The sequence below is a fragment of the Tursiops truncatus genome, unplaced genomic scaffold (genome assembly GCF_011762595.2).
Source record: "Tursiops truncatus isolate mTurTru1 unplaced genomic scaffold, mTurTru1.mat.Y mat_scaffold_440_arrow_ctg1, whole genome shotgun sequence".
NCBI lineage: Eukaryota > Metazoa > Chordata > Mammalia > Artiodactyla > Delphinidae > Tursiops > Tursiops truncatus.
In genome coordinates this window covers 1-57,116 of record NW_022983303.1, presented here as the reverse complement: position 1 = coordinate 57,116, position 57,116 = coordinate 1, and the positions used below count along the sequence as shown (strand labels likewise).

At 53.2% G+C, this 57,116-nt stretch overlaps 9 long non-coding RNA genes across 13 annotated transcripts; 2 read left to right on the top strand and 7 right to left on the bottom strand.

The window, feature by feature from the left end:
* Nucleotides 1-802: 802 nt before the first annotated feature.
* LOC141277758 (uncharacterized) lies at nt 803-9,358 on the bottom strand. Its single transcript, XR_012329567.1, has 6 exons — nt 9,209-9,358; nt 7,525-7,718; nt 5,841-6,034; nt 4,160-4,353; nt 2,480-2,673; nt 803-991 (listed from the first exon to the last, which is right to left on the bottom strand). It is a non-coding gene; the product is annotated as an uncharacterized lncRNA (long non-coding RNA).
* A 9-nt stretch (nt 9,359-9,367) lies between these two features.
* LOC141277757 (uncharacterized) lies at nt 9,368-14,446 on the bottom strand. The gene is made up of 4 exons (XR_012329566.1): nt 14,258-14,446; nt 12,574-12,767; nt 10,891-11,084; nt 9,368-9,401 (listed from the first exon to the last, which is right to left on the bottom strand). It is a non-coding gene; the product is annotated as an uncharacterized lncRNA (long non-coding RNA).
* Nucleotides 14,447-27,292: 12,846 nt separating this feature from the next.
* LOC141277762 (uncharacterized) lies at nt 27,293-29,869 on the top strand. 2 transcript variants are annotated; one of them, XR_012329573.1, is made up of 3 exons: nt 27,293-27,725; nt 28,841-28,918; nt 29,287-29,869. It is a non-coding gene; the product is annotated as an uncharacterized lncRNA (long non-coding RNA). The 2 variants fall into 2 exon arrangements; XR_012329572.1 differs by having other exon boundaries at nt 28,838-28,918.
* A 49-nt stretch (nt 29,870-29,918) lies between these two features.
* LOC141277759 (uncharacterized) lies at nt 29,919-32,652 on the top strand. Its single transcript, XR_012329568.1, has 3 exons — nt 29,919-30,575; nt 30,944-31,038; nt 32,606-32,652. It is a non-coding gene; the product is annotated as an uncharacterized lncRNA (long non-coding RNA).
* A 967-nt stretch (nt 32,653-33,619) lies between these two features.
* LOC141277760 (uncharacterized) lies at nt 33,620-36,692 on the bottom strand. The gene is made up of 3 exons (XR_012329569.1): nt 35,717-36,692; nt 35,255-35,349; nt 33,620-33,693 (listed from the first exon to the last, which is right to left on the bottom strand). It is a non-coding gene; the product is annotated as an uncharacterized lncRNA (long non-coding RNA).
* Nucleotides 36,693-36,844: 152 nt separating this feature from the next.
* LOC141277755 (uncharacterized) lies at nt 36,845-40,150 on the bottom strand. 2 transcript variants are annotated; one of them, XR_012329563.1, is made up of 4 exons: nt 39,027-40,150; nt 38,564-38,658; nt 37,371-37,451; nt 36,845-37,003 (listed from the first exon to the last, which is right to left on the bottom strand). It is a non-coding gene; the product is annotated as an uncharacterized lncRNA (long non-coding RNA). The 2 variants fall into 2 exon arrangements; XR_012329562.1 differs by having other exon boundaries at nt 37,371-37,448; nt 39,027-40,144.
* A 3,899-nt stretch (nt 40,151-44,049) lies between these two features.
* On the bottom strand, nt 44,050-48,324 carry LOC141277756 (uncharacterized). Of its 2 annotated transcripts, none has more exons than XR_012329565.1 (5): nt 47,311-48,324; nt 46,848-46,942; nt 45,656-45,736; nt 45,194-45,288; nt 44,050-44,079 (listed from the first exon to the last, which is right to left on the bottom strand). It is a non-coding gene; the product is annotated as an uncharacterized lncRNA (long non-coding RNA). The 2 variants fall into 2 exon arrangements; XR_012329564.1 differs by having other exon boundaries at nt 45,656-45,733; nt 47,311-48,312.
* A 115-nt stretch (nt 48,325-48,439) lies between these two features.
* Nucleotides 48,440-50,901, bottom strand: LOC141277761 (uncharacterized). Of its 2 annotated transcripts, none has more exons than XR_012329571.1 (4): nt 50,620-50,901; nt 50,157-50,251; nt 48,966-49,046; nt 48,440-48,598 (listed from the first exon to the last, which is right to left on the bottom strand). It is a non-coding gene; the product is annotated as an uncharacterized lncRNA (long non-coding RNA). The 2 variants fall into 2 exon arrangements; XR_012329570.1 differs by having other exon boundaries at nt 48,966-49,043; nt 50,620-50,900.
* A 3,079-nt stretch (nt 50,902-53,980) lies between these two features.
* Nucleotides 53,981-55,698, bottom strand: LOC141277763 (uncharacterized). Its single transcript, XR_012329574.1, has 3 exons — nt 55,585-55,698; nt 55,123-55,217; nt 53,981-54,011 (listed from the first exon to the last, which is right to left on the bottom strand). It is a non-coding gene; the product is annotated as an uncharacterized lncRNA (long non-coding RNA).
* Nucleotides 55,699-57,116: the final 1,418 nt, after the last annotated feature.

Genomic DNA, 57,116 nt, shown 5'->3' with positions numbered 1-57,116 from the left:
GAATCTCGGGGTCCCTCCGGTGTTTAGTTTGGTAAGGAACTTGCCTACTGACCTGCGTGTATCGGCTGTTACAATTTACGGTCACGGCAAACAGCAATGGTAGGCTTCCCTTTTGGCATGCCCTCTTGAGCACTTAACGCTTTTAGCGTTTGTGAGGACTGCAGCCAGGAAAAACCTCGTTGAACTACCTTTGCACTCTCTAATCAAGACAGATCCTGAGCATCTTTTTCATTTGAATGTGCTGTTTTCTAAAACGCGGGTGAGTACCACTGAGGTCTCGAAAGGTTTCTGTCTGAGAGTCGGGCCTGATTAGAGTTCACTTCAGAGTAGTACCTAGCCCAGGATATTTCTTGAGGGCAGGGCTGTGTTTGCGAAGCCGCAGGCCGCAGGCCTTGTGAATGATAGGTGCCTTCGGCAGGGTTTCTAAGGTTGTTACGGCAGTGTGCCACAAGGCGGCAGCACTGCTCCGTGTCCTCTCGGGTAACTTGGGGAAAGAAAGCCTTAGCGGGGGTCCCGGTGTTGCACGGGACATGGGGAGTCGAACGTGGCTAAACACACACCCCAGGGCTTGTGTATCCTCGCCTCCTGCCGCTTAACCTGCACTGCCCCACCCCAGGCCTATCGCAAGACTTGCAAGTGGGCTACTCGGAGGGTGCCGTGCTTCGCAGCTGGGGCGACTCTAATGAAGTGGGCTGGAGGCGGGAACCTGCCTAGCAGGAGCCCTGGAGAGCCGGTTTCCTCACAGCTCTCCCTCTCAGCTGCTCCACCGTCACTTGGGTACACCAGGCTTTGCTTACCCGTAGGAGGGCCACGTTGGACCGGGAGACTGTGGTACCACGCAGGGGAGAATGGGCACTAGAGGTCCGAGGGCCCGCTGGTCAGGTGGCACGCCCTCCTCCCTTGCTCCCTCAGCAGCAGCATACTCCAGCCGTGGGACCCAGGCCCGCCTAGGCTCCAGGGGTGTGTCTCCAGCCGACGACGTCAAAGAGGCCTGAGGTAACAGAGGAAAGGCATTTCTTACCCCCTTCCTTGCCTTGTCATTGAATAGTCCTTATCCCTTTCAGCATAGTTTATATACGACGTTGCGTCTGTTTGAGCTCTACAATCCCTTGATGCGATTATAAACGTAGCTGCACCCGTAGCCTTTCGGGTTCTTTGCCCTGTCAGTTTATTGAGGAATGTTTTGTAGCACTCCCTGTGCTTTCGGTTGGGTCGCCCTTGATGAGAACTTTTTGATACGTTGACTGTCTGTCTGGGAATCCCAGCCTCCTACTTCCCCCTTCCCCGGTCTCCAATTTCCCCCTACGGGAACTCCACGCTTGTCTCTTCCCTTTGTGAACCTGTGTTTCCTTTGTATGCTGCTTCCTTTGTATCCCTATTTAGACTGCACATATAAGAGATAGCCTGCGATATGTGTCTTGCTGCCTCTAATTTACCAGAATTAGTGAGATCATCTACTGCTCCACCCACGCTGCTGCAAATAGTGTGAGTTCAGTTTGTTCTGTGGATGAGTGGTAGTCGAGGGAGTGTAGGTAGCAGAACTCCTTTCTCCATTCACCCCGCGCTCGACATTTCGTTCCTTTGTATGTCTTGGCTGTGGTAAAGGGTAACACAACGACCACTGGGGTGCAAGTGCTTCCTTCCAATGATGCTAGTCGCTGGTTATACGACCTGCAGCGGGTTTGCCGAATCTCGGGGTCCCTCCGGTGTTTAGTTTGGTAAGGAACTTGCCTACTGACCTTCGTATCGGCTGTTACCAATTTACGGTCCCGGCAACAGCAATGGTAGGCTTCCCTTTTGGGCATGCCCTCTTGAGCACTTAACGCTTTTAGCGTTTGTGAGGACTGCAGCCAGGGAAACCCTCGTTGAACTTCCTTTGCACTCTCTAATCAAGACAGATCCTGAGCATCTTTTCATTTGAATGTGCTGTTTTCTAAAACGCGGGTGAGTACCACTGAGGTCTCGAAAGGTTTCTGTCTGAGAGTCGGGCCTGATTAGAGTTCACTTCAGAGTACCTAGCCCAGGATATTTCTTGAGGGCAGGGCTGTGTTTGCGAAGCCGCAGGCCGCAGGCCTTGTGAATGATAGGTGCCCTTCGGCAGGGTTTGTAAGGTTGTTACGGCAGTGTGCCACAAGGCGGCAGCACTGCTCCGTGTCCTCTCGGGTAACTTGGGGAAAGAAAGCCTTAGCGGGGGTCCCGGTGTTGCACGGGACATGGGGAGTCGAACGTGGCTAAACACACACCCCAGGGCTTGTGTATCCTCGCCTCCTGCCGCTTAACCTGCACTGCCCCACCCCAGGCCGATCGCAAGACTTGCAAGTGGGCTACTCGGAGGGTGCCGTGCTTCGCAGCTGGGGCGACTCTAATGAAGTGGGCTGGAGGCGGGAACCTGCCTAGCAGGAGCCCTGGAGAGCCGGTTTCCTCACAGCTTCCCTCTCAGCTGCTCCACCGTCACTTGGGTACACCAGGCTTTGCTTACCCGTAGGAGGGCCACGTTGGACCGGGAGACTGTGGTACCACGCAGGGGAGAATGGGCACTAGAGGTCCGAGGGCCCGCTGGTCAGGTGGCACGCCCTCCTCCCTTGCTCCCTCAGCAGCAGCATACTCCAGCCGTGGGACCCAGGCCCGCCTAGGCTCCAGGGGTGTGTCTCCAGCCGACGACGTCAAAGAGGCCTGAGGTAACAGAGGAAAGGCATTTCTTACCCCCTTCCTTGCCTTGTCATTGAATAGTCCTTATCCCTTTCAGCATAGTTTATATACGACGTTGCGTCTGTTTGAGCTCTACAATCCCTTGATGCGATTATAAACGTAGCTGCCCCGTAGCCTTTCGGGTTCTTTGCCCTGTCAGTTTATTGAGGAATGTTTTGTAGCACTCCCTGTGCTTTCGGTTGGGTCGCCCTTGATGAGAACTTTTTGATACGTTGACTGTCTGTCTGGGATCCCAGCCTCCTACTTCCCCCTTCCCCGGTCTCCAATTTCCCCCTACGGGACCCCACGCTTGTCTCTTCCCTTTGTGAACCTGTGTTTCCTTTGTATGCTGCTTCCTTTGTATCCCTATTTAGACTGCACATATAAGAGATAGCCTGCGATATGTGTCTTGCTGCCTCTAATTTACCAGAATTAGTGAGATCATCTACTGCTCCACCCACGCTGCTGCAAATAGTGTGAGTTCAGTTTGTTCTGTGGATGAGTGGTAGTCGAGGGAGTGTAGGTAGCAGAACTCCTTTCTCCATTCACCCGCGCTCGACATTTCGTTCCTTTGTATGTCTTGGCTGTGGTAAAGGGTAACACAACGACCACTGGGGTGCAAGTGCTTCCTTCCAATGATGCTAGTCGCTGGTTATACGACCTGCAGCGGGTTTGCCGAATCTCGGGGTCCCTCCGGTGTTTAGTTTGGTAAGGAACTTGCCTACTGACCTTCGTATCGGCTGTTACCAATTTACGGTCCCGGCAACAGCAATGGTAGGCTTCCCTTTTGGGCATGCCCTCTTGAGCACTTAACGCTTTTAGCGTTTGTGAGGACTGCAGCCAGGGAAACCCTCGTTGAACTTCCTTTGCACTCTCTAATCAAGACAGATCCTGAGCATCTTTTCATTTGAATGTGCTGTTTTCTAAAACGCGGGTGAGTACCACTGAGGTCTCGAAAGGTTTCTGTCTGAGAGTCGGGCCTGATTAGAGTTCACTTCAGAGTACCTAGCCCAGGATATTTCTTGAGGGCAGGGCTGTGTTTGCGAAGCCGCAGGCCGCAGGCCTTGTGAATGATAGGTGCCCTTCGGCAGGGTTTCTAAGGTTGTTACGGCAGTGTGCCACAAGGCGGCAGCACTGCTCCGTGTCCTCTCGGGTAACTTGGGGAAAGAAAGCCTTAGCGGGGGTCCCGGTGTTGCACGGGACATGGGGAGTCGAACGTGGCTAAACACACACCCCAGGGCTTGTGTATCCTCGCCTCCTGCCGCTTAACCTGCACTGCCCCACCCCAGGCCTATCGCAAGACTTGCAAGTGGGCTACTCGGAGGGTGCCGTGCTTCGCAGCTGGGGCGACTCTAATGAAGTGGGCTGGAGGCGGGAACCTGCCTAGCAGGAGCCCTGGAGAGCCGGTTTCCTCACAGCTCTTCCCTCTCAGCTGCTCCACCGTCACTTGGGTACACCAGGCTTTGCTTACCCGTAGGAGGGCCACGTTGGACCGGGAGACTGTGGTACCACGCAGGGGAGAATGGGCACTAGAGGTCCGAGGGCCCGCTGGTCAGGTGGCACGCCCTCCTCCCTTGCTCCCTCAGCAGCAGCATACTCCAGCCGTGGGACCCAGGCCCGCCTAGGCTCCAGGGGTGTGTCTCCAGCCGACGACGTCAAAGAGGCCTGAGGTAACAGAGGAAAGGCATTTCTTACCCCCTTCCTTGCCTTGTCATTGAATAGTCCTTATCCCTTTCAGCATAGTTTATATACGACGTTGCGTCTGTTTGAGCTCTACAATCCCTTGATGCGATTATAAACGTAGCTGCCCCCGTAGCCTTTCGGGTTCTTTGCCCTGTCAGTTTATTGAGGAATGTTTTGTAGCACTCCCTGTGCTTTCGGTTGGGTCGCCCTTGATGAGAACTGTTTGATACGTTGACTGTCTGTCTGGGAATCCCGCCTCCTACTTCCCCCTTCCCCGGTCTCCAATTTCCCCCTACGGGAACTCCACGCTTGTCTCTTCCCTTTGTGAACCTGTGTTTCCTTTGTATGCTGCTTCCTTTGTATCCCTATTTAGACTGCACATATAAGAGATAGCCTGCGATATGTGTCTTGCTGCCTCTAATTTACCAGAATTAGTGAGATCATCTACTGCTCCACCCGCTGCTGCAAATAGTGTGAGTTCAGTTTGTTCTGTGGATGAGTGGTAGTCGAGGGAGTGTAGGTAGCAGAACTCCTTTCTCCATTCACCCCGCGCTCGACATTTCGTTCCTTTGTATGTCTTGGCTGTGGTAAAGGGTAACACAACGACCACTGGGGTGCAAGTGCTTCCTTCCAATGATGCTAGTCGCTGGTTATACGACCTGCAGCGGGTTTGCCGAATCTCGGGGTCCCTCCGGTGTTTAGTTTGGTAAGGAACTTGCCTACTGACCTTCGTATCGGCTGTTACCAATTTACGGTCCCGGCAACAGCAATGGTAGGCTTCCCTTTTGGGCATGCCCTCTTGAGCACTTAACGCTTTTAGCGTTTGTGAGGACTGCAGCCAGGGAAACCCTCGTTGAACTTCCTTTGCACTCTCTAATCAAGACAGATCCTGAGCATCTTTTCATTTGAATGTGCTGTTTTCTAAAACGCGGGTGAGTACCACTGAGGTCTCGAAAGGTTTCTGTCTGAGAGTCGGGCCTGATTAGAGTTCACTTCAGAGTACCTAGCCCAGGATATTTCTTGAGGGCAGGGCTGTGTTTGCGAAGCCGCAGGCCGCAGGCCTTGTGAATGATAGGTGCCCTTCGGCAGGGTTTCTAAGGTTGTTACGGCAGTGTGCCACAAGGCGGCAGCACTGCTCCGTGTCCTCTCGGGTAACTTGGGGAAAGAAAGCCTTAGCGGGGGTCCCGGTGTTGCACGGGACATGGGGAGTCGAACGTGGCTAAACACACACCCCAGGGCTTGTGTATCCTCGCCTCCTGCCGCTTAACCTGCACTGCCCCACCCCAGGCCGATCGCAAGACTTGCAAGTGGGCTACTCGGAGGGTGCCGTGCTTCGCAGCTGGGGCGACTCTAATGAAGTGGGCTGGAGGCGGGAACCTGCCTAGCAGGAGCCCTGGAGAGCCGGTTTCCTCACAGCTCTTCCCTCTCAGCTGCTCCACCGTCACTTGGGTACACCAGGCTTTGCTTACCCGTAGGAGGGCCACGTTGGACCGGGAGACTGTGGTACCACGCAGGGGAGAATGGGCACTAGAGGTCCGAGGGCCCGCTGGTCAGGTGGCACGCCCTCCTCCCTTGCTCCCTCAGCAGCAGCATACTCCAGCCGTGGGACCCAGGCCCGCCTAGGCTCCAGGGGTGTGTCTCCAGCCGACGACGTCAAAGAGGCCTGAGGTAACAGAGGAAAGGCATTTCTTACCCCCTTCCTTGCCTTGTCATTGAATAGTCCTTATCCCTTTCAGCATAGTTTATATACGACGTTGCGTCTGTTTGAGCTCTACAATCCCTTGATGCGATTATAAACGTAGCTGCCCCCGTAGCCTTTCGGGTTCTTTGCCCTGTCAGTTTATTGAGGAATGTTTTGTAGCACTCCCTGTGCTTTCGGTTGGGTCGCCCTTGATGAGAACTTTTTGATACGTTGACTGTCTGTCTGGGAATCCCAGCCTCCTACTTCCCCCTTCCCCGGTCTCCAATTTCCCCCTACGGGAACTCCACGCTTGTCTCTTCCCTTTGTGAACCTGTGTTTCCTTTGTATGCTGCTTCCTTTGTATCCCTATTTAGACTGCACATATAAGAGATAGCCTGCGATATGTGTCTTGCTGCCTCTAATTTACCAGAATTAGTGAGATCATCTACTGCTCCACCCACGCTGCTGCAAATAGTGTGAGTTCAGTTTGTTCTGTGGATGAGTGGTAGTCGAGGGAGTGTAGGTAGCAGAACTCCTTTCTCCATTCACCCCGCGCTCGACATTTCGTTCCTTTGTATGTCTTGGCTGTGGTAAAGGGTAACACAACGACCACTGGGGTGCAAGTGCTTCCTTCCAATGATGCTAGTCGCTGGTTATACGACCTGCAGCGGGTTTGCCGAATCTCGGGGTCCCTCCGGTGTTTAGTTTGGTAAGGAACTTGCCTACTGACCTTCGTATCGGCTGTTACCAATTTACGGTCCCGGCAACAGCAATGGTAGGCTTCCCTTTTGGGCATGCCCTCTTGAGCACTTAACGCTTTTAGCGTTTGTGAGGACTGCAGCCAGGGAAACCCTCGTTGAACTTCCTTTGCACTCTCTAATCAAGACAGATCCTGAGCATCTTTTCATTTGAATGTGCTGTTTTCTAAAACGCGGGTGAGTACCACTGAGGTCTCGAAAGGTTTCTGTCTGAGAGTCGGGCCTGATTAGAGTTCACTTCAGAGTACCTAGCCCAGGATATTTCTTGAGGGCAGGGCTGTGTTTGCGAAGCCGCAGGCCGCAGGCCTTGTGAATGATAGGTGCCCTTCGGCAGGGTTTCTAAGGTTGTTACGGCAGTGTGCCACAAGGCGGCAGCACTGCTCCGTGTCCTCTCGGGTAACTTGGGGAAAGAAAGCCTTAGCGGGGGTCCCGGTGTTGCACGGGACATGGGGAGTCGAACGTGGCTAAACACACACCCCAGGGCTTGTGTATCCTCGCCTCCTGCCGCTTAACCTGCACTGCCCCACCCCAGGCCGATCGCAAGACTTGCAAGTGGGCTACTCGGAGGGTGCCGTGCTTCGCAGCTGGGGCGACTCTAATGAAGTGGGCTGGAGGCGGGAACCTGCCTAGCAGGAGCCCTGGAGAGCCGGTTTCCTCACAGCTCTTCCCTCTCAGCTGCTCCACCGTCACTTGGGTACACCAGGCTTTGCTTACCCGTAGGAGGGCCACGTTGGACCGGGAGACTGTGGTACCACGCAGGGGAGAATGGGCACTAGAGGTCCGAGGGCCCGCTGGTCAGGTGGCACGCCCTCCTCCCTTGCTCCCTCAGCAGCAGCATACTCCAGCCGTGGGACCCAGGCCCGCCTAGGCTCCAGGGGTGTGTCTCCAGCCGACGACGTCAAAGAGGCCTGAGGTAACAGAGGAAAGGCATTTCTTACCCCCTTCCTTGCCTTGTCATTGAATAGTCCTTATCCCTTTCAGCATAGTTTATATACGACGTTGCGTCTGTTTGAGCTCTACAATCCCTTGATGCGATTATAAACGTAGCTGCCCCCGTAGCCTTTCGGGTTCTTTGCCCTGTCAGTTTATTGAGGAATGTTTTGTAGCACTCCCTGTGCTTTCGGTTGGGTCGCCCTTGATGAGAACTTTTTGATACGTTGACTGTCTGTCTGGGAATCCCAGCCTCCTACTTCCCCCTTCCCCGGTCTCCAATTTCCCCCTACGGGAACTCCACGCTTGTCTCTTCCCTTTGTGAACCTGTGTTTCCTTTGTATGCTGCTTCCTTTGTATCCCTATTTAGACTGCACATATAAGAGATAGCCTGCGATATGTGTCTTGCTGCCTCTAATTTACCAGAATTAGTGAGATCATCTACTGCTCCACCCACGCTGCTGCAAATAGTGTGAGTTCAGTTTGTTCTGTGGATGAGTGGTAGTCGAGGGAGTGTAGGTAGCAGAACTCCTTTCTCCATTCACCCCGCGCTCGACATTTCGTTCCTTTGTATGTCTTGGCTGTGGTAAAGGGTAACACAACGACCACTGGGGTGCAAGTGCTTCCTTCCAATGATGCTAGTCGCTGGTTATACGACCTGCAGCGGGTTTGCCGAATCTCGGGGTCCCTCCGGTGTTTAGTTTGGTAAGGAACTTGCCTACTGACCTTCGTATCGGCTGTTACCAATTTACGGTCCCGGCAACAGCAATGGTAGGCTTCCCTTTTGGGCATGCCCTCTTGAGCACTTAACGCTTTTAGCGTTTGTGAGGACTGCAGCCAGGGAAACCCTCGTTGAACTTCCTTTGCACTCTCTAATCAAGACAGATCCTGAGCATCTTTTCATTTGAATGTGCTGTTTTCTAAAACGCGGGTGAGTACCACTGAGGTCTCGAAAGGTTTCTGTCTGAGAGTCGGGCCTGATTAGAGTTCACTTCAGAGTACCTAGCCCAGGATATTTCTTGAGGGCAGGGCTGTGTTTGCGAAGCCGCAGGCCGCAGGCCTTGTGAATGATAGGTGCCCTTCGGCAGGGTTTCTAAGGTTGTTACGGCAGTGTGCCACAAGGCGGCAGCACTGCTCCGTGTCCTCTCGGGTAACTTGGGGAAAGAAAGCCTTAGCGGGGGTCCCGGTGTTGCACGGGACATGGGGAGTCGAACGTGGCTAAACACACACCCCAGGGCTTGTGTATCCTCGCCTCCTGCCGCTTAACCTGCACTGCCCCACCCCAGGCCGATCGCAAGACTTGCAAGTGGGCTACTCGGAGGGTGCCGTGCTTCGCAGCTGGGGCGACTCTAATGAAGTGGGCTGGAGGCGGGAACCTGCCTAGCAGGAGCCCTGGAGAGCCGGTTTCCTCACAGCTCTTCCCTCTCAGCTGCTCCACCGTCACTTGGGTACACCAGGCTTTGCTTACCCGTAGGAGGGCCACGTTGGACCGGGAGACTGTGGTACCACGCAGGGGAGAATGGGCACTAGAGGTCCGAGGGCCCGCTGGTCAGGTGGCACGCCCTCCTCCCTTGCTCCCTCAGCAGCAGCATACTCCAGCCGTGGGACCCAGGCCCGCCTAGGCTCCGGGGTGTGTCTCCAGCCGACGACGTCAAAGAGGCCTGAGGTAACAGAGGAAAGGCATTTCTTACCCCCTTCCTTGCCTTGTCATTGAATAGTCCTTATCCCTTTCAGCATAGTTTATATACGACGTTGCGTCTGTTTGAGCTCTACAATCCCTTGATGCGATTATAAACGTAGCTGCCCCGTAGCCTTTCGGGTTCTTTGCCCTGTCAGTTTATTGAGGAATGTTTTGTAGCACTCCCTGTGCTTTCGGTTGGGTCGCCCTTGATGAGAACTTTTTGATACGTTGACTGTCTGTCTGGGAATCCCAGCCTCCTACTTCCCCCTTCCCCGGTCTCCAATTTCCCCCTACGGGAACTCCACGCTTGTCTCTTCCCTTTGTGAACCTGTGTTTCCTTTGTATGCTGCTTCCTTTGTATCCCTATTTAGACTGCACATATAAGAGATAGCCTGCGATATGTGTCTTGCTGCCTCTAATTTACCAGAATTAGTGAGATCATCTACTGCTCCACCCACGCTGCTGCAAATAGTGTGAGTTCAGTTTGTTCTGTGGATGAGTGGTAGTCGAGGGAGTGTAGGTAGCAGAACTCCTTTCTCCATTCACCCCGCGCTCGACATTTCGTTCCTTTGTATGTCTTGGCTGTGGTAAAGGGTAACACAACGACCACTGGGGTGCAAGTGCTTCCTTCCAATGATGCTAGTCGCTGGTTATACGACCTGCAGCGGGTTTGCCGAATCTCGGGGTCCCTCCGGTGTTTAGTTTGGTAAGGAACTTGCCTACTGACCTTCGTATCGGCTGTTACCAATTTACGGTCCCGGCAACAGCAATGGTAGGCTTCCCTTTTGGGCATGCCCTCTTGAGCACTTAACGCTTTTAGCGTTTGTGAGGACTGCAGCCAGGGAAACCCTCGTTGAACTTCCTTTGCACTCTCTAATCAAGACAGATCCTGAGCATCTTTTCATTTGAATGTGCTGTTTTCTAAAACGCGGGTGAGTACCACTGAGGTCTCGAAAGGTTTCTGTCTGAGAGTCGGGCCTGATTAGAGTTCACTTCAGAGTACCTAGCCCAGGATATTTCTTGAGGGCAGGGCTGTGTTTGCGAAGCCGCAGGCCGCAGGCCTTGTGAATGATAGGTGCCCTTCGGCAGGGTTTCTAAGGTTGTTACGGCAGTGTGCCACAAGGCGGCAGCACTGCTCCGTGTCCTCTCGGGTAACTTGGGGAAAGAAAGCCTTAGCGGGGGTCCCGGTGTTGCACGGGACATGGGGAGTCGAACGTGGCTAAACACACACCCCAGGGCTTGTGTATCCTCGCCTCCTGCCGCTTAACCTGCACTGCCCCACCCCAGGCCGATCGCAAGACTTGCAAGTGGGCTACTCGGAGGGTGCCGTGCTTCGCAGCTGGGGCGACTCTAATGAAGTGGGCTGGAGGCGGGAACCTGCCTAGCAGGAGCCCTGGAGAGCCGGTTTCCTCACAGCTCTTCCCTCTCAGCTGCTCCACCGTCACTTGGGTACACCAGGCTTTGCTTACCCGTAGGAGGGCCACGTTGGACCGGGAGACTGTGGTACCACGCAGGGGAGAATGGGCACTAGAGGTCCGAGGGCCCGCTGGTCAGGTGGCACGCCCTCCTCCCTTGCTCCCTCAGCAGCAGCATACTCCAGCCGTGGGACCCAGGCCCGCCTAGGCTCCAGGGGTGTGTCTCCAGCCGACGACGTCAAAGAGGCCTGAGGTAACAGAGGAAAGGCATTTCTTACCCCCTTCCTTGCCTTGTCATTGAATAGTCCTTATCCCTTTCAGCATAGTTTATATACGACGTTGCGTCTGTTTGAGCTCTACAATCCCTTGATGCGATTATAAACGTAGCTGCCCCCGTAGCCTTTCGGGTTCTTTGCCCTGTCAGTTTATTGAGGAATGTTTTGTAGCACTCCCTGTGCTTTCGGTTGGGTCGCCCTTGATGAGAACTTTTTGATACGTTGACTGTCTGTCTGGGAATCCCAGCCTCCTACTTCCCCCTTCCCCGGTCTCCAATTTCCCCCTACGGGAACTCCACGCTTGTCTCTTCCCTTTGTGAACCTGTGTTTCCTTTGTATGCTGCTTCCTTTGTATCCCTATTTAGACTGCACATATAAGAGATAGCCTGCGATATGTGTCTTGCTGCCTCTAATTTACCAGAATTAGTGAGATCATCTACTGCTCCACCCACGCTGCTGCAAATAGTGTGAGTTCAGTTTGTTCTGTGGATGAGTGGTAGTCGAGGGAGTGTAGGTAGCAGAACACCTTTCTCCATTCACCCCTCGTTCGATATTTCGTGCGTTTGCGTGTCTTGCTGTGGTAAAGGGTACCACAACGACCGCAGGGGTGCAGTGCTTCCTTCCAATGATGCTAGTCTCTGTGTATCCGACCTGCCAGCGGGGTTGCCCAATCTCGTGGTCCCTCCAGTGTTTAGTCTGGAAGGAACTTGCCTACTGATTCTTCCTACCGGCTGTTACCAATTTACGGTCCCGGCAACAGCAATGGTAGGCTTCCCTTTTGGGCATGCCCTCTTGAGCACTTAACGCTTTTAGCGTTTGTGAGGACTGCAGCCAGGGAAACCCTCGTTGAACTTCCTTTGCACTCTCTAATCAAGACAGATCCTGAGCATCTTTTCATTTGAATGTGCTGTTTTCTAAAACGCGGGTGAGTACCACTGAGGTCTCGAAAGGTTTCTGTCTGAGAGTCGGGCCTGATTAGAGTTCACTTCAGAGTACCTAGCCCAGGATATTTCTTGAGGGCAGGGCTGTGTTTGCGAAGCCGCAGGCCGCAGGCCTTGTGAATGATAGGTGCCCTTCGGCAGGGTTTCTAAGGTTGTTACGGCAGTGTGCCACAAGGCGGCAGCACTGCTCCGTGTCCTCTCGGGTAACTTGGGGAAAGAAAGCCTTAGCGGGGGTCCCGGTGTTGCACGGGACATGGGGAGTCGAACGTGGCTAAACACACACCCCAGGGCTTGTGTATCCTCGCCTCCTGCCGCTTAACCTGCACTGCCCCACCCCAGGCCGATCGCAAGACTTGCAAGTGGGCTACTCGGAGGGTGCCGTGCTTCGCAGCTGGGGCGACTCTAATGAAGTGGGCTGGAGGCGGGAACCTGCCTAGCAGGAGCCCTGGAGAGCCGGTTTCCTCACAGCTCTTCCCTCTCAGCTGCTCCACCGTCACTTGGGTACACCAGGCTTTGCTTACCCGTAGGAGGGCCACGTTGGACCGGGAGACTGTGGTACCACGCAGGGGAGAATGGGCACTAGAGGTCCGAGGGCCCGCTGGTCAGGTGGCACGCCCTCCTCCCTTGCTCCCTCAGCAGCAGCATACTCCAGCCGTGGGACCCAGGCCCGCCTAGGCTCCAGGGGTGTGTCTCCAGCCGACGACGTCAAAGAGGCCTGAGGTAACAGAGGAAAGGCATTTCTTACCCCCTTCCTTGCCTTGTCATTGAATAGTCCTTATCCCTTTCAGCATAGTTTATATACGACGTTGCGTCTGTTTGAGCTCTACAATCCCTTGATGCGATTATAAACGTAGCTGCCCCCGTAGCCTTTCGGGTTCTTTGCCCTGTCAGTTTATTGAGGAATGTTTTGTAGCACTCCCTGTGCTTTCGGTTGGGTCGCCCTTGATGAGAACTTTTTGATACGTTGACTGTCTGTCTGGGAATCCCAGCCTCCTACTTCCCCCTTCCCCGGTCTCCAATTTCCCCCTACGGGAACTCCACGCTTGTCTCTTCCCTTTGTGAACCTGTGTTTCCTTTGTATGCTGCTTCCTTTGTATCCCTATTTAGACTGCACATATAAGAGATAGCCTGCGATATGTGTCTTGCTGCCTCTAATTTACCAGAATTAGTGAGATCATCTACTGCTCCACCCACGCTGCTGCAAATAGTGTGAGTTCAGTTTGTTCTGTGGATGAGTGGTAGTCGAGGGAGTGTAGGTAGCAGAACTCCTTTCTCCATTCACCCCGCGCTCGACATTTCGTTCCTTTGTATGTCTTGGCTGTGGTAAAGGGTAACACAACGACCACTGGGGTGCAAGTGCTTCCTTCCAATGATGCTAGTCGCTGGTTATACGACCTGCAGCGGGTTTGCCGAATCTCGGGGTCCCTCCGGTGTTTAGTTTGGTAAGGAACTTGCCTACTGACCTTCGTATCGGCTGTTACCAATTTACGGTCCCGGCAACAGCAATGGTAGGCTTCCCTTTTGGGCATGCCCTCTTGAGCACTTAACGCTTTTAGCGTTTGTGAGGACTGCAGCCAGGGAAACCCTCGTTGAACTTCCTTTGCACTCTCTAATCAAGACAGATCCTGAGCATCTTTTCATTTGAATGTGCTGTTTTCTAAAACGCGGGTGAGTACCACTGAGGTCTCGAAAGGTTTCTGTCTGAGAGTCGGGCCTGATTAGAGTTCACTTCAGAGTACCTAGCCCAGGATATTTCTTGAGGGCAGGGCTGTGTTTGCGAAGCCGCAGGCCGCAGGCCTTGTGAATGATAGGTGCCCTTCGGCAGGGTTTCTAAGGTTGTTACGGCAGTGTGCCACAAGGCGGCAGCACTGCTCCGTGTCCTCTCGGGTAACTTGGGGAAAGAAAGCCTTAGCGGGGGTCCCGGTGTTGCACGGGACATGGGGAGTCGAACGTGGCTAAACACACACCCCAGGGCTTGTGTATCCTCGCCTCCTGCCGCTTAACCTGCACTGCCCCACCCCAGGCCGATCGCAAGACTTGCAAGTGGGCTACTCGGAGGGTGCCGTGCTTCGCAGCTGGGGCGACTCTAATGAAGTGGGCTGGAGGCGGGAACCTGCCTAGCAGGAGCCCTGGAGAGCCGGTTTCCTCACAGCTCTTCCCTCTCAGCTGCTCCACCGTCACTTGGGTACACCAGGCTTTGCTTACCCGTAGGAGGGCCACGTTGGACCGGGAGACTGTGGTACCACGCAGGGGAGAATGGGCACTAGAGGTCCGAGGGCCCGCTGGTCAGGTGGCACGCCCTCCTCCCTTGCTCCCTCAGCAGCAGCATACTCCAGCCGTGGGACCCAGGCCCGCCTAGGCTCCAGGGGTGTGTCTCCAGCCGACGACGTCAAAGAGGCCTGAGGTAACAGAGGAAAGGCATTTCTTACCCCCTTCCTTGCCTTGGTCCGTTGAACAGTCCTTTTCCCTCTCAGCATAGTTTACATACAGTGTTGCGTCTGCTGAGTTCTACAGCCGCTTGTTGCCATTATAACGTAGCTGTACCCGTAGGGTTTCAGAATTCTTTGCCCTGTTAGTTGATTGAGGAATGTTTTGTAGCGTTCCCTGTGCTTACGGAGGGTCGCCCTTGAATGAGCACTTTTTGATACGTTAAGTGTGTGTCTGTGAATCCCAACCTTCCCACTTCACCCTTCCCCGGTCTCCAATTTCCCCTCTGAGAACTCCACGCTTCTTCTTCCCTCTGTGAACCCTGTGTTTCCTTTGTATCCCCTATTTAGACTGCACATATAAGAGATATCCTGCGATATGTGTCTTGCTGTCTCTACCAGAATTAGTGAGATCATCTACTGCTGCACCCCGCTGCTGCAAATGGTATGAGTTCATTTGGTTCTGTGGACGAGTGGTAGTCGAGGGAGTGTAGGTAGCAGAACACCTTTCTCCATTCACCCCTCGTTCGATATTTCGTGCGTTTGCGTGTCTTGGCTTGTGGTAAAGGGTACCACAACGACCGCAGGGGTGCAAGTGCTTCCTTCCAATGATGCTAGTCTCTGGTTATCCGACCTGCAGCGGGGTTGCCCAATCTCGTGGTCCCTCCAGTGTTTAGTCTGGTAAGGAACTTGCCTACTGATCTTCCTACCGGCTGTTACCAATTTACAATGCCAGCCACAGCATAGTAGGCTTCTCTGTTGGCATGCCCTCTTGAGCACTTACGCTTTAGGGTTTGTGAGGACTGCAGCCAGGGAAACCCTCGTCTAGCTTCCCTTGCACTCTCTAATCAAGACAGATGCTGAGCATCTTTTCATTTGAATGTGCTGTTTTCTAAAACGCGCGTGAGTACCACTGAGGTCTTGTAAGGTTTCTGCCTGAGAGTCGGGCCTGATTTGAATTCGTTTCAGATTACCTAGCCCAGGATATTTCTTGAGGGGCAGGGTTGTGTTTGCAAAGCCGCCGGCCGCATGCCTTGTGAATGATAGGAGCCCTTCCGGCACCAGTTTGTAAGGTTGTTACGGCAGTGTGCCACAAGGCGTGCAGCACTGCTCCGTTTTCTCTCCGGTAACTTGGGAAACAAAGCCTTAGCGGGGGTCCCGGTGTTGGTTTGGAAATGGGGAGTCGAACGTGGCTAAGCACACACCCCAGGGCTTGCGTATGCTCGCCTCCTGCCCCTTAACCTGCACTGGCCCCACCCCAGGCATATCGCAAGACTTGCAAGTGGGGCTACTCGGAGGGTGCCGTTGGTTCGCAGGTGGGTCGACTCTAAGGAAGTGGGCTAGAGGTGGAACCTGCCTAGCAGGAGCTGTGGAGATCCCGTTCCTTCACAAGCTCTTCCCTCTCAGCTGCTCCACCATCATCTGGGTGCACCAGGCTTTACTTACCTGTAGGAGGGCCCACGTTGGAATCGGGACTATTGTGGTACCACGCAGGGGAGAATGGGCGGTAGAGGTCCGAGGGGCCGCTGGTCAGGTGGCACGTCCTGCTACCTTGTTCCCTCTAGCAGCAGCATACTCCAGCCGTGGACTCAGTCCTGCTGAGGCTCCAGGGGTGTGTCCTCCAGCACGACGACGTCAAAGAGGCCTGAGGTAACAGAGGAAAGGCATTTCTTACCCCCTTCCTTGCCTTGTCATTGAATAGTCCTTATCCCTTTCAGCATAGTTTATATACGACGTTGCGTCTGTTTGAGCTCTACATCCCTTGATGCGATTATAAACGTAGCTGCACCCGTAGCCTTTCGGGTTCTTTGCCCTGTCAGTTTATTGAGGAATGTGTTTGTATCACTCCCTGTGCTTTCGGTTGGGTCGCCCTTGATGAGAACTTTTTGATACGTTGACTGTCTGTCTGGGATCCCAGCCTCCCTACTTCCCCCTTCCCCCGGTCTCCAATTTCCCCCTACGGGAACTCCACGCTTGTCTCTTCCCTTTGTGAACCTGTGTTTCCTTTGTATGCTGCTTCCTTTGTATCCTATTTAGACTGCACATGTAAGAGATAGCCTGCGATATGTGTCTTGCTGCCTCTATTTACCAGAATTAGTGAGATCAGCTACTGCTGCCACCCACGCTGCTGCAAATAGGTATGAGTTCATTTGGTTCTGTGGACGGAGTGGTAGTCGAGGGAGTGTAGGTAGCAGAACACCTTTCTCCATTCACCCCCTCGTCGATATTTCGTGCGTTTGCGTTGTCCTTGGCTGTGGTAAAGGTAACACAACGACCCTGGGGTGCAAGTGCTTCCTTCCAATGATGCTAGTCGCTGGTTATACGACCTGCAGCGGGGTTGTGCCGAATCTCGGGGTCCCTACCGGTGTTTAGTTGGTAAGGAACTTGCCTACTGACCTTCCTATCGGCTGTTACCAATTTACAATGCCAGCACAGTAAGTAGTAAGGCTTCCCTGTTGGGCATGCCCCTCTTGAGCACTTAACGCTTTTAGCGGTTTGTGAGGACTGCAGCCAGGGAAACCCTCGTTGAGCTTCCTTGCACTCTCTAATCAGAGACAGATGCCTGAGCATCTTTCATTTGAATGTGCTGTTTCTAAAACGCGCGTGAGTACCACTGAGGTCTTGTAAGGTTTCCTGCCTGAGAGTCGGGCCCTATTTGAATTCGTTTCAGATTACCTAGCCCAGGATATTTCTTGAGGGCAGGGTTTGTTTGCAAAAGCCGCCAGGCCCGCAGGCCTTGTGAATGATAGGAGCCCTTCCGCACAGTTTTGTAGGTTGTTACGGCAGTGTGCCACAAGGCGCAGCACTGCTCCGTTTTCTCTCCGTAACTTGGGGAAACAAAGCCTTAGCGGGGTCCCGGTGTTGGTTTGGACATGGGGAGTCGAACGTGGCTAAACACACACCCCAGGGCTTGTGTATCCTCGCCTCCTGCCGTCTGCTCGAGTTCTACAGCCGCTTGTTGCCATTATAAACGTAGCTGTACCCGTAGGGTTTCAGATTCTTTGCCCTGTTAGTTGATTGAGGAATGTTTTGTAAGCGTTCCCTGTGCTTCCGGAGGGTCGCCCTTGATGAGCACTTTTTGATACGTTAAGTGTGTGTCTGTGAATCCCAACCTCCACTTCACCCTTCCCCGGTCTCCACTTTCCCCCTCTGAAGCTCCACGCTTCTTTCTTCCCTCTGTGAACCCTGTGTTTCCTTGTATCCCTATTTAGACTGCACATATAAGAGATATCCTGCGATATGTGTCTTGCTGTCTCTACCAGAATTAGTGAGATCATCTACTGCTGCACCCACGCTGCTGCAAATGGTATGAGTTCATTTGGTTCTGTGGACGAGTGGTAGTCGAGGGAGTGTAGGTAGCAGAACACTTTCTCCATTCACCCCTCGTTCGATATTTCGTGCGTTTGCGTGTCTTGGCTGTGGTAAAGGGTACCACAACGACCCCTGGGGTGCAAGTGCTTCCTTCCAATGATGCTAGTCTCTGGTTATCCGACCTGCAGCGGGGTTGCCCAATCTCGTGGTCCCTCCAGTGTTTAGTCTGGTAAGGAACTTGCCTACTGATCTTCCTACCGGCTGTTTTACCAATTTACAATGCCAGCCACAGCAGTAGTAGGCTTCTCTGTTGGGCATGCCCTCTTGAGCACTTACGCTTTAGGGTTTGTGAGGACTGCAGCCAGGGAAACCCTCGTCTAGCTTCCCTTGCACTCTCTAATCAAGACAGATGCTGAGCATCTTTTCATTTGAATGTGCTGTTTTCTAAAACGCGCAGTGAGTACCACTGAGGTCTTGTAAGGTTTCTGCCTGAGGAGTCGGGCCTGATTTGAATTCGTTTCAGATTACCTAGCCCAGGATATTTCTTGAGGGCAGGGTTGTGTTTGCAAAGCCGCCGCCGCAGGCCTTGTGAATGATAGGAGCCCTTCGGCACAGTTTGTAAGGTTGTTACGGCAGTGTGCCACAAGGCGGCAGCACTGCCTCCGTTTTCTCTCCGGTAACTTGGGAAACAAAGCCTTAGCGGGGTCCCGGTGTTGGTTTGGAAATGGGGAGTCGAACGTGGCTAAGCACACACCCCAGGGCTTGCGTATGCTCGCCTCCTGCCCCTTAACCTGCACTGCCCCACCCCAGGCATATCGCAAGACTTGCAAGTGGCTACTCGGAGGGTGCCGTGGTTCGCAGGTGGGTCGACTCTAAGGAAGTGGGCTAGAGGTGGCAACCTGCCTAGCAGGAAGCTATGGAGATCCCGTTCCTCACAGCTCTTCCCTCTCAGCTGCTCCACCATCATCTGGGTGCACCAGGCTTTGCTTACCTGTAGGAGGGCCACGTTGGATCGGGATATTGTGGTACCACGCAGGGAGAATGGGCGGTAGAGGTCCGAGGGGCCGCTGGTCAGGTGGCACGTCCTGCTACCTTGTTCCCTCTGCAGCAGCATATTCCAGCCGTGGGACTCAGTCCTGCTGAGGCTCCAGGGGTGTGACACCAGCCGATGTCACAGAGGCCTGAGGTAACAGACTAGGCGTTTCTTAACCCCCTTCTTTGCCTTGTCGTTGAACAGTCCTTTTCCCTCTCAGCATAGTTTACATACAGTGTTGCGTCTGCTGAGTTCTACAGCCGCTTGTTGCCATTATAAACGTAGCTGTACCCGTAGGGTTTTCAGATTCTTTGCCCTGTTAGTTGATTGAGGAATGTTTTGTAGCGTTCCCTGTGCTTCCGGAGGGTCGCCTTGATGAGCACTTTTTGATACGTTAAGTGTGTGTCTGTGAATCCCAACCTCCCACTTCACCCTTCCCCGGTCTCCAATTTCCCCCTCTGAGAACTCCACGCTTCTTTCTTCCCTCTGTGAACCCTGTGTTTCCTTTGTATCCCTATTTAGGACTGCACATATAAGAGATATCCTGCGATATGTGTCTTGCTGTCTCTACCAGAATTAGTGAGATCATCTACTGCTGCACCCACGCTGCTGTAAATGGTATGAGTTCATTTGGTTCTGTGGACGAGTGGTAGTCGAGGGAGTGTAGGTAGCAGAACACCTTTCTCCATTCACCCCTCGTTCGATATTTCGTGCGTTTGCGTGTCTTGGCTGTGGTAAAGGGTAACACAACGACCGCAGGGGTGCAAGTGCTTCCTTCCAATGATGCTAGTCTCTGGTTATCCGACCTGCAGCGGGGTTGCCCAATCTCGTGGTCCCTCCAGTGTTTAGTCTGGTAAGGACCTTGCTACTGATCTTCCTACCGGCTGTAACAATTTACAATGCCAGCCACAGCAATAGTAGGCTTCTCTGTTGGGCATGCCCTCTTGAGCACTTACGCTTTTAGGGTTTGTGAGGACTGCAGCCAGGGAAACCCTCGTCTAGCTTCCCTTGCACTCTCTAATCAAGACAGATGCTGAGCATCTTTTCATTTGAATGTGCTGTTTTCTAAAACGCGCGTGAGTACCACTGAGGTCTTGTAAGGTTTCTGCCTGAGAGTCGTGCCCGATTTGAATTCGTTTCAGATTACCTAGGCCCAGGATATTTCTTGAGGGCAGGGTTGTGTTTGCAAAGCGCCGGCCGCAGGCCTTGTGAATGATAGGAGCCTTCGGCACAGTTTGTAGGTTGTTACGGCAGTGTGCCACAAGGCGGCAGCACTGCTCCGTTTCTCTCCGGTAACTTGGGGAAACAAGCCTTAGCGGGGGTCCCGGTGTTGGTTTGGAAATGGGGAGTCGAACGTGGCTAAGCACACACCCCAGGGCTTGCGTATGCTCGCCTCCTGCCCCTTAACCTGCACTGCCCCACCCCAGGCATATCGGAAGACTTGCAAGTGGGGTACTCGGAGGGTGCTGTGGTTTGCAGGTGGGTCGACTCTAAGGAAGTGGGCTGGAGGTGGGAACCTGCCTAGCAGGAGCTGTGGAGATCCCGTTCTTCACAGCTCTTCCCTCTCAGCTGCTCCACCATTATCTAGGGTGCACCAGGCTTTACTTACCTGTAGGAGGGCCACGTTGGATCGGGACATTGTGGTACCACGCAGGGGAGAATGGGCGGTAGAGGTCCGAGGGGCCGCTGGTCAGGTGGCACGTCCTGCTACCTTGTTCCCTCAGCAGCAGCATACTCCAGCCGTGGGACCCAGGCCTGCTGAGGCTCCAGGGGTGCGACACCCGGCGGATGTCACAGAGGCCTCAGGTAACAGACTAGGCGTTTCTTAACCCCTTCTTGCCTTGTCGTTGAACAGTCCTTTTCCCTCTCAGCATAGTTTACATGACGGTGTTGCGTCTGCTGAGTTCTACAGCCGCTTGTTGCCATTATAAACGTAGCTGTACCCGTAGGTTTCAGATTCTTTGCCCTGTTAGTTGATTGAGGAATGTTTTGTAGCGTTCCCTGTGCTTCCGGAGGTCGCCCTTGATGAGACACTTTTTGATACGTTAAGTGTGTGTCTGTGAATCCCAACCTCCCACTTCACCCTTGCCCCCGGTCTCCAATTTCCCCCTCTGAACTCCACGCTTCTTTCTTCCCTCTGTGAACCCTGTGTTTCCTTTGTATCCCTATTTAGACTGCACATATAAGAGATATCCTGCGATATGTGTCTGCTGTCTCTACCAGAATTAGTGAGATCATCTACTGCTGCACCCACGGCTGCTGCAGATGGTATGAGTTCATTTGGTTCTGTGGACGAGTGGTAGTCGAGGAGTGTAGGTAGCAGAACACCTTTCTCCATTCACCCCTCGTCTCGATATTTCGTGCGTTTGCGTGTCTTGGCTGTGGTAAAGGGTAACCACAACGACCGCATGGGGTGCAAGTGCTTCCTTCCAATGATGCTAGTCTCTGGTTATCCGACCTGCAGCGGGGTTGCCCAATCTCGTGGTCCCTCCAGTGTTTAGTCTGGTAAGGAACTTGCCTACTGATCTTCCTACCGGCTGTTACCAATTTACATGCCAGCCACAGCAGTAGTAGGCTTCTCTGTTGGGCATGCCCTCTTGAGCACTTACGCTTTTAGGGTTTGTGAGGACTGCAGCCAGGGAAAACCCTCGTCTAGCTTCCCTTGCACTCTCTAATCAAGACAGATGCTGAGGCATCTTTTCATTTGAATGTGCTGTTTTCTAAAACGCGCGTGAGTACCACTGAGGTCTTGTAAGGTTTCTGCCTGAGAGTCGGGCCTGATTTGAATTCGTTTCAGATTACCTAGCCCAGGATATTTCTTGAGGGCAGGGTTGTGGTTTGCAAAGCCGCCGGCCGCAGGCCTTGTGAATGATAGGGAGCCCTTCGGCACAGTTTGTAAGGTTGTTACGGCAGTGTGCCACAAGGCGGCAGCACTGCTCCGTTTTCTCTCCGGTAACTTGGGGAAACAAAGCCTTAGCGGGGGTCCCGGTGTGGTTTGGAAATGGGGAGTCGAACGTGGCTAAGCACACACCCCAGGGCTTGCGTATGCTCGCCTCCTGCCCCTTAACCTGCACTGCCCCACCCCAGGCATATCGCAAGACTTGCAAGTGGGCTACTCGGAGGGTGCCGTGGTTCGCAGGTGGGTCGACTCTAAGGAAGTGGGCTAGAGGTGGCAACCTGCCTAGCAGGAGCTATGGAGATCCCGTTTCCTCACAGCTCTTCCCTCTCAGCTGCTCCACCATCATCTGGGTGCACCAGGCTTTGCTTACCTGTAGGAGGGGCCACGTTGGATCGGGATATTGTGGTACCACGCAGGGGAGAATGGGCGGTAGAGGTCCGAGGGGCCGCTGGTCAGGTGGCACGTCCTGCTACCTGTTTCCCTCTGCAGCAGCATACTCCAGCCGTGGGACCCAGTCCTGCTGAGGCTCCAGGGGTGTGACATCCACCGGTGTCACAGAGGCCTCAGGTAACAGACTAGGCGTTTCTTAACCCCTTCTTTGCCTTGTCGTTGAACAGTCCTTTTCCCTCTCAGCATAGTTTACATACGGTGTTGCGTCTGCTGAGTTCTACAGCCGCTTGTTGCCATTATAAACGTAGCTGTACCCGTAGGGTTTCAGATTCTTTGCCCTGTTAGTTGATTGAGGAATGTTTTGTAGCGTTCCCTGTGCTTCCGGAGGGTCGCCCTTGATGAGCACTTTTTGATACGTTAAGTGTGTGTCTGTGAATCCCAACCTCCCACTTCACCCTTCCCCGGTCTCCAATTTCCCCCTCTGAGAAACTCCACGCTTCTTTCTTCCCTCTGTGAACCCTGTGTTTCCTTTGTATCCCTATTTAGACTGCACATATAAGAGATATCCTGCGATATGTGTCTTGCTGTCTCTACCAGAATTAGTGAGATCATCTACTGCTGCACCCACGCTGCTGCAAATGGTATGAGTTCATTTGGTTCTGTGGACGAGTGGTAGTCGAGGGAGTGTAGGTAGCAGAACACCTTTCTCCATTCACCCCTCGTTCGATATTTCGTGCGTTTGCGTGTCTTGGCTGTGGTAAAGGGTACCACAACGACCGCAGGGGTGCAAGTGCTTCCTTCCAATGATGCTAGTCTCTGGTTATCCGACCTGCAGCGGGGTTGCCCAATCTCGTGGTCCCTCCAGTGTTTAGTCTGGTAAGGAACTTGCCTACTGATCTTCCTACCGGCTGTTACCAATTTACAATGCCAGCCACAGCAGTAGTAGGCTTCTCTGTTGGGCATGCCCTCTTGAGCACTTACGCTTTTAGGGTTTGTGAGGACTGCAGCCAGGGAAACCCTCGTCTAGCTTCCCTTGCACTCTCTAATCAAGACAGATGCTGAGCATCTTTTCATTTGAATGTGCTGTTTTCTAAAACGCGCGTGAGTACCACTGAGGTCTTGTAAGGTTTCTGCCTGAGAGTCGGGCCTGATTTGAATTCGTTTCAGATTACCTAGCCCAGGATATTTCTTGAGGGCAGGGTTGTGTTTGCAAAGCCGCCGGCCGCAGGCCTTTTGAATGATAGGAGCCCTTCGGCACAGTTTGTAAGGTTGTTACGGCAGTGTGCCACAAGGCGGCAGCACTGCTCCGTTTTCTCTCCGGTAACTTGGGGAAACAAAGCCTTAGCGGGGGTCCCGGTGTTGGTTTGGAAATGGGGAGTCGAACGTGGCTAAGCACACACCCCAGGGCTTGCGTATGCTCGCCTCCTGCCCCTTAACCTGCACTGCCCCACCCCAGGCATATCGCAAGACTTGCAAGTGGGCTACTCGGAGGGTGCCGTGGTTCGCAGGTGGGTCGACTCTAAGGAAGTGGGCTAGAGGTGGCAACCTGCCTAGCAGGAGCTATGGAGATCCCGTTTCCTCACAGCTCTTCCCTCTCAGCTGCTCCACCATCATCTGGGTGCACCAGGCTTTGCTTACCTGTAGGAGGGCCACGTTGGATCGGGATATTGTGGTACCACGCAGGGGAGAATGGGCGGTAGAGGTCCGAGGGGCCGCTGGTCAGGTGGCACGTCCTGCTACCTTGTTCCCTCTGCAGCAGCATACTCCAGCCGTGGGACTCAGTCCTGCTGAGGCTCCAGGGGTGTGACACCAGCGATGTCACAGAGGCCTGAGGTAACAGACTAGGCGTTTCTTAACCCCTTCTTTGCCTTGTCGTTGAACAGTCCTTTTCCCTCTCAGCATAGTTTACATACAGTGTTGCGTCTGCTGAGTTCTACAGCCGCTTGTTGCCATTATAAACGTAGCTGTACCCGTAGGGTTTCAGATTCTTTGCCCTGTTAGTTGATTGAGGAATGTTTTGTAGCGTTCCCTGTGCTTCCGGAGGGTCGCCCTTGATGAGCACTTTTTGATACGTTAAGTGTGTGTCTGTGAATCCCAACCTCCCACTTCACCCTTCCCCGGTCTCCAATTTCCCCCTCTGAGAACTCCACGCTTCTTTCTTCCCTCTGTGAACCCTGTGTTTCCTTTGTATCCCTATTTAGACTGCACATATAAGAGATATCCTGCGATATGTGTCTTGCTGTCTCTACCAGAATTAGTGAGATCATCTACTGCTGCACCCACGCTGCTGCAAATGGTATGAGTTCATTTGGTTCTGTGGACGAGTGGTAGTCGAGGGAGTGTAGGTAGCAGAACACCTTTCTCCATTCACCCCTCGTTCGATATTTCGTGCGTTTGCGTGTCTTGGCTGTGGTAAAGGGTACCACAACGACCGCATGGGGTGCAAGTGCTTCCTTCCAATGATGCTAGTCTCTGGTTATCCGACCTGCAGCGGGGTTGCCCAATCTCGTGGTCCCTCCAGTGTTTAGTCTGGTAAGGAACTTGCCTACTGATCTTCCTACCGGCTGTACCAATTTACAATGCCAGCCACAGCAGTAGTAGGCTTCTCTGTTGGGCATGCCCTCTTGAGCACTTACGCTTTTAGGGTTTGTGAGGACTGCAGCCAGGGAAACCCTCGTCTAGCTTCCCTTGCACTCTCTAATCAAGACAGATGCTGAGCATCTTTTCATTTGAATGTGCTGTTTTCTAAAACGCGCGTGAGTACCACTGAGGTCTTGTAAGGTTTCTGCCTGAGAGTCGGGCCTGATTTGAATTCGTTTCAGATTACCTAGCCCAGGATATTTCTTGAGGGCAGGGTTGTGTTTGCAAAGCCGCCGGCCGCAGGCCTTGTGAATGATAGGAGCCCTTCGGCACAGTTTGTAAGGTTGTTACGGCAGTGTGCCACAAGGCGGCAGCACTGCTCCGTTTTCTCTCCGGTAACTTGGGGAAACAAAGCCTTAGCGGGGGTCCCGGTGTTGGTTTGGAAATGGGAGTCGAACGTGGCTAAGCACACACCCCAGGGCTTGCGTATGCTCGCCTCCTGCCCCTTAACCTGCACTGCCCCACCCCAGGCATATCGCAAGACTTGCAAGTGGGCTACTCGGAGGGTGCCGTGGTTCGCAGGTGGGTCGACTCTAAGGAAGTGGGCTGGAGGTGGGAACCTGCCTAGCAGGAGCTGTGGAGATCCCGTTCTTCACAGCTCTTCCCTCTCAGCTGCTCCACCATCATCTGGGTGCACCAGGCTTTGACTTACCTGTAGGAGGGCCACGTTGGATCGGGATATTGTGGTACCACGCAGGGGAGAATGGGCGGTAGAGGTCCGAGGGGCCGCTGGTCAGGTGGCACGTCCTGCTACCTTGTTCCCTCTGCAGCAGCATACTCCAGCCGTGGGACTCAGTCCTGCTGAGGCTCCAGGGGTGTGACACCAGCCGATGTCACAGAGGCCTGAGGTAACAGACTAGGCGTTTCTTAACCCCTTCTTTGCCTTGTCGTTGAACAGTCCTTTTCCCTCTCAGCATAGTTTACATACAGTGTTGCGTCTGCTGAGTTCTACAGCCGCTTGTTGCCATTATAAACGTAGCTGTACCCGTAGGGTTTCAGATTCTTTGCCCTGTTAGTTGATTGAGGAATGTTTTGTAGCGTTCCCTGTGCTTTCGGGGGGGTCGCCCTTGATGAGCACTTTTTGATACGTGAAGTGTGTGTCTGTGAATCCCAACCTCCCACTTCACCCTTCCCCGGTCTCCAATTTCCCCCTCTGAAACTCCACGCTTCTTTCTTCCCTCTGTGAACCCTGTGTTTCCTTTGTATCCCTATTTAGACTGCACATATAAGAGATATCCTGCGATATGTGTCTTGCTGTCTCTACCAGAATTAGTGAGATCATCTACTGCTGCACCCACGCTGCTGCAAATGGTATGAGTTCATTTGGTTCTGTGGACGAGTGGTAGTCGAGGGAGTGTAGGTAGCAGAACACCTTTCTCCATTCACCCCTCGTTCGATATTTCGTGCGTTTGCGTGTCTTGGCTGTGGTAAAGGGTACCACAACGACCCCTGGGTGCAAGTGCTTCCTTCCAATGATGCTAGTCTCTGGTTATCCGACCTGCAGCGGGGTTGCCCAATCTCGTGGTCCCTCCAGTGTTTAGTCTGGTAAGGAACTTGCCTACTGATCTTCCTACCGGCTGTTACCAATTTACAATGCCAGCCACAGCAGTAGTAGGCTTCTCTGTTGGGCATGCCCTCTTGAGCACTTACGCTTTTAGGGTTTGTGAGGACTGCAGCCAGGGAAACCCTCGTCTAGCTTCCCTTGCACTCTCTAATCAAGACAGATGCTGAGCATCTTTTCATTTGAATGTGCTGTTTTCTAAAACGCGCGTGAGTACCACTGAGGTCTTGTAAGGTTTCTGCCTGAGAGTCGGGCCTGATTTGAATTCGTTTCAGATTACCTAGCCCAGGATATTTCTTGAGGGCAGGGTTGTGTTTGCAAAGCCGCCGGCCGCAGGCCTTGTGAATGATAGGAGCCCTTCGGCACAGTTTGTAAGGTTGTTACGGCAGTGTGCCACAAGGCGGCAGCACTGCTCCGTTTTCTCTCCGGTAACTTGGGGAAACAAAGCCTTAGCGGGGGTCCCGGTGTTGGTTTGGAAATGGGGAGTCGAACGTGGCTAAGCACACACCCCAGGGCTTGCGTATGCTCGCCTCCTGCCCCTTAACCTGCACTGCCCCACCCCAGGCATATCGCAAGACTTGCAAGTGGGGCTACTCGGAGGGTGCCGTGGTTTCGCAGGTGGGTCGACTCTAAGGAAGTGGGCTAGAGGTGGGCAACCTGCCTAGCAGGAGCTGTGGAGATCCCGTTTCCTTCACAGCTCTTCCCTCTCAGCTGCTCCACCATCATCTGGGTGCACCAGGCTTTAGCTTACCTGTAGGAGGGCCACGTTGGATCGGGACATTGTGGTACCACGCAGGGGAGAATGGGCGGTAGAGGTCCGAGGGGCCGCTGGTCAGGTGGCACGTCCTGCTACCTTGTTCCCTCAGCAGCAGCATACTCCAGCCGTGGGACCCAGGCCTGCTGAGGCTCCAGGGGTGTGACACCAGGCCGGATTTCACAGAGGCCTCAGGTAACAGACTAGGCGTTTCTTAACCCCTTCTTTGCCTTGTCGTTGAACAGTCCTTTTCCCTCTCAGCATAGTTTACATACAGTGTTGCGTCTGCTGAGTTCTACAGCCGCTTGTTGCCATTATAAACGTAGCTGTACCCGTAGGGTTTCAGATTCTTTGCCCTGTTAGTTGATTGAGGAATGTTTTGTAGCGTTCCCTGTGCTTCCGGAGGGTCGCCCTTGATGAGCACTTTTTGATACGTTAAGTGTGTGTCTGTGAATCCCAACCTCCCACTTCACCCTTCCCCGGTCTCCAATTTCCCCCTCTGAGAACTCCACGCTTCTTTCTTCCCTCTGTGAACCCTGTGTTTCCTTTGTATCCCTATTTAGACTGCACATATAAGAGATATCCTGCGATATGTGTCTTGCTGTCTCTACCAGAATTAGTGAGATCATCTACTGCTGCACCCACGCTGCTGCAAATGGTATGAGTTCATTTGGTTCTGTGGACGAGTGGTAGTCGAGGGAGTGTAGGTAGCAGAACACCTTTCTCCATTCACCCCTCGTTCGATATTTCGTGCGTTTGCGTGTCTTGGCTGTGGTAAAGGGTACCACAACGACCGCATGGGGTGCAAGTGCTTCCTTCCAATGATGCTAGTCTCTGGTTATCCGACCTGCAGCGGGTTGCCCAATCTCGTGGTCCCTCCAGTGTTTAGTCTGGTAAGGAACTTGCCTACTGATCTTCCTACCGGCTGTTACCAATTTACAATGCCAGCCACAGCAGTAGTAGGCTTCTCTGTTGGGCATGCCCTCTTGAGCACTTACGCTTTTAGGGTTTGTGAGGACTGCAGCCAGGGAAACCCTCGTCTAGCTTCCCTTGCACTCTCTAATCAAGACAGATGCTGAGCATCTTTTCATTTGAATGTGCTGTTTTCTAAAACGCGCGTGAGTACCACTGAGGTCTTGTAAGGTTTCTGCCTGAGAGTCGGGCCTGATTTGAATTCGTTTCAGATTACCTAGCCCAGGATATTTCTTGAGGGCAGGGTTGTGTTTGCAAAGCCGCCGGCCGCAGGCCTTGTGAATGATAGGAGCCCTTCGCACAGTTTGTAAGGTTGTTACGGCAGTGTGCCACAAGGCGGCAGCACTGCTCCGTTTTCTCTCCGGTAACTTGGGGAAACAAAGCCTTAGCGGGGGTCCCGGTGTTGGTTTGGAAATGGGGAGTCGAACGTGGCTAAGCACACACCCCAGGGCTTGCGTATGCTCGCCTCCTGCCCCTTAACCTGCACTGCCCCACCCCAGGCATATCGGAAGACTTGCAAGTGGGGTACTCGGAGGGTGCCTGTGGTTTCGCAGGTGGGTCGACTCTAAGGAAGTGGGCTGGAGGTGGGAACCTGCCTAGCAGGAGCTGTGGAGATCCCGTTCTTCACAGCTCTTCCCTCTCAGCTGCTCCACCATCATCTGGGTGCACCAGGCTTTACTTACCTGTAGGAGGGCCACGTTGGATCGGGACATTGTGGTACCACGCAGGGGAGAATGGGCGGTAGAGGTCCGAGGGGCCGCTGGTCAGGTGGCACGTCCTGCTACCTTGTTCCCTCAGCAGCAGCATACTCCAGCCGTGGGACCCAGGCCTGCTGAGGCTCCAGGGGTGCGACACCGGCGGATTTCACAGAGGCCTCAGGTAACAGACTAGGCGTTTCTTAACCCCTTCTTTGCCTTGTCGTTGAACAGTCCTTTTCCCTCTCAGCATAGTTTACATACAGTGTTGCGTCTGCCTGAGTTCTACAGCCGCTTGTTGCCATTATAAACGTAGCTGTACCCGTAGGGTTTCAGATTCTTTGCCCTGTTAGTTGATTGAGGAATGTTTTGTAGCGTTCCCTGTGCTTCCGGAGGGTCGCCCTTGATGAGCACTTTTTGATACGTTAAGTGTGTGTCTGTGAATCCCAACCTCCCACTTCACCCTTCCCCGGTCTCCAATTTCCCCCTCTGAAACTCCACGCTTCTTTCTTCCCTCTGTGAACCCTGTGTTTCCTTTGTATCCCTATTTAGACTGCACATATAAGAGATATCCTGCGATATGTGTCTTGCTGTCTCTACCAGAATTAGTGAGATCATCTACTGCTGCACCCACGCTGCTGCAAATGGTATGAGTTCATTTGGTTCTGTGGACGAGTGGTAGTCGAGGGAGTGTAGGTAGCAGAACACCTTTCTCCATTCACCCCTCGTTCGATATTTCGTGCGTTTGCGTGTCTTGGCTGTGGTAAAGGGTAACACAACGACCGCAGGGGTGCAAGTGCTTCCTTCCAATGATGCTAGTCTCTGGTTATCCGACCTGCAGCGGGGTTGCCCAATCTCGTGGTCCCTCCAGTGTTTAGTCTGGTAAGGAACTTGCCTACTGATCTTCCTACCGGCTGTTACCAATTTACAATGCCAGCCACAGCAGTAGTAGGCTTCTCTGTTGGGCATGCCCTCTTGAGCACTTACGCTTTTAGGGTTTGTGAGGACTGCAGCCAGGGAAACCCTCGTCTAGCTTCCCTTGCACTCTCTAATCAAGACAGATGCTGAGCATCTTTTCATTTGAATGTGCTGTTTTCTAAAACGCGCGTGAGTACCACTGAGGTCTTGTAAGGTTTCTGCCTGAGAGTCGGGCCCTGATTTGAATTCGTTTCAGATTACCTAGCCCAGGATATTTCTTGAGGGCAGGGTTGTGTTTGCAAAGCCGCCGGCCGCAGGCCTTGTGAATGATAGGAGCCCTTCGGCACAGTTTGTAAGGTTGTTACGGCAGTGTGCCACAAGGCGGCAGCACTGCTCCGTTTTCTCTCCGGTAACTTGGGGAAACAAAGCCTTAGCGGGGGTCCCGGTGTTGGTTTGGAAATGGGGAGTCGAACGTGGCTAAGCACACACCCCAGGGCTTGCGTATGCTCGCCTCCTGCCCCTTAACCTGCACTGCCCCACCCCAGGCATATCGCAAGACTTGCAAGTGGGCTACTCGGAGGGTGCCGTGGTTCGCAGGTGGGTCGACTCTAAGGAAGTGGGCTAGAGGTGGCAACCTGCCTAGCAGGAGCTATGGAGATCCCGTTTCCTCACAGCTCTTCCCTCTCAGCTGCTCCACCATCATCTGGGTGCACCAGGCTTTGCTTACCTGTAGGAGGGCCACGTTGGATCGGGATATTGTGGTACCACGCAGGGGAGAATGGGCGGTAGAGGTCCGAGGGGCCGCTGGTCAGGTGGCACGTCCTGCTACCTTGTTCCCTCTGCAGCAGCATACTCCAGCCGTGGGACTCAGTCCTGCTGAGGCTCCAGGGGTGTGACACCAGCCGATGTCACAGAGGCCTGAGGTAACAGACTAGGCGTTTCTTAACCCCTTCTTTGCCTTGTCGTTGAACAGTCCTTTTCCCTCTCAGCATAGTTTACATACAGTGTTGCGTCTGCTGAGTTCTACAGCCGCTTGTTGCCATTATAAACGTAGCTGTACCCGTAGGGTTTCAGATTCTTTGCCCTGTTAGTTGATTGAGGAATGTTTTGTAGCGTTCCCTGTGCTTCCGGAGGGTCGCCCTTGATGAGCACTTTTTGATACGTTAAGTGTGTGTCTGTGAATCCCAACCTCCCACTTCACCCTTCCCCGGTCTCCAATTTCCCCCTCTGAGAACTCCACGCTTCTTTCTTCCCTCTGTGAACCCTGTGTTTCCTTTGTATCCCTATTTAGACTGCACATATAAGAGATATCCTGCGATATGTGTCTTGCTGTCTCTACCAGAATTAGTGAGATCATCTACTGCTGCACCCACGCTGCTGCAAATGGTATGAGTTCATTTGGTTCTGTGGACGAGTGGTAGTCGAGGGAGTGTAGGTAGCAGAACACCTTTCTCCATTCACCCCTCGTTCGATATTTCGTGCGTTTGCGTGTCTTGGCTGTGGTAAAGGGTACCACAACGACCGCTGGGGTGCAAGTGCTTCCTTCCAATGATGCTAGTCTCTGGTTATCCGACCTGCAGCGGGGTTGCCCAATCTCGTGGTCCCTCCAGTGTTTAGTCTGGTAAGGACCTTGCCTACTGATCTTCCTACCGGCTGTAACAATTTACAATGCCAGCCACAGCAATAGTAGGCTTCTCTGTTGGGCATGCCCTCTTGAGCACTTACGCTTTTAGGGTTTGTGAGGACTGCAGCCAGGGAAACCCTCGTCTAGCTTCCCTTGCACTCTCTAATCAAGACAGATGCTGAGCATCTTTTCATTTGAATGTGCTGTTTTCTAAAACGCGCGTGAGTACCACTGAGGTCTTGTAAGGTTTCTGCCTGAGAGTCGGGCCTGATTTGAATTCGTTTCAGATTACCTAGCCCAGGATATTTCTTGAGGGCAGGGTTGTGTTTGCAAAGCCGCCGGCCGCAGGCCTTTTGAATGATAGGAGCCCTTCGGCACAGTTTGTAAGGTTGTTACGGCAGTGTGCCACAAGGCGGCAGCACTGCTCCGTTTTCTCTCCGGTAACTTGGGGAAACAAAGCCTTAGCGGGGGTCCCGGTGTTGGTTTGGAAATGGGGAGTCGAACGTGGCTAAGCACACACCCCAGGGCTTGCGTATGCTCGCCTCCTGCCCCTTAACCTGCACTGCCCCACCCCAGGCATATCGCAAGACTTGCAAGTGGGGCTACTCGGAGGGTGCCTGTGGTTTCGCAGGTGGGTCGACTCTAAGGAAGTGGGCTAGAGGTGGGCAACCTGCCTAGCAGGAGCTAGTGGAGATCCCGTTTCCTCACAGCTCTTCCCTCTCAGCTGCTCCACCATCATCTGGGTGCACCAGGCTTTACTTACCTGTAGGAGGGCCACGTTGGATCGGGACTATTGTGGTACCACGCAGGGGAGAATGGGCGGTAGAGGTCCGAGGGGCCGCTGGTCAGGTGGCACGTCCTGCTACCTTGTTCCCTCTGCAGCAGCATACTCCAGCCGTGGGACTCAGTCCTGCTGAGGCTCCAGGGGTGTGACACCAGCCGGATGTCACAGAGGCCTGAGGTAACAGACTAGGCGTTTCTTAACCCCTTCTTTGCCTTGTCGTTGAACAGTCCTTTTCCCTCTCAGCATAGTTTACATACAGTGTTGCGTCTGCTGAGTTCTACAGCCGCTTGTTGCCATTATAAACGTAGCTGTACCCGTAGGGTTTCAGATTCTTTGCCCTGTTAGTTGATTGAGGAATGTTTTGTAGCGTTCCCTGTGCTTCCGGAGGGTCGCCCTTGATGAGCACTTTTTGATACGTTAAGTGTGTGTCTGTGAATCCCAACCTCCCACTTCACCCTTCCCCGGTCTCCAATTTCCCCCTCTGAGAACTCCACGCTTCTTTCTTCCCTCTGTGAACCCTGTGTTTCCTTTGTATCCCTATTTAGACTGCACATATAAGAGATATCCTGCGATATGTGTCTTGCTGTCTCTACCAGAATTAGTGAGATCATCTACTGCCTGCACCCACGCTGCTGCAAATGGTATGAGTTCATTTGGTTCTGTGGACGAGTGGTAGTCGAGGGAGTGTAGGTAGCAGAACACCTTTCTCCATTCACCCCTCGTTCGATATTTCGTGCGTTTGCGTGTCTTGGCTGTGGTAAGGGTACCACAACGACCGCTGGGGTGCAAGTGCTTCCTTCCAATGATGCTAGTCTCTGGTTATCCGACCTGCAGCGGGGTTGCCCAATCTCGTGGTCCCTCCAGTGTTTAGTCTGGTAAGGACCTTGCCTACTGATCTTCCTACCGGCTGTAACAATTTACAATGCCAGCCACAGCAATAGTAGGCTTCTCTGTTGGGCATGCCCTCTTGAGCACTTACGCTTTTAGGGTTTGTGAGGACTGCAGCCAGGGAACCCTCGTCTAGCTTCCCTTGCACTCCTCTAATCAGACAGATGCTGAGCATCTTTTCATTTGAATGTGCTGTTTTCTAAAACGCGTGAGTACCACTGAGGGTAAGGTTTCTGCCCAGTAGGCCTTTCTACTTTGCAGTGCTTTAGAGGAAAATTGTTTCCCTGGCTGCAGTCCTCACAAACCCTAAAAGGTAAGTGCTCAAGAGGGCATGCCCAACAGAGAAGCTACTACTGCTGTGGCTGGCATTGTAAATTGGTAACAGCCGGTAGAAGATCAGTAGGCAAGTTCCTTACCAGACTAAACACTGGAGGGACCACGAGATTGGGCAACCCCGCTGCAGGTCGGATAACCAGAGACTAGCATCATTGGAAGGAAGCACTTGCACCCCAGCGGTCGTTGTGGTACCCTTTACCACAGCCAAGACACGCAAACGCACGAAATATCGAACGAGGGGTGAATGGAGAAGGTGTTCTGCTACCTACACTCCCTCGACTACCACTCGTCCACAGAACCAAATGAACTCATACCATTTGCAGCAGCGTGGGTGCAGCAGTAGATGATCTCACTAATTCTGGTAGAGACAGCAAGACACATATCGCAGGATATCTCTTATATGTGCAGTCTAAATAGGGATACAAAGGAAACACAGGGTTCACAGAGGGAAGAAAGAAGCGTGGAGTTCTCAGAGGGGGAAATTGGAGACCGGGAAGGGTGAAGTGGGAGGTTGGGATTCACAGACACACACTTAACGTATCAAAAAGTGCTCATCAAGGGCGACCCTCCGGAAGCACAGGGAACGCTACAAAACATTCCTCAATCAACTAACAGGGCAAAGAATCTGAAACCCTACGGGTACAGCTACGTTTATAATGGCAACAAGCGGCTGTAGAACTCAGCAGACGCAACACTGTATGTAAACTATGCTGAGAGGGAAAAGGACTGTTCAACGACAAGGCAAAGAAGGGGTTAAGAAACGCCTAGTCTGTTACCTCAGGCCTCTGTGACATCGGCTGGTGTCACACCCCTGGAGCCTCAGCAGGACTGAGGTCCCACGGCTGGAGTATGCTGCTGCAGAGGGAACAAGGTAGCAGGACGTGCCACCTGACCAGCGGCCCCTCGGACCTCTACCGCCCATTCTCCCCTGCGTGGTACCACAATATCCCGATCCAACGTGGCCCTCCTACAGGTAAGCAAAGCCTGGTGCACCCAGATGATGGTGGAGCAGCTGAGAGGGAAGAGCTGTGAGGAAACGGGATCTCCATAGCTCCTGCTAGGCAGGTTGCCACCTCTAGCCCACTTCCTTAGAGTCGACCCACCTGCGAACCACGGCACCCTCCGAGTAGCCCACTTGCAAGTCTTGCGATATGCCTGGGGTGGGGCAGTGCAGGTTAAGGGGCAGGAGGCGAGCATACGCAAGCCCTGGGGTGTGTGCTTAGCCACGTTCGACTCCCCATTTCCAAACCAACACCGGGACCCCCGCTAAGGCTTTGTTTCCCCAAGTTACCGGAGAGAAAACGGAGCAGTGCTGCCGCCTTGTGGCACACTGCCGTAACAACCTTACAAACTGTGCCGAAGGGCTCCTATCATTCACAAGGCCTGCGGCCGGCGGCTTTGCAAACACAACCCTGCCCTCAAGAAATATCCTGGGCTAGGTAATCTGAAACGAATTCAAATCAGGGCCCGACTCTCAGGCAGAAACCTTACAAGACCTCAGTGGTACTCACGCGCGTTTTAGAAAACAGCACATTCAAATGAAAAGATGCTCAGCATCTGTCTTGATTAGAGAGTGCAAGGGAAGCTAGACGAGGGTTTCCCTGGCTGCAGTCCTCACAAACCCTAAAAGCGTAAGTGCTCAAGAGGGCATGCCCAACAGAGAAGCCTACTATTGCTGTGGCTGGCATTGTAAATTGTTACAGCCGGTAGGAAGATCAGTAGGCAAGGTCCTTACCAGACTAAACACTGGAGGGACCACGAGATTGGGCAACCCCGCTGCAGGTCGGATAACCAGAGACTAGCATCATTGGAAGGAAGCACTTGCACCCCAGCGGTCGTTGTGGTACCCTTTACCACAGCCAAGACACGCAAACGCACGAAATATCGAACGAGGGGTGAATGGAGAAAGGTGTTCTGCTACCTACACTCCCTCGACTACCACTCGTCCACAGAACCAAATGAACTCATACCATTTGCAGCAGCGTGGGTGCAGCAGTAGATGATCTCACTAATTCTGGTAGAGACAGCAAGACACATATCGCAGGATATCTCTTATATGTGCAGTCTAAATAGGGATACAAAGGAAACACAGGGTTCACAGAGGGAAGAAAGAAGCGTGGAGCTTCAGAGGGGGAAATTGGAGACCGGGGAAGGGTGAAGTGGGAGGTTGGGATTCACAGACACACACTTAACGTATCAAAAAGTGCTCATCAAGGGCGACCCTCCGGAAGCACAGGGAACGCTACAAAACATTCCTCAATCAACTAACAGGGCAAAGAATCTGAAACCCTACGGGTACAGCTACGTTTATAATGGCAACAAGCGGCTGTAGAACTCAGCAGACGCAACACTGTATGTAAACTATGCTGAGAGGGAAAAGGACTGTTCAACGACAAGGCAAAGAAGGGGTTAAGAAACGCCTAGTCTGTTACCTCAGGCCTCTGTGACATCGGCTGGTGTCACACCCCTGGAGCCTCAGCAGGACTGAGTCCCACGGCTGGAGTATGCTGCTGCAGAGGGAACAAGGTAGCAGGACGTGCCACCTGACCAGCGGCCCCTCGGACCTCTACCGCCCATTCTCCCCTGCGTGGTACCACAATATCCCGATCCAACGTGGCCCTCCTACAGGTAAGCAAAGCCTGGTGCACCCAGATGATGGTGGAGCAGCTGAGAGGGAAGAGCTGTGAGGAAACGGGATCTCCATAGCTCCTGCTAGGCAGGTTGCCACCTCTAGCCCACTTCCTTAGAGTCGACCCACCTGCGAACCACGGCACCCTCCGAGTAGCCCACTTGCAAGTCTTGCGATATGCCTGGGGTGGGGCAGTGCAGGTTAAGGGGCAGGAGGCGAGCATACGCAAGCCCTGGGGTGTGTGCTTAGCCACGTTCGACTCCCCATTTCCAAACCAACACCGGGACCCCCGCTAAGGCTTTGTTTCCCCAAGTTACCGGAGAGAAAACGGAGCAGTGCTGCCGCCTTGTGGCACACTGCCGTAACAACCTTACAAACTGTGCCGAAGGGCTCCTATCATTCACAAGGCCTGCGGCCGGCGGCTTTGCAAACACAACCCTGCCCTCAAGAAATATCCTGGGCTAGGTAATCTGAAACGAATTCAAATCAGGCCCGACTCTCAGGCAGAAACCTTACAAGACCTCAGTGGTACTCACGCGCGTTTTAGAAAACAGCACATTCAAATGAAAAGATGCTCAGCATCTGTCTTGATTAGAGAGTGCAAGGGAAGCTAGACGAGGGTTTCCCTGGCTGCAGTCCTCACAAACCCTAAAAGCGTAAGTGCTCAAGAGGGCATGCCCAACAGAGAAGCCTACTACTGCTGTGGCTGGCATTGTAAATTGGTAACAGCCGGTAGGAAGATCAGTAGGCAAGTTCCTTACCAGACTAAACACTGGAGGGACCACGAGATTGGGCAACCCCGCTGCAGGTCGGATAACCAGAGACTAGCATCATTGGAAGGAAGCACTTGCACCCCTGGGTCGTTGTGGTACCCTTTACCACAGCCAAGACACGCAAACGCACGAAATATCGAACGAGGGGTGAATGGAGAAAGGTGTTCTGCTACCTACACTCCCTCGACTACCACTCGTCCACAGAACCAAATGAACTCATACCATTTGCAGCAGCGTGGGTGCAGCAGTAGATGATCTCACTAATTCTGGTAGAGACAGCAAGACACATATCGCAGGATATCTCTTATATGTGCAGTCTAAATAGGGATACAAAGGAAACACAGGGTTCACAGAGGGAAGAAAGAAGCGTGGAGTTTCAGAGGGGGAAATTGGAGACCGGGGAAGGGTGAAGTGGGAGGTTGGGATTCACAGACACACACTTAACGTATCAAAAAGTGCTCATCAAGGGCGACCCTCCGGAAGCACAGGGAACGCTACAAAACATTCCTCAATCAACTAACAGGGCAAAGAATCTGAAACCCTACGGGTACAGCTACGTTTATAATGGCAACAAGCGGCTGTAGAACTCAGCAGACGCAACACTGTATGTAAACTATGCTGAGAGGGAAAAGGACTGTTCAACGACAAGGCAAAGAAGGGGTTAAGAAACGCCTAGTCTGTTACCTGAGGCCTCTGTGAAATCCGCCGGTGTCGCACCCCTGGAGCCTCAGCAGGCCTGGGTCCCACGGCTGGAGTATGCTGCTGCTGAGGGAACAAGGTAGCAGGACGTGCCACCTGACCAGCGGCCCCTCGGACCTCTACCGCCCATTCTCCCCTGCGTGGTACCACAATGTCCCGATCCAACGTGGCCCTCCTACAGGTAAGTAAAGCCTGGTGCACCCAGATGATGGTGGAGCAGCTGAGAGGGAAGAGCTGTGAAGAACGGGATCTCCACAGCTCCTGCTAGGCAGGTTCCCACCTCCAGCCCACTTCCTTAGAGTCGACCCACCTGCAAACCAAAGCACCCTCCGAGTACCCCACTTGCAAGTCTTCCGATATGCCTGGGGTGGGGCAGTGCAGGTTAAGGGGCAGGAGGCGAGCATACGCAAGCCCTGGGGTGTGTGCTTAGCCACGTTCGACTCCCCATTTCCAAACCAACACCGGGACCCCCGCTAAGGCTTTGTTTCCCCAAGTTACCGGAGAGAAAACGGAGCAGTGCTGCCGCCTTGTGGCACACTGCCGTAACAACCTTACAAACTGTGCCGAAGGGCTCCTATCATTCACAAGGCCTGCGGCCGGCGGCTTTGCAAACACAACCCTGCCCTCAAGAAATATCCTGGGCTAGGTAATCTGAAACGAATTCAAATCAGGGCCCGACTCTCAGGCAGAAACCTTACAAGACCTCAGTGGTACTCACGCGCGTTTTAGAAAACAGCACATTCAAATGAAAAGATGCTCAGCATCTGTCTTGATTAGAGAGTGCAAGGGAAGCTAGACGAGGGTTTCCCTGGCTGCAGTCCTCACAAACCCTAAAAGCGTAAGTGCTCAAGAGGGCATGCCCAACAGAGAAGCCTACTACTGCTGTGGCTGGCATTGTAAATTGGTAACAGCCGGTAGGAAGATCAGTAGGCAAGGTCCTTACCAGACTAAACACTGGAGGGACCACGAGATTGGGCAACCCCGCTGCAGGTCGGATAACCAGAGACTAGCATCATTGGAAGGAAGCACTTGCACCCCAGCGGTCGTTGTGGTACCCTTTACCACAGCCAAGACACGCAAACGCACGAAATATCGAACGAGGGGTGAATGGAGAAAGGTGTTCTGCTACCTACACTCCCTCGACTACCACTCGTCCACAGAACCAAATGAACTCATACCATTTGCAGCAGCGTGGGTGCAGCAGTAGATGATCTCACTAATTCTGGTAGAGACAGCAAGACACATATCGCAGGATATCTCTTATATGTGCAGTCTAAATAGGGATACAAAGGAAACACAGGGTTCACAGAGGGAAGAAAGAAGCGTGGAGTTCTCAGAGGGGGAAATTGGAGACCGGGGAAGGGTGAAGTGGGAGGTTGGGATTCACAGACACACACTTAACGTATCAAAAAGTGCTCATCAAGGGCGACCCTCCGGAAGCACAGGGAACGCTACAAAACATTCCTCAATCAACTAACAGGGCAAAGAATCTGAAACCCTACGGGTACAGCTACGTTTATAATGGCAACAAGCGGCTGTAGAACTCAGCAGACGCAACACTGTATGTAAACTATGCTGAGAGGGAAAAGGACTGTTCAACGACAAGGCAAAGAAGGGGTTAAGAAACGCCTAGTCTGTTACCTCAGGCCTCTGTGACATCGGCTGGTGTCACACCCCTGGAGCCTCAGCAGGACTGAGTCCCACGGCTGGAGTATGCTGCTGCAGAGGGAACAAGGTAGCAGGACGTGCCACCTGACCAGCGGCCCCTCGGACCTCTACCGCCCATTCTCCCCTGCGTGGTACCACAATATCCCGATCCAACGTGGCCCTCCTACAGGTAAGCAAAGCCTGGTGCACCCAGATGATGGTGGAGCAGCTGAGAGGGAAGAGCTGTGAGGAAACGGGATCTCCATAGCTCCTGCTAGGCAGGTTGCCACCTCTAGCCCACTTCCTTAGAGTCGACCCACCTGCGAACCACGGCACCCTCCGAGTAGCCCACTTGCAAGTCTTGCGATATGCCTGGGGTGGGGCAGTGCAGGTTAAGGGGCAGGAGGCGAGCATACGCAAGCCCTGGGGTGTGTGCTTAGCCACGTTCGACTCCCCATTTCCAAACCAACACCGGGACCCCCGCTAAGGCTTTGTTTCCCCAAGTTACCGGAGAGAAAACGGAGCAGTGCTGCCGCCTTGTGGCACACTGCCGTAACAACCTTACAAACTGTGCCGAAGGGCTCCTATCATTCACAAGGCCTGCGGCCGGCGGCTTTGCAAACACAACCCTGCCCTCAAGAAATATCCTGGGCTAGGTAATCTGAAACGAATTCAAATCAGGCCCGACTCTCAGGCAGAAACCTTACAAGACCTCAGTGGTACTCACGCGCGTTTTAGAAAACAGCACATTCAAATGAAAAGATGCTCAGCATCTGTCTTGATTAGAGAGTGCAAGGGAAGCTAGACGAGGGTTTCCCTGGCTGCAGTCCTCACAAACCCTAAAAGCGTAAGTGCTCAAGAGGGCATGCCCAACAGAGAAGCCTACTACTGCTGTGGCTGGCATTGTAAATTGGTAACAGCCGGTAGGAAGATCAGTAGGCAAGTTCCTTACCAGACTAAACACTGGAGGGACCACGAGATTGGGCAACCCCGCTGCAGGTCGGATAACCAGAGACTAGCATCATTGGAAGGAAGCACTTGCACCCCAGGGGTCGTTGTGGTACCCTTTACCACAGCCAAGACACGCAAACGCACGAAATATCGAACGAGGGGTGAATGGAGAAAGGTGTTCTGCTACCTACACTCCCTCGACTACCACTCGTCCACAGAACCAAATGAACTCATACCATTTGCAGCAGCGTGGGTGCAGCAGTAGATGATCTCACTAATTCTGGTAGAGACAGCAAGACACATATCGCAGGATATCTCTTATATGTGCAGTCTAAATAGGGATACAAAGGAAACACAGGGTTCACAGAGGGAAGAAAGAAGCGTGGAGTTCTCAGAGGGGGAAATTGGAGACCGGGGAAGGGTGAAGTGGGAGGTTGGGATTCACAGACACACACTTAACGTATCAAAAAGTGCTCATCAAGGGCGACCCTCCGGAAGCACAGGGAACGCTACAAAACATTCCTCAATCAACTAACAGGGCAAAGAATCTGAAACCCTACGGGTACAGCTACGTTTATAATGGCAACAAGCGGCTGTAGAACTCAGCAGACGCAACACTGTATGTAAACTATGCTGAGAGGGAAAAGGACTGTTCAACGACAAGGCAAAGAAGGGGTTAAGAAACGCCTAGTCTGTTACCTCAGGCCTCTGTGACATCGGCTGGTGTCACACCCCTGGAGCCTCAGCAGGCCTGGGTCCCACGGCTGGAGTATGCTGCTGCAGAGGGAACAAGGTAGCAGGACGTGCCACCTGACCAGCGGCCCCTCGGACCTCTACCGCCCATTCTCCCCTGCGTGGTACCACAATATCCCGATCCAACGTGGCCCTCCTACAGGTAAGCAAAGCCTGGTGCACCCAGATGATGGTGGAGCAGCTGAGAGGGAAGAGCTGTGAGGAAACGGGATCTCCATAGCTCCTGCTAGGCAGGTTGCCACCTCTAGCCCACTTCCTTAGAGTCGACCCACCTGCGAACCACGGCACCCTCCGAGTAGCCCACTTGCAAGTCTTGCGATATGCCTGGGGTGGGGCAGTGCAGGTTAAGGGGCAGGAGGCGAGCATACGCAAGCCCTGGGGTGTGTGCTTAGCCACGTTCGACTCCCCATTTCCAAACCAACACCGGGACCCCCGCTAAGGCTTTGTTTCCCCAAGTTACCGGAGAGAAAACGGAGCAGTGCTGCCGCCTTGTGGCACACTGCCGTAACAACCTTACAAACTGTGCCGAAGGGCTCCTATCATTCACAAGGCCTGCGGCCGGCGGCTTTGCAAACACAACCCTGCCCTCAAGAAATATCCTGGGCTAGGTAATCTGAAACGAATTCAAATCAGGGCCCGACTCTCAGGCAGAAACCTTACAAGACCTCAGTGGTACTCACGCGCGTTTTAGAAAACAGCACATTCAAATGAAAAGATGCTCAGCATCTGTCTTGATTAGAGAGTGCAAGGGAAGCTAGACGAGGGTTTCCCTGGCTGCAGTCCTCACAAACCCTAAAAGCGTAAGTGCTCAAGAGGGCATGCCCAACAGAGAAGCCTACTACTGCTGTGGCTGGCATTGTAAATTGGTAACAGCCGGTAGGAAGATCAGTAGGCAAGTTCCTTACCAGACTAAACACTGGAGGGACCACGAGATTGGGCAACCCCGCTGCAGGTCGGATAACCAGAGACTAGCATCATTGGAAGGAAGCACTTGCACCCCAGCGGTCGTTGTGGTACCCTTTACCACAGCCAAGACACGCAAACGCACGAAATATCGAACGAGGGGTGAATGGAGAAAGGTGTTCTGCTACCTACACTCCCTCGACTACCACTCGTCCACAGAACCAAATGAACTCATACCATTTGCAGCAGCGTGGGTGCAGCAGTAGATGATCTCACTAATTCTGGTAGAGACAGCAAGACACATATCGCAGGATATCTCTTATATGTGCAGTCTAAATAGGGATACAAAGGAAACACAGGGTTCACAGAGGGAAGAAAGAAGCGTGGAGTTCTCAGAGGGGGAAATTGGAGACCGGGGAAGGGTGAAGTGGGAGGTTGGGATTCACAGACACACACTTAACGTATCAAAAAGTGCTCATCAAGGGCGACCCTCCGGAAGCACAGGGAACGCTACAAAACATTCCTCAATCAACTAACAGGGCAAAGAATCTGAAACCCTACGGGTACAGCTACGTTTATAATGGCAACAAGCGGCTGTAGAACTCAGCAGACGCAACACTGTATGTAAACTATGCTGAGAGGGAAAAGGACTGTTCAACGACAAGGCAAAGAAGGGGTTAAGAAACGCCTAGTCTGTTACCTCAGGCCTCTGTGACATCGGCTGGTGTCACACCCCTGGAGCCTCAGCAGGACTGAGTCCCACGGCTGGAGTATGCTGCTGCAGAGGGAACAAGGTAGCAGGACGTGCCACCTGACCAGCGGCCCCTCGGACCTCTACCGCCCATTCTCCCCTGCGTGGTACCACAATGTCCCGATCCAACGTGGCCCTCCTACAGGTAAGTAAAGCCTGGTGCACCCAGATGATGGTGGAGCAGCTGAGAGGGAAGAGCTGTGAAGAAACGGGATCTCCATAGCTCCTGCTAGGCAGGTTGCCACCTCTAGCCCACTTCCTTAGAGTCGACCCACCTGCGAAACCACGGCACCCTCCGAGTAGCCCACTTGCAAGTCTTGCGATATGCCTGGGGTGGGGCAGTGCAGGTTAAGGGGCAGGAGGCGAGCATACGCAAGCCCTGGGTGTGTGCTTAGCCACGTTCGACTCCCCATTTCCAAACCAACACCGGGACCCCCGCTAAGGCTTTGTTTCCCCAAGTTACCGGAGAGAAAACGGAGCAGTGCTGCCGCCTTGTGGCACACTGCCGTAACAACCTTACAAACTGTGCCGAAGGGCTCCTATCATTCACAAGGCCTGCGGCCGGCGGCTTTGCAAACACAACCCTGCCCTCAAGAAATATCCTGGGCTAGGTAATCTGAAACGAATTCAAATCAGGCCCGACTCTCAGGCAGAAACCTTACAAGACCTCAGTGGTACTCACGCGCGTTTTAGAAAACAGCACATTCAAATGAAAAGATGCTCAGCATCTGTCTTGATTAGAGAGTGCAAGGGAAGCTAGACGAGGGTTTCCCTGGCTGCAGTCCTCACAAACCCTAAAAGCGTAAGTGCTCAAGAGGGCATGCCCAACAGAGAAGCCTACTACTGCTGTGGCTGGCATTGTAAATTGGTAACAGCCGGTAGGAAGATCAGTAGGCAAGTTCCTTACCAGACTAAACACTGGAGGGACCACGAGATTGGGCAACCCCGCTGCAGGTCGGATAACCAGAGACTAGCATCATTGGAAGGAAGCACTTGCACCCCTGCGGTCGTTGTGTTACCCTTTACCACAGCCAAGACACGCAAACGCACGAAATATCGAACGAGGGGTGAATGGAGAAAGGTGTTCTGCTACCTACACTCCCTCGACTACCACTCGTCCACAGAACCAAATGAACTCATACCATTTGCAGCAGCGTGGGTGCAGCAGTAGATGATCTCACTAATTCTGGTAGAGACAGCAAGACACATATCGCAGGATATCTCTTATATGTGCAGTCTAAATAGGGATACAAAGGAAACACAGGGTTCACAGAGGGAAGAAAGAAGCGTGGAGTTCTCAGAGGGGGAAATTGGAGACCGGGGAAGGGTGAAGTGGGAGGTTGGGATTCACAGACACACACTTAACGTATCAAAAAGTGCTCATCAAGGGCGACCCTCCGGAAGCACAGGGAACGCTACAAAACATTCCTCAATCAACTAACAGGGCAAAGAATCTGAAACCCTACGGGTACAGCTACGTTTATAATGGCAACAAGCGGCTGTAGAACTCAGCAGACGCAACACTGTATGTAAACTATGCTGAGAGGGAAAAGGACTGTTCAACGACAAGGCAAAGAAGGGGTTAAGAAACGCCTAGTCTGTTACCTCGAGGCCTCTGTGACATCGGCCTGGTGTCAGCACCCCTGGAGCCTCAGCAGGCCTGGGTCCCACGGCTGGAGTATGCTGCTGCTGAGGGAACAAGGTAGCAGGACGTGCCACCTGACCAGCGGCCCCTCGGACCTCTACCGCCCATTCTCCCCTGCGTGGTACCACAATATCCCGATCCAACGTGGCCCTCCTACAGGTAAGTCAAAGCCTGGTGCACCCAGATGATGGTGGAGCAGCTGAGAGGGAAGAGCTGTGAAGGAAACGGGATCTCCATAGCTCCTGCTAGGCAGGTTGCCACCTCTAGCCCACTTCCTTAGAGTCGACCCACCTGCGAAACCACGGCACCCTCCGAGTAGCCCACTTGCAAGTCTTGCGATATGCCTGGGGTGGGGCAGTGCAGGTTAAGGGGCAGGAGGCGAGCATACGCAAGCCCTGGGGTGTGTGCTTAGCCACGTTCGACTCCCCATTTCCAAACCAACACCGGGACCCCCGCTAAGGCTTTGTTTCCCCAAGTTACCGGAGAGAAAACGGAGCAGTGCTGCCGCCTTGTGGCACACTGCCGTAACAACCTTACAAACTGTGCCGAAGGGCTCCTATCATTCACAAGGCCTGCGGCCGGCGGCTTTGCAAACACAACCCTGCCCTCAAGAAATATCCTGGGCTAGGTAATCTGAAACGAATTCAAATCGGGCCCGACTCTCAGGCAGAAACCTTACAAGACCTCAGTGGTACTCACGCGCGTTTTAGAAAACAGCACATTCAAATGAAAAGATGCTCAGCATCTGTCTTGATTAGAGAGTGCAAGGGAAGCTAGACGAGGGTTTCCCTGGCTGCAGTCCTCACAAACCCTAAAAGCGTAAGTGCTCAAGAGGGCATGCCCAACAGAGAAGCCTACTACTGCTGTGGCTGGCATTGTAAATTGGTACAGCCGGTAGGAAGATCAGTAGGCAAGTTCCTTACCAGACTAAACACTGGAGGGACCACGAGATTGGGCAACCCCGCTGCAGGTCGGATAACCAGAGACTAGCATCATTGGAAGGAAGCACTTGCACCCCTGCGGTCGTTGTGGTACCCTTTACCACAGCCAAGACACGCAAACGCACGAAATATCGAACGAGGGGTGAATGGAGAAAGGTGTTCTGCTACCTACACTCCCTCGACTACCACTCGTCCACAGAACCAAATGAACTCATACCATTTGCAGCAGCGTGGGTGCAGCAGTAGATGATCTCACTAATTCTGGTAGAGACAGCAAGACACATAGCGCAGGATATCTCTTATATGTGCAGTCTAAATAGGGATACAAAGGAAACACAGGGTTCACAGAGGGAAGAAAGAAGCGTGGAGTTTCAGAGGGGGAAATTGGAGACCGGGGAAGGGTGAAGTGGGAGGTTGGGATTCACAGACACACACTTAACGTATCAAAAAGTGCTCATCAAGGGCGACCCTCCGGAAGCACAGGGAACGCTACAAAACATTCCTCAATCAACTAACAGGGCAAAGAATCTGAAACCCTACGGGTACAGCTACGTTTATAATGGCAACAAGCGGCTGTAGAACTCAGCAGACGCAACACTGTATGTAAACTATGCTGAGAGGGAAAAGGACTGTTCAACGACAAGGCAAAGAAGGGGTTAAGAAACGCCTAGTCTGTTACCTGAGGCCTCTGTGAAATCCGCCGGTGTCGCACCCCTGGAGCCTCAGCAGGCCTGGGTCCCACGGCTGGAGTATGCTGCTGCTGAGGGAACAAGGTAGCAGGACGTGCCACCTGACCAGCGGCCCCTCGGACCTCTACCGCCCATTCTCCCCTGCGTGGTACCACAATGTCCCGATCCAACGTGGCCCTCCTACAGGTAAGTAAAGCCTGGTGCACCCAGATGATGGTGGAGCAGCTGAGAGGGAAGAGCTGTGAAGAACGGGATCTCCACAGCTCCTGCTAGGCAGGTTCCCACCTCCAGCCCACTTCCTTAGAGTCGACCCACCTGCAAACCAAAGCACCCTCCGAGTACCCCACTTGCAAGTCTTCCGATATGCCTGGGGTGGGGCAGTGCAGGTTAAGGGGCAGGAGGCGAGCATACGCAAGCCCTGGGGTGTGTGCTTAGCCACGTTCGACTCCCCATTTCCAAACCAACACCGGGACCCCCGCTAAGGCTTTGTTTCCCCAAGTTACCGGAGAGAAAACGGAGCAGTGCTGCCGCCTTGTGGCACACTGCCGTAACAACCTTACAAACTGTGCCGAAGGGCTCCTATCATTCAAAAGGCCTGCGGCCGGCGGCTTTGCAAACACAACCCTGCCCTCAAGAAATATCCTGGGCTAGGTAATCTGAAACGAATTCAAATCGGGCCCGACTCTCAGGCAGAAACCTTACAAGACCTCAGTGGTACTCACGCGCGTTTTAGAAAACAGCACATTCAAATGAAAAGATGCTCAGCATCTGTCTTGATTAGAGAGTGCAAGGGAAGCTAGACGAGGGTTTCCCTGGCTGCAGTCCTCACAAACCCTAAAAGCGTAAGTGCTCAAGAGGGCATGCCCAACAGAGAAGCCTACTACTTGCTGTGGCTGGCATTGTAAATTGGTAACAGCCGGTAGGAAGATCAGTAGGCAAGGTCCTTACCAGACTAAACACTGGAGGGACCACGAGATTGGGCAACCCCGCTGCAGGTCGGATAACCAGAGACTAGCATCATTGGAAGGAAGCACTTGCACCCCAGGGTCGTTGTGGTACCCTTTACCACAGCCAAGACACGCAAACGCACGAAATATCGAACGAGGGGTGAATGGAGAAAGGTGTTCTGCTACCTACACTCCCTCGACTACCACTCGTCCACAGAACCAAATGAACTCATACCATTTGCAGCAGCGTGGGTGCAGCAGTAGATGATCTCACTAATTCTGGTAGAGACAGCAAGACACATATCGCAGGATATCTCTTATATGTGCAGTCTAAATAGGGATACAAAGGAAACACAGGGTTCACAGAGGGAAGAAAGAAGCGTGGAGTTCTCAGAGGGGGAAATTGGAGACCGGGGAAGGGTGAAGTGGGAGGTTGGGATTCACAGACACACACTTAACGTATCAAAAAGTGCTCATCAAGGGCGACCCTCCGGAAGCACAGGGAACGCTACAAAACATTCCTCAATCAACTAACAGGGCAAAGAATCTGAAACCCTACGGGTACAGCTACGTTTATAATGGCAACAAGCGGCTGTAGAACTCAGCAGACGCAACACTGTATGTAAACTATGCTGAGAGGGAAAAGGACTGTTCAACGACAAGGCAAAGAAGGGGTTAAGAAACGCCTAGTCTGTTACCTCAGGCCTCTGTGACATCGGCTGGTGTCACACCCCTGGAGCCTCAGCAGGACTGAGTCCCACGGCTGGAGTATGCTGCTGCAGAGGGAACAAGGTAGCAGGACGTGCCACCTGACCAGCGGCCCCTCGGACCTCTACCGCCCATTCTCCCCTGCGTGGTACCACAATATCCCGATCCAACGTGGCCCTCCTACAGGTAAGCAAAGCCTGGTGCACCCAGATGATGGTGGAGCAGCTGAGAGGGAAGAGCTGTGAGGAAACGGGATCTCCATAGCTCCTGCTAGGCAGGTTGCCACCTCTAGCCCACTTCCTTAGAGTCGACCCACCTGCGAACCACGGCACCCTCCGAGTAGCCCACTTGCAAGTCTTGCGATATGCCTGGGGTGGGGCAGTGCAGGTTAAGGGGCAGGAGGCGAGCATACGCAAGCCCTGGGGTGTGTGCTTAGCCACGTTCGACTCCCCATTTCCAAACCAACACCGGGACCCCCGCTAAGGCTTTGTTTCCCCAAGTTACCGGAGAGAAAACGGAGCAGTGCTGCCGCCTTGTGGCACACTGCCGTAACAACCTTACAAACTGTGCCGAAGGGCTCCTATCATTCACAAGGCCTGCGGCCGGCGGCTTTGCAAACACAACCCTGCCCTCAAGAAATATCCTGGGCTAGGTAATCTGAAACGAATTCAAATCAGGCCCGACTCTCAGGCAGAAACCTTACAAGACCTCAGTGGTACTCACGCGCGTTTTAGAAAACAGCACATTCAAATGAAAAGATGCTCAGCATCTGTCTTGATTAGAGAGTGCAAGGGAAGCTAGACGAGGGTTTCCCTGGCTGCAGTCCTCACAAACCCTAAAAGCGTAAGTGCTCAAGAGGGCATGCCCAACAGAGAAGCCTACTACTGCTGTGGCTGGCATTGTAAATTGGTAACAGCCGGTAGGAAGATCAGTAGGCAAGTTCCTTACCAGACTAAACACTGGAGGGACCACGAGATTGGGCAACCCCGCTGCAGGTCGGATAACCAGAGACTAGCATCATTGGAAGGAAGCACTTGCACCCCTGCGGTCGTTGTGGTACCCTTTACCACAGCCAAGACACGCAAACGCACGAAATATCGAACGAGGGGTGAATGGAGAAAGGTGTTCTGCTACCTACACTCCCTCGACTACCACTCGTCCACAGAACCAAATGAACTCATACCATTTGCAGCAGCGTGGGTGCAGCAGTAGATGATCTCACTAATTCTGGTAGAGACAGCAAGACACATATCGCAGGATATCTCTTATATGTGCAGTCTAAATAGGGATACAAAGGAAACACAGGGTTCACAGAGGGAAGAAAGAAGCGTGGAGTTTCAGAGGGGGAAATTGGAGACCGGGGAAGGGTGAAGTGGGAGGTTGGGATTCACAGACACACACTTAACGTATCAAAAAGTGCTCATCAAGGGCGACCCTCCGGAAGCACAGGGAACGCTACAAAACATTCCTCAATCAACTAACAGGGCAAAGAATCTGAAACCCTACGGGTACAGCTACGTTTATAATGGCAACAAGCGGCTGTAGAACTCAGCAGACGCAACACCGTATGTAAACTATGCTGAGAGGGAAAAGGACTGTTCAACGACAAGGCAAAGAAGGGGTTAAGAAACGCCTAGTCTGTTACCTGAGGCCTCTGTGAAATCCGCCGGTGTCGCACCCCTGGAGCCTCAGCAGGCCTGGGTCCCACGGCTGGAGTATGCTGCTGCTGAGGGAACAAGGTAGCAGGACGTGCCACCTGACCAGCGGCCCCTCGGACCTCTACCGCCCATTCTCCCCTGCGTGGTACCACAATGTCCCGATCCAACGTGGCCCTCCTACAGGTAAGTAAAGCCTGGTGCACCCAGATGATGGTGGAGCAGCTGAGAGGGAAGAGCTGTGAAGAACGGGATCTCCACAGCTCCTGCTAGGCAGGTTCCCACCTCCAGCCCACTTCCTTAGAGTCGACCCACCTGCAACCAAAGCACCCTCCGAGTACCCCACTTGCAAGTCTTCCGATATGCCTGGGGTGGGGCAGTGCAGGTTAAGGGGCAGGAGGCGAGCATACGCAAGCCCTGGGGTGTGTGCTTAGCCACGTTCGACTCCCCATTTCCAAACCAACACCGGGACCCCCGCTAAGGCTTTGTTTCCCCAAGTTACCGGAGAGAAAACGGAGCAGTGCTGCCGCCTTGTGGCACACTGCCGTAACAACCTTACAAACTGTGCCGAAGGGCTCCTATCATTCACAAGGCCTGCGGCCGGCGGCTTTGCAAACACAACCCTGCCCTCAAGAAATATCCTGGGCTAGGTAATCTGAAACGAATTCAAATCAGGGCCCGACTCTCAGGCAGAAACCTTACAAGACCTCAGTGGTACTCACGCGCGTTTAGAAAACAGCACATTCAAATGAAAAGATGCTCAGCATCTGTCTTGATTAGAGAGTGCAAGGGAAGCTAGACGAGGGTTTCCCTGGCTGCAGTCCTCACAAACCCTAAAAGCGTAAGTGCTCAAGAGGGCATGCCCAACAGAGAAGCCTACTACTGCTGTGGCTGGCATTGTAAATTGGTAACAGCCGGTAGGAAGATCAGTAGGCAAGTTCCTTACCAGACTAAACACTGGAGGGACCACGAGATTGGGCAACCCCGCTGCAGGTCGGATAACCAGAGACTAGCATCATTGGAAGGAAGCACTTGCACCCCAGCGGTCGTTGTGGTACCCTTTACCACAGCCAAGACACGCAAACGCACGAAATATCGAACGAGGGGTGAATGGAGAAAGGTGTTCTGCTACCTACACTCCCTCGACTACCACTCGTCCACAGAACCAAATGAACTCATACCATTTGCAGCAGCGTGGGTGCAGCAGTAGATGATCTCACTAATTCTGGTAGAGACAGCAAGACACATATCGCAGGATATCTCTTATATGTGCAGTCTAAATAGGGATACAAAGGAAACACAGGGTTCACAGAGGGAAGAAAGAAGCGTGGAGTTCTCAGAGGGGGAAATTGGAGACCGGGGAAGGGTGAAGTGGGAGGTTGGGATTCACAGACACACACTTAACGTATCAAAAAGTGCTCATCAAGGGCGACCCTCCGGAAGCACAGGGAACGCTACAAAACATTCCTCAATCAACTAACAGGGCAAAGAATCTGAAACCCTACGGGTACAGCTACGTTTATAATGGCAACAAGCGGCTGTAGAACTCAGCAGACGCAACACTGTATGTAAACTATGCTGAGAGGGAAAAGGACTGTTCAACGACAAGGCAAAGAAGGGGTTAAGAAACGCCTAGTCTGTTACCTCAGGCCTCTGTGACATCGGCTGGTGTCACACCCCTGGAGCCTCAGCAGGACTGAGTCCCACGGCTGGAGTATGCTGCTGCAGAGGGAACAAGGTAGCAGGACGTGCCACCTGACCAGCGGCCCCTCGGACCTCTACCGCCCATTCTCCCCTGCGTGGTACCACAATATCCCGATCCAACGTGGCCCTCCTACAGGTAAGCAAAGCCTGGTGCACCCAGATGATGGTGGAGCAGCTGAGAGGGAAGAGCTGTGAGGAAACGGGATCTCCACAGCTCCTGCTAGGCAGGTTGCCACCTCTAGCCCACTTCCTTAGAGTCGACCCACCTGCGAACCACGGCACCCTCCGAGTAGCCCACTTGCAAGTCTTGCGATATGCCTGGGGTGGGGCAGTGCAGGTTAAGGGGCAGGAGGCGAGCATACGCAAGCCCTGGGGTGTGTGCTTAGCCACGTTCGACTCCCCATTTCCAAACCAACACCGGGACCCCCGCTAAGGCTTTGTTTCCCCAAGTTACCGGAGAGAAAACGGAGCAGTGCTGCCGCCTTGTGGCACACTGCCGTAACAACCTTACAAACTGTGCGGAAGGGCTCCTATCATTCACAAGGCCTGCGGCCTGCGGCTTTGCAAACACAACCCTGCCCTCAAGAAATATCCTGGGCTAGGTAATCTGAAACGAATTCAAATCAGGCCCGACTCTCAGGCAGAAACCTTACAAGACCTCAGTGGTACTCACGCGCGTTTTAGAAAACAGCACATTCAAATGAAAAGATGCTCAGCATCTGTCTTGATTAGAGAGTGCAAGGGAAGCTAGACGAGGGTTTCCCTGGCTGCAGTCCTCACAAACCCTAAAAGCGTAAGTGCTCAAGAGGGCATGCCCAACAGAGAAGCCTACTACTACTGTGGCTGGCATTGTAAATTGGTAACAGCCGGTAGGAAGATCAGTAGGCAAGTTCCTTACCAGACTAAACACTGGAGGGACCACGAGATTGGGCAACCCCGCTGCAGGTCGGATAACCAGAGACTAGCATCATTGGAAGGAAGCACTTGCACCCCTGCGGTCGTTGTGGTACCCTTTACCACAGCCAAGACACGCAAACGCACGAAATATCGAACGAGGGGTGAATGGAGAAAGGTGTTCTGCTACCTACACTCCCTCGACTACCACTCGTCCACAGAACCAAATGAACTCATACCATTTGCAGCAGCGTGGGTGCAGCAGTAGATGATCTCACTAATTCTGGTAGAGACAGCAAGACACATAGCGCAGGATATCTCTTATATGTGCAGTCTAAATAGGGATACAAAGGAAACACAGGGTTCACAGAGGGAAGAAAGAAGCGTGGAGCTTCAGAGGGGGAAATTGGAGACCGGGGAAGGGTGAAGTGGGAGGTTGGGATTCACAGACACACACTTAACGTATCAAAAAGTGCTCATCAAGGGCGACCCTCCGGAAGCACAGGGAACGCTACAAAACATTCCTCAATCAACTAACAGGGCAAAGAATCTGAAACCCTACGGGTACAGCTACGTTTATAATGGCAACAAGCGGCTGTAGAACTCAGCAGACGCAACACTGTATGTAAACTATGCTGAGAGGGAAAAGGACTGTTCAACGACAAGGCAAAGAAGGGGTTAAGAAACGCCTAGTCTGTTACCTGAGGCCTCTGTGAAATCCGCCGGTGTCGCACCCCTGGAGCCTCAGCAGGCCTGGGTCCCACGGCTGGAGTATGCTGCTGCTGAGGGAACAAGGTAGCAGGACGTGCCACCTGACCAGCGGCCCCTCGGACCTCTACCGCCCATTCTCCCCTGCGTGGTACCACAATAGTCCCGATCCAACGTGGCCCTCCTACAGGTAAGTAAAGCCTGGTGCACCCAGATGATGGTGGAGCAGCTGAGAGGGAAGAGCTGTGAAGAAACGGGATCTCCACAGCTCCTGCTAGGCAGGTTCCCACCTCTAGCCCACTTCCTTAGAGTCGACCCACCTGCGAACCAACGCACCCTCCGAGTAGCCCACTTGCAAGTCTTGCGATATGCCTGGGGTGGGGCAGTGCAGGTTAAGGGGCAGGAGGCGAGCATACGCAAGCCCTGGGGTGTGTGCTTAGCCACGTTCGACTCCCCATTTCCAAACCAACACCGGGACCCCCGCTAAGGCTTTGTTTCCCCAAGTTACCGGAGAGAAAACGGAGCAGTGCTGCCGCCTTGTGGCACACTGCCGTAACAACCTTACAAACTGTGCCGAAGGGCTCCTATCATTCAAAAGGCCTGCGGCCGGCGGCTTTGCAAACACAACCCTGCCCTCAAGAAATATCCTGGGCTAGGTAATCTGAAACGAATTCAAATCGGGCCCGACTCTCAGGCAGAAACCTTACAAGACCTCAGTGGTACTCACGCGCGTTTTAGAAAACAGCACATTCAAATGAAAAGATGCTCAGCATCTGTCTTGATTAGAGAGTGCAAGGGAAGCTAGACGAGGGTTTCCCTGGCTGCAGTCCTCACAAACCCTAAAAGCGTAAGTGCTCAAGAGGGCATGCCCAACAGAGAAGCCTACTACTGCTGTGGCTGGCATTGTAAATTGGTAACAGCCGGTAGGAAGATCAGTAGGCAAGTTCCTTACCAGACTAAACACTGGAGGGACCACGAGATTGGGCAACCCCGCTGCAGGTCGGATAACCAGAGACTAGCATCATTGGAAGGAAGCACTTGCACCCCAGCGGTCGTTGTGGTACCCTTTACCACAGCCAAGACACGCAAACGCACGAAATATCGAACGAGGGGTGAATGGAGAAAGGTGTTCTGCTACCTACACTCCCTCGACTACCACTCGTCCACAGAACCAAATGAACTCATACCATTTGCAGCAGCGTGGGTGCAGCAGTAGATGATCTCACTAATTCTGGTAGAGACAGCAAGACACATATCGCAGGATATCTCTTATATGTGCAGTCTAAATAGGGATACAAAGGAAACACAGGGTTCACAGAGGGAAGAAAGAAGCGTGGAGTTTCAGAGGGGGAAATTGGAGACCGGGGAAGGGTGAAGTGGGAGGTTGGGATTCACAGACACACACTTAACGTATCAAAAAGTGCTCATCAAGGGCGACCCTCCGGAAGCACAGGAACGCTACAAAACATTCCTCAATCAACTAACAGGGCAAAGAATCTGAAACCCTACGGGTACAGCTACGTTTATAATGGCAACAAGCGGCTGTAGAACTCAGCAGACGCAACACTGTATGTAAACTATGCTGAGAGGGAAAAGGACTGTTCAACGACAAGGCAAAGAAGGGGTTAAGAAACGCCTAGTCTGTTACCTGAGGCCTCTGTGACATCCGCCGGTTGTCGCACCCCTGGAGCCTCAGCAGGCCTGGGTCCCACGGCTGGAGTATGCTGCTGCTGAGGGAACAAGGTAGCAGGACGTGCCACCTGACCAGCGGCCCCTCGGACCTCTACCGCCCATTCTCCCCTGCGTGGTACCACAATGTCCCGATCCAACGTGGCCCTCCTACAGGTAAGTAAAGCCTGGTGCACCCAGATGATGGTGGAGCAGCTGAGAGGGAAGAGCTGTGAAGAACGGGATCTCCACAGCTCCTGCTAGGCAGGTTCCCACCTCCAGCCCACTTCCTTAGAGTCGACCCACCTGCGAACCAAAGCACCCTCCGAGTACCCCACTTGCAAGTCTTCCGATATGCCTGGGGTGGGGCAGTGCAGGTTAAGGGGCAGGAGGCGAGCATACGCAAGCCCTGGGGTGTGTGCTTAGCCACGTTCGACTCCCCATTTCCAAACCAACACCGGGACCCCCGCTAAGGCTTTGTTTCCCCAAGTTACCGGAGAGAAAACGGAGCAGTGCTGCCGCCTTGTGGCACACTGCCGTAACAACCTTACAAACTGTGCCGAAGGGCTCCTATCATTCACAAGGCCTGCGGCCGGCGGCTTTGCAAACACAACCCTGCCCTCAAGAAATATCCTGGGCTAGGTAATCTGAAACGAATTCAAATCGGGCACGACTCTCAGGCAGAAACCTTACAAGACCTCAGTGGTACTCACGCGCGTTTTAGAAAACAGCACATTCAAATGAAAAGATGCTCAGCATCTGTCTTGATTAGAGAGTGCAAGGGAAGCTAGACGAGGGTTTCCCTGGCTGCAGTCCTCACAAACCCTAAAAGCGTAAGTGCTCAAGAGGGCATGCCCAACAGAGAAGCCTACTATTGCTGTGGCTGGCATTGTAAATTGTTACAGCCGGTAGGAAGATCAGTAGGCAAGTTCCTTACCAGACTAAACACTGGAGGGACCACGAGATTGGGCAACCCCGCTGCAGGTCGGATAACCAGAGACTAGCATCATTGGAAGGAAGCACTTGCACCCCATGCGGTCGTTGTGGTACCCTTTACCACAGCCAAGACACGCAAACGCACGAAATATCGAACGAGGGGTGAATGGAGAAAGGTGTTCTGCTACCTACACTCCCTCGACTACCACTCGTCCACAGAACCAAATGAACTCATACCATTTGCAGCAGCGTGGGTGCAGCAGTAGATGATCTCACTAATTCTGGTAGAGACAGCAAGACACATATCGCAGGATATCTCTTATATGTGCAGTCTAAATAGGGATACAAAGGAAACACAGGGTTCACAGAGGGAAGAAAGAAGCGTGGAGTTCTCAGAGGGGAAATTGGAGACCGGGGAAGGGTGAAGTGGGAGGTTGGGATTCACAGACACACACTTAACGTATCAAAAAGTGCTCATCAAGGGCGACCCTCCGGAAGCACAGGGAACGCTACAAAACATTCCTCAATCAACTAACAGGGCAAAGAATCTGAAACCCTACGGGTACAGCTACGTTTATAATGGCAACAAGCGGCTGTAGAACTCAGCAGACGCAACACTGTATGTAAACTATGCTGAGAGGGAAAAGGACTGTTCAACGACAAGGCAAAGAAGGGGTTAAGAAACGCCTAGTCTGTTACCTCAGGCCTCTGTGACATCGGCTGGTGTCACACCCCTGGAGCCTCAGCAGGACTGAGTCCCACGGCTGGAGTATGCTGCTGCAGAGGGAACAAGGTAGCAGGACGTGCCACCTGACCAGCGGCCCCTCGGACCTCTACCGCCCATTCTCCCCTGCGTGGTTACCACAATATCCCGATCCAACGTGGCCCTCCTACAGGTAAGCAAAGCCTGGTGCACCCAGATGATGGTGGAGCAGCTGAGAGGGAAGAGCTGTGAGGAAACGGGATCTCCATAGCTCCTGCTAGGCAGGTTGCCACCTCTAGCCCACTTCCTTAGAGTCGACCCACCTGCGAACCACGGCACCCTCCGAGTAGCCCACTTGCAAGTCTTGCGATATGCCTGGGGTGGGGCAGTGCAGGTTAAGGGCAGGAGGCGAGCATACGCAAGCCCTGGGGTGTGTGCTTAGCCACGTTCGACTCCCCATTTCCAAACCAACACCGGGACCCCCGCTAAGGCTTTGTTTCCCCAAGTTACCGGAGAGAAAACGGAGCAGTGCTGCCGCCTTGTGGCACACTGCCGTAACAACCTTACAAACTGTGCCGAAGGGCTCCTATCATTCACAAGGCCTGCGGCCGGCGGCTTTGCAAACACAACCCTGCCCTCAAGAAATATCCTGGGCTAGGTAATCTGAAACGAATTCAAATCAGGCCCGACTCTCAGGCAGAAACCTTACAAGACCTCAGTGGTACTCACGCGCGTTTTAGAAAACAGCACATTCAAATGAAAAGATGCTCAGCATCTGTCTTGATTAGAGAGTGCAAGGGAAGCTAGACGAGGGTTTCCCTGGCTGCAGTCCTCACAAACCCTAAAAGCGTAAGTGCTCAAGAGGGCATGCCCAACAGAGAAGCCTACTACTGCTGTGGCTGGCATTGTAAATTGTTACAGCCGGTAGGAAGATCAGTAGGCAAGGTCCTTACCAGACTAAACACTGGAGGGACCACGAAGATTGGGCAACCCCGCTGCAGGTCGGATAACCAGAGACTAGCATCATTGGAAGGGGGAAGCACTTGCCCCCTACGGTCGTTGTGGTACCCTTTACCACAGCCAAGACACGCAAACGCACGAAATATCGAACGAGGGGTGAATGGAGAAAGGTGTTCTGCTACCTACACTCCCTCGACTACCAAACTCGTCCACAGAACCAAATGACTCATCCATTTGCAGCATCGTGGGTGCAGCAGTAGATGATCTCACTAATCTGGTAGAGACAGCAAGACACTAGCGCAGGATATTCTCTTATATGTGCAGTCTAATAGGGATACAAAGGAAACACAGGGTTCACAGAGGAAGGACAGAAGCGTGGAGTTTCAGAGGGGGAAAGTGGAGACCGGGAAGGGTGAAGTGGGAGGTTGGGATTCACAGAACACACACTTAACGTATCAAAAAGTGCTCATCAAGGGCGACCCTCCGGAAGCACAGGGAAACGGCTACAAAACATTCCTCAACTCAACTAACAGGCAAAGAAATCTGAAACCCTACGGGTTACAGCTAC